Raw genomic sequence first — 72,089 nt, 5'->3', positions numbered from 1 at the left:
CGAGGAATCTCTCTCAAATTCAACCAATCTGGGGTAGTTACGTCGAGATTCGACAAATCTCTCCAAGGATCCTTTGGGGCGAATTCCTCCATAAGTCACGAAGCTTGGGACACAATTCTGAGTTTTTGTCGCTCCATGACCATAGGAGTTTATTTCTCCTAAAATCTTGGTCTCCCCCCAAGCATGGAGTTTATTTCTCCCGAGAGTTTGTTCCATTCCTCAAGCATAGGAGTTTATTTCTCCTAGGAGTTGTCCTACTTCCCTAATCAAGGCTCCTTATCTGGATTTCTCATTCCCAACATGGTGAATCGAGGGAATCTCCTCAGGCTGAAAATACTCCAAGCAGTGGCACATGGTGAGAAGTCAGAAATTATTCTTCAAGTCAAAGAAGGTGCATCTTACAAATCAAAGTCCAATATCTATTGGCACCTCCACATGGTCCTTAACACTAAGGGGATTCTCCCTGGTGTTTACCTCATTAATGCCTTTATTTGGCATTCTGCATATAGTGTTCACTGCATATAACATTGCATCCTCAAAAGCGTAGCATATCCGTCAAAGCGGATCATTACGCCATAGGAAAATTGAAACATGCATACAAAGCATAAGCCAGATAATACAAATCCGCACCCAGTCAAGACAATAATACATCCCCACACAAAGGGTTGTCTTTACAAATTCTGATTGATATCTGCTATTACATCTCAAATCTCTTCCAACCGCGGTGCCGATGCGAGGTATCTTCAATCTCTGATGAGTGTCTGACACAATGTCTTCTTTTGTCCCTCGATGTCGAGTCGATGTTGAGTCGTAGGTCGCACGAGATCTTATTCCTGTCCAAAGTGTGGAAGATCGTACGAGGTCTTCTCCCGATGTTGAGTCATAGGTCGCACGAGATCTTTTCCTTTCAGTTTTGAAGATCGTACGAGGTCTTCTCCCGATGTTGAGTCATAGGTCGCACGAGATCTTTTCCTTCCAGTTTTGAAGTTCGTACGAGATCTTCTCCCGATGTTGAGTCATAGGTCGCACGAGATCTTTTCCTTCCAGTTTTGAAGTTCGTACGAGATCTTCTCCCGATGTTGAGTCATAGGTCGCACGAGATCTTTTCCTTCCAGTTTCGAAGTTCGTACGAGATCTTCTCCCGATGTTGAATCATAGGTCGCACGAGATCTTTTCCTTCCAAAGTGTGGAAAATCGCACGAAATTTTCTTCCGATGTTGAGTCATAGGTCGCACGAGATCTTTTCCTTTCAGTTTTGAAGATCGTACGAGGTCTTCTCCCGATGTTGAGTCTTAGGTCGCACGAGATCCTTTCCTGTTTTTGTCCTGAAGGTCGCACGAGATCTTTTCTTTCCTCTTTTGTTGTCGAGTCGATGTTGAGTCGTAGATCGCACGAGATCTATTTCCTTTCGATCATTGTTTCATACAACCATTCTCTTTGAAAACCCCGTGTCGGCACCGTTACCACGTTACAAGCTATCACCATTCAACCATTACTCACCATAAATTCTTCCACCAGAAAAAATAGAAACAATTTTCTCTTCCCCCAGCAGATATCAAAAACAAAATAAGGATAACACTTACACCATCCTCTCTTCAGGACAAATTTCTGGTACTTTGATATTTAATCTTCTTCTACCTCGAATGTTCGAAAGGCTAGCGCCAATCTCACCTTCAGGTTTAAGACGATAAAATAGGGGCAGCTGTCATACCCCAAATTTGTCCTACCCTTTATTCCTAACTGGCTTAGGCTTTGCACATTCATGTACATACTCCATTAGGTCATTTAACACATCATGTATTCATTTCATTAAAAATAGTCTTGGTTCATTAAATCATTGGTGACGAATTGGAGGCATCAGTTGGGTTTAAAAGTCAGGATTTCATCTATGCATAAAGATTGGAGTGCTCATTTGTTTACAATTCAAGATTTAGCTGTGAGTTTCATACCATAAGTCAATTGGTCAGGATCTTTGTTACACATCATGGAGAAAAGCCTTGGGAAGTCATTTTGGTCACTGTGAACTTCTAATCAAATGTTGACTAATTCTTATGGATTCTTTTTCTTGGGACCAATTGCTACATATTGATCAAGGTTGTCATTTGGATTCATTTATTCAAGATTACAAGGGTTGGAGAAGATTTGAGTTGATTACTTGAAAGGCAAGTCACATGGAAAAGTCAACAAAAGTCAACATCTACGGGAAAGTCAAATTACTCTAATTCTGTCATCACATATCCATTACAACCCAAAATCCTAAATTGCACCATTACAAAGCTTTACAACAAGGATTACAAAAAAGGAAGATAAAGTGCTATAGTTGACTTTTGGTCAACTGTTGACCATTGACTTTGGAGCTGTTGACTAGACCTTGGGCAGTAGTTGACCGATAGTTTCCAACCGGTTCTTCAGGCTTCATAGGGCACCCATCTTCAAGTAATTTCTTTGGTGTCAACTCTCCAAGTCTCCTTGAGATAAACATAAGTTACCACACCAATGGTGAAACCTGCAACATATCATTACAAAGTTCAAAAACTTGTATTCAGCATGATCACACATTCAAACCAAAAGCCATAACAGTCCCCATACATACACTCGGCCAGCACCCTGCGCATCCATTAAAGTATCCACATAAAATTCAAGATTGCATAACCAGTCCCTGCGGCCATACCAACAACCACTTGCATACATTCAAACCTGCAACATTCATACAAACTACCACCCCGCCATAGTTATTCTAACAATCCTACCACACCAATACAGCCTTGCATAAGCCCTGTAAACCAAAAGAACAAAAACAGTCAGAATTCCAAACTTTTAACCAACTTTCAGCCCTGTCCCACATTCCCCTAACTCACTTTACTAACAAGTTTCAACAAAAATAACTAACTCAGCTTCAGTTCATAACTAACTTCCCTAACCCTCAATCAGAGACTAAACTACCTCCTAGTTGAAATTCTAACCTCTCCCTAACTTCTTTATAACTACCTACCAGCTCATCGTAACAACTTAACTAACAGAACCTCTAACAGATTTAACGGCCAACAAACTCATAACAGAATGATAACTGACTCAAACCTCCTAATCAATTCATATATAACTCTCATAACAGAAATTCAGAAGAAAGAGGAGGGAGTTGAACTGACCTTCATAGCTATAAAGTCAGAACCTGGATTCATTCACGCTTCCTCTCCATTTTTTTTCCTCGATTCTGCTCCTATCTTCATCATTCTTCAATTCATCATCTTCACTCTCCCTTCACTTCCATTCATCACGCTCCATAACCACCACCATCATTCAACCTCCATCACTTCACCATCTCTTCATAATCATCACCGATCTTCCCTCTCTCCATTCTTCATCCTTGAAAACCAAGAAAAGATCCTAACAGAAGCAGTTACACGAGAAACTCATCACGATTCTGCATCTCTATCCACAGAAAAATCTTCAATCATCGAGTCTCAGTGTTCATTGTTTTGTGGAAAGGTTCATCGCGCATCATTCGTCCCTGCATCACAAGAGCAACGGCGTCGCGACATGTGTGAATTCGAAAGTCAGCAAGAAGAAGAAGGAGAAATGTAAATCAGAATGTAAAAGAGAAAGATCAACGCGCACTTACTTGAATTTCTCATCGTGGATGTCATCAAACCGCAGCACTCTATAATCACATGATTTTGCGATTCCGCATCTTCGAGAATGTCGCAATAGCGCTACATTCATCATCGTCTCACGATTGAGTCGCCATTCCTCTCTTCACGCTTCATAACAACAACCACATCAACTCCGTTCATCATCGTTCGTCTTCAACACTTCACGCGTCTCAATCACCTCCGCCAAACCGCAATTTCAGTCTTCATCATCAACAGGATAACATCACAATCCACGCAATCCGAAACGAAAAACAGAGACTCGAGAGCGAAATATTGAGCCGCGAGAGAAGTGAATCGGAGAGATTTCGAGAAAACTAGACCGGAGAAGGGAGTTTATTGAGGGCGCCGCTGTCGTGAGGAGTGAGGATCGGAGAAGAGGAAGCCATTCGCACCGCCGCCGTCGCCGCTCGTAAGAAGGGAGGTGAAGATTCTGAACCTTCATTCACGTATAAACCCTAATCCCAAATCTTAATTTCTCAATTTCTCTTTTATTTAAATGATTGTTTTTTTTTATTTTTTATTCTGAGTAATAATAATCTGATGCAAATCTTGGGCCTCCATTGAAACGCTACTGACACCCCCATAGGCCCGTAACACCATTTTGACATAAGAAAATCTGAACACAAGCTCCTATGGGCCTCACACGAATAATTGCTGCTAACACCCTCTGGAAGTCCACCAAACCCCTGCGTTTTTTCTGATTGGCAATAAAACTCTGATGGGCCAATTCCCTGGGCCCTGAGCGATTTACCTAGGCCATACACCATGTTTGATTTCACACCCCCTGACTCCATTAAAATGTGTAGATTTTAGGTTCACTCCACAATAGTTTTTTATTACTTTTAGTTGATTAAAACATGATAAAACCTTTAATATTTGTTAGATTTTTAGGTGATCATTGACATTAGAAAACTCATAAAAATAGTAGAATTTTTAGGTTAATTTTGACATTTAATTTCCTCCATGAAAAATGTTCATAAAAATATTAGTTTTAGGCTTATGGTTTTAGTCTCTTTTTGCTTGATTTAGAAGTTCATTTCTCCTTCATAAAAATGCCATAAAAAACAGTAGTATTGTTTAGTTTAATATTTCACTAATACTTGAATCGTCTTTTTATGTTTTGTACCATTTCCATGCTATTTGTTTTGTATAATTGTTGTGTGATTTGGTTACTTGTTTTGGCCATATTTTAGGCCTATTTTTGTTAATACCATTTGTATGCTCCTCTTAGAATATATCCCACTAGTATGTTAACATTAGGATTTAGACTTGTATAGACAACTTAGACTAGAATCTAGAGATAGTTCCCTTCTTTCATTCTTTTCCCTTTCAACTTTTAAAATACTTAATAAAAACCGATGAAGATCATACCGTTGCTATATTTCATGGTAGGAAGGAAATGATTGAGGCGTAGGCCTCGATGTATGTTCTTTCCTACTTAGCGGAGAAGAAATGATTGAGGTGTGAAGCCTCGGTGTATTTCTTAACCGTTATTTAGAGAAACGATTGTGGCGTAAGCCTCGATGTGCATTCATTAAATATTCACAAAAGAACTCCTTTTTGTATTTCCTTTACTTAGCGGAGAAGAAATGATTGAGGTGTGAAGCCTCGATATATTTCTTAACCGTTGTTTAGAGAAACGATTGTGGCGTAGGCCTCGATGTGCGTTCTCTAAATATGCAAAACAAAACTCTTTTTGGTATGATCTAAGTCACAAAGTTAAAATCCCCATAAAAAACACCAACCAAAAACACTTAAAACACTAATAAATGGTCAGATTTAAAACAAAGTAAGGAAGTGGTGCGAAGCCTTGTAGTAGGTTCTCGTCATCATGGAATTACCCTAAAAGACACAAACCAATCTCTTTTTTCTTTTCTTAAGGGCAAGTTATCTCCGCTCCGTTGCATCCTAGGCGATCCCTTATGCAAGAGCGTGAGCGTTAACGCCGCCCAACTAAAAAACACAAAAACAGACAGAAAATCTTTAGCCGAACTACGGCGCTCTGATTCCTGAAAAGGATACGTAGGCATCAAGTCGCGGGGCTTGAACGAGCACATTTGTAAATATTCCTTCTTTTCCCTACATTTTGCATTCATTTCGCATTTAGGCATAGACATAGTACACACCCTTTAGATAGAAACAAACATAGGTGGATACCATCGAGTACGATGGGCGTGAGGGGTGCTAGCACCTTCCCCTCGTGTAACCGACTCCCGCACCTAGATTCTCTGGTCGCAAGACCTTGTTCCTTCCTTTGTTAGGTTTTCTGATATTCCTTTCTCTTATGGGATAAATATATTGGTGGCGACTCTGTTCATTTTTCGCGAGCGTGCGACAGCTGGCGACTCTGCTGGGGATACCTAAGCAAGTCGATCCTAGCCTTTGTTTGTTTTATTTTATTGGGTGTTTATTTGTTTTTTATGTCTATATCTTGTATATATGTTTGCATGTTTATTTTCTGCTTGCATATCATGTTTATTTTCTGCTTGCACATCATGCATATGGATTATATTTTGTGTTCCTTGGGGTCTTCTGTTCTGTTTTGCAGGTTGGGTGGGATGTTCTATGAGGTAAAAGGCCCAATACCCAGGCTATGAGTGCACTTTAGGTACCCTAGGATAGAGTGGGAGCATGGTTTGTCTCGAGGTGTACGTCTCGGGATGGATCATGTGACTACGAGCAGAGTAGTGGTTTCAAACGGAGGTATTATCGTCACCCGCATCCGCGCTGTGATGATGCTTACCTTCGGGCGGACCGTATACTGCGTTTCATGACCTTACCCTGACCTAGATTCACCTGTGAGTGGGGAGGGATATACATGACAGGTACCGTTGGTGACTATTCTGTTCTGTTGATGACTATTAGTTTTCTTGGTATTCAAAAAGGTGTCGGACCTTTGATCTCATGACATTTGACCTGTATCAGTTATTCAGAGGATTGTGCAATGGTTACTAAGATTATATGGACCGTTGATCCCATGCCTTTGCATTGCATAACATCATTGTTTTATCCACTCCATTTATGAAAGATCCTAAAGTCTATTTCCAAAAAAAAAGGGGAGGAAAAAAGGAAAAAGAAAAGAAAAGATACTCCATATAAAACAAAGCCTTGATTCCGAAAAAAAAAGAAAAAGCAAAAAAGAAAAGAAAAGATATTCTATACAAAAAAAAAAGAAGAGAAGCTTTGATTCCAAAAAAGAAAAATGAAAGTGTGTGAAAAGACTTTAGGATCTCTCATAAATGAAACATGCATTCATACTATCATGCATTTCATGGTTCTTTCAAAGACTTATGGGACCATTTCTGTCCAGATTTCAAGATCAACAACAGATTTGACTTCTCACCGCCACAACTCCAAGATCAACTATGGAACAACTCCGTGAGGAAATGGATGAGATAAGGGAACAAATGGGTCATCTTATGTTGGAGATGCAAGACTTGGCCCATAATCAGGATGCACTAAAGGAGGAAAATAGTCAGTTGAAGACTCAATTGAGCTTGCTCATGGAAGTTCTGAAGACGGTATTAAGGAAGGAAGGTGATGTTGTTCCTGTTGCTGCAACAGAAGTTGTTGATTCCTTCTCCCCAATAGGATCTCTTTTCACTCATGGGATGCCTCAGGGAGCTCTCCCTCAATTTCAAGTGCCATTGCCTTCACGTCAAAATGTTCATGCCCCTAGAATGAATCAAGGAGACCAAATGTGTGGGAAAAAGCCCAAGATACCTCAGAGGCTTATCAATCCGGTCCCGATGCCTTATGCTCAGTTACTTCCTCGCCTGCTAGAACTTCAGTTGATTGAGCTACGAGAGTCGGCTACGCCTGAAAAGCTTCCCCCCAACTTTGATGCCAACGCTCGATGCGAGTTCCATTCCGGGGCACCTGGCCATGATGTTGAGAATTGTAGGGCGATGAAACACAAAGTCCAAGATCTCATTGACTCCAAAGTAATATCATTCACTCCAAATGGCCTGCGCATAAAACGTAGAGTTCATGCATAAGTGAATGCCCAAAAAAAAAAAAGAGAAGAAAAAATAATAATAAGCCCAAATGGAGTCAAGGCTCCTCAACTATGGCAATCATCATTTCATTTTCGTATTCTCATTTCAAGTATTTCCTATTTTGTAGAAGGCTACTTCCTTGTCTGAACTCGTTGGTATGGTAATAATGAAAGCACCACAAATTCTCGAACAACTTTGTCAGAATCTTCTTTCCAAGAGGTAATCAAGAATTTCCTGTAGAAACACCTCTCATTCTCAAGGTTCTTATGCTCAGTTGTATCCGTGGAGGTTGGTGTTTCAGTTGGTGTTTGAGTTCTCTTTGCAACAAATAGCTTCCCTAAGTTTGGTGACTACGCAAGGTTCCTCCATGTTTGATGGCAAATACTTCTTCAATGAATATGCTTGGGGCTCCCGCACGAGGGATAAGCAAGACGCACTCTTATCTTGAGTATTGCATCATTCGCATTGCTCGAATCCCTTAAAGCATTACAAATTCTTGGGTGACTTCGTAAGGATCTTCTTCCATGTGGTAATCAAGAGTGTTCTACACGATGCTTCTCATTCTTAAGGTGCTTCCCCGTTTTTCGGAGTTTCAATTGGTTAAGATTCGAGTATTGAGTCCTCTTCACCACAAGTAGCTCTCTTGAGTTGATGATCATGCAAGATTCTTCCCGTTTATGATGGCGATTACTACTCTAGCAACTATGCTTGGGGCTCCCGCACGAGGGATAAGCAAGACGTACTCTTATCTTGAGCATTGCATCACTCGCATTGCTCGAATCCCTAAAGCAAGGCAAAAGTTTACAACTCATGGGTGACTTTGTTGGAGTTCTCTTCTGAAGTAATCTGAAGTGTTTGGAAGGAACACATGATAATACTAATTGACTACCCTGCTGGAGCACAAAAGTCACTCAACTGAGGATTGTGTGTCGTTCATTCCAAGAGGTTCATGCATAAGTTGAAGTCCCTATGAGGTCTCAAAACTGCAAGAAGTATTCAAGATCAATAAGTCCAGACGGAGTCAAGTCTCCTCAACAATGGCATTCATTTAGTTTCTTATTGCATTCTCATTGTAATTCTTCCTTTGTTTGTTTAAGTATCAATAGCATGTAAAAACTTGTTAATTTCTGAATGAAAATCATAATACATTGTTTATGTTTGTCTTGAAGTAATCCATTCGTTTTCACTCATAAAATGTTTTTGGCATTACGATACCAACTTTACTAATTACTTGCTTATGCAAAAAGCCGAGGGAGAATGATGAAAGATAAAAATGAAAAATCTCTAATCATGTGTTTTCGAATAAAAACCCTACTGAGGATGTACAGGCATTGTTTCAAATCCCCAAACACCGGAGACATAAGGGAGATAGACCCTCGTAAACCCCTTTGAGCCTTGGAGAAGGAGTTTCTTTTCTAATCATGAAAAACCCTTATTTTAACCCTGGCACAGGGTAGTGTTCATTTAACTTAATCGAGTGTTCAAAACTCACCAAAAGGATATGCATCCAAGGATACAACAATGGTTATCCTTCCAAAGGTTGAGGAATCTCAAAACCGCAATGATCATCCTTATTCTATCAAGAGATCAAGAGATGACGGTACCATAATGGTAATCCTTCATCAAATCAAAGGAGTGAGGCAGTCGCAATCACCTTCAACAAATCGAAAACAACGCAACATCACACGACTTGTTCAAAAAAGAATTAAAAAAAAAAAAAAGAGCCCGCTAAGTCAACAACTGGAAAATAAGTGACTTAGGCAAAAGTTAGGGCATCCCGCTGGACTCCAAAATAAAATTCAAAAGAATTTGTCCAGGCAAAAGTTAGGGAAAGCAGAAGCGAAAAATAAGGATTACAAAATAAAATCCTTCGCAAAAGAACAAAGTCGTGTGACAATGAATCAGAAGAATAAAAGGTGAGCGACTGCCATGTCCAAAGAACCTCATTGATTCCTCAACCATTTCAAACTCCTTGTGAGGGATGAACACTCGTGTCGAGTTAACTGAACATAGGAATGGAGAACATCACGAAGGGGGTGGGTACAAATAATTTTGAGCCTAAAAATCCTTTGTTTTCTAAAAAACCGTGAACCCGGCCAAATTACAACCCTTAAAAGTCCTAATTGAAGTAGGGTTTATTTTGAAAGCGCACTCCGATGAGATAGCGTTTAACTGACTCCCAATGAAGCGAGACTCATATCCATGTTGGTATCGTACTTTTGCTTTATCTTCCATACACAAAAATTGAGGTTGTGTCAACTAGTGATTCAGTCACAAGAGGTCGCAACCTCATTTCATAAAAAAGTTTCTTTAAACTTCAAGACTAACGTACACTTTGCATTAGAATTATCATTCCTAGAATTTACATTCTTTTGCATACAAACATCTGCTTAAACATCAAAGAAATTTCAGGATGAGAATCAGTGAGCAACTTGATCATGTCAAAATACAAGAGACTTGAGAACTCCGAGGAGTAAAAGCCAATCTTTTCAAATGTTGACCATCAAGGGGCAAGTTATCCAAAGAACTTCGTTGGGCATGAACAGTTGATGTGTTCTTTGATTACTCTGAGGGGAAGAGTTTGAAGACTCCGTTGAGCGTGGTAAAGTTGTTTCCACGTTTGTTTGACTTCAAAACAAAGAAAGCTTGAGGATTCTAACAAGATGTACCTAATCAGGGGCAATTGAGTCGAGATTGGACCTCTCAAATTTAGTATATCTGGGGTAATCATGTCGATAAATCTCTTCAAGCTTTGATCAATCTGGGGCAATCAAGTCGAGGAATCTCTCTCAAATTCAACCAATCTGGGGTAGTTACGTCGAGATTCGACAAATCTCTCCAAGGATCCTTTGGGGCGAATTCCTCCATAAGTCACGAAGCTTGGGACATAATTCTGAGTTTTTGTCGCTCCATGACCATAGGAGTTTATTTCTCCTAAAATCTTGGTCTCCCCCCAAGCATGGAGTTTATTTCTCCCGAGAGTTTGTTCCATTCCTCAAGCATAGGAGTTTATTTCTCCTAGGAGTTGTCCTACTTCCCTAATCAAGGCTCCTTATCTGGATTTCTCATTCCCAACATGGTGAATCGAGGGAATCTCCTCAGGCTGAAAATACTCCAAGCAGTGGCACATGGTGAGAAGTCAGAAATTATTCTTCAAGTCAAAGAAGGTGCATCTTACAAATCAAAGTCCAATATCTATTGGCACCTCCACATGGTCCTTAACACTAAGGGGATTCTCCCTGGTGTTTACCTCATTAATGCCTTTATTTGGCATTCTGCATATAGTGTTCACTGCATATAACATTGCATCCTCAAAAGCGTAGCATATCCGTCAAAGCGGATCATTACGCCATAGGAAAATTGAAACATGCATACAAAGCATAAGCCAGATAATACAAATCCGCACCCAGTCAAGACAATAATACATCCCCACACAAAGGGTTGTCTTTACAAATTCTGATTGATATCTGCTATTACATCTCAAATCTCTTCCAACCGCGGTGCCGATGCGAGGTATCTTCAATCTCTGATGAGTGTCTGACACAATGTCTTCTTTTGTCCCTCGATGTCGAGTCGATGTTGAGTCGTAGGTCGCACGAGATCTTATTCCTGTCCAAAGTGTGGAAGATCGTACGAGGTCTTCTCCCGATGTTGAGTCATAGGTCGCACGAGATCTTTTCCTTTCAGTTTTGAAGATCGTACGAGGTCTTCTCCCGATGTTGAGTCATAGGTCGCACGAGATCTTTTCCTTCCAGTTTTGAAGTTCGTACGAGATCTTCTCCCGATGTTGAGTCATAGGTCGCACGAGATCTTTTCCTTCCAGTTTTGAAGTTCGTACGAGATCTTCTCCCGATGTTGAGTCATAGGTCGCACGAGATCTTTTCCTTCCAGTTTCGAAGTTCGTACGAGATCTTCTCCCGATGTTGAATCATAGGTCGCACGAGATCTTTTCCTTCCAAAGTGTGGAAAATCGCACGAAATTTTCTTCCGATGTTGAGTCATAGGTCGCACGAGATCTTTTCCTTTCAGTTTTGAAGATCGTACGAGGTCTTCTCCCGATGTTGAGTCTTAGGTCGCACGAGATCCTTTCCTGTTTTTGTCCTGAAGGTCGCACGAGATCTTTTCTTTCCTCTTTTGTTGTCGAGTCGATGTTGAGTCGTAGATCGCACGAGATCTATTTCCTTTCGATCATTGTTTCATACAACCATTCTCTTTGAAAACCCCGTGTCGGCACCGTTACCACGTTACAAGCTATCACCATTCAACCATTACTCACCATAAATTCTTCCACCAGAAAAAATAGAAACAATTTTCTCTTCCCCCAGCAGATATCAAAAACAAAATAAGGATAACACTTACACCATCCTCTCTTCAGGACAAATTTCTGGTACTTTGATATTTAATCTTCTTCTACCTCGAATGTTCGAAAGGCTAGCGCCAATCTCACCTTCAGGTTTAAGACGATTAAATAGGGGCAGCTGTCATACCCCAAATTTGTCCTACCCTTTATTCCTAACTGGCTTAGGCTTTGCACATTCATGTACATACTCCATTAGGTCATTTAACACATCATGTATTCATTTCATTAAAAATAGTCTTGGTTCATTAAATCATTGGTGACGAATTGGAGGCATCAGTTGGGTTTAAAAGTCAGGATTTCATCTATGCATAAAGATTGGAGTGCTCATTTGTTTACAATTCAAGATTTAGCTGTGAGTTTCATACCATAAGTCAATTGGTCAGGATCTTTGTTACACATCATGGAGAAAAGCCTTGGGAAGTCATTTTGGTCACTGTGAACTTCTAATCAAATGTTGACTAATTCTTATGGATTCTTTTTCTTGGGACCAATTGCTACATATTGATCAAGGTTGTCATTTGGATTCATTTATTCAAGATTACAAGGGTTGGAGAAGATTTGAGTTGATTACTTGAAAGGCAAGTCACATGGAAAAGTCAACAAAAGTCAACATCTACGGGAAAGTCAAATTACTCTAATTCTGTCATCACATATCCATTACAACCCAAAATCCTAAATTGCACCATTACAAAGCTTTACAACAAGGATTACAAAAAAGGAAGATAAAGTGCTATAGTTGACTTTTGGTCAACTGTTGACCATTGACTTTGGAGCTGTTGACTAGACCTTGGGCAGTAGTTGACCGATAGTTTCCAACCGGTTCTTCAGGCTTCATAGGGCACCCATCTTCAAGTAATTTCTTTGGTGTCAACTCTCCAAGTCTCCTTGAGATAAACATAAGTTACCACACCAATGGTGAAACCTGCAACATATCATTACAAAGTTCAAAAACTTGTATTCAGCATGATCACACATTCAAACCAAAAGCCATAACAGTCCCCATACATACACTCGGCCAGCACCCTGCGCATCCATTAAAGTATCCACATAAAATTCAAGATTGCATAACCAGTCCCTGCGGCCATACCAACAACCACTTGCATACATTCAAACCTGCAACATTCATACAAACTACCACCCCGCCATAGTTATTCTAACAATCCTACCACACCAATACAGCCTTGCATAAGCCCTGTAAACCAAAAGAACAAAAACAGTCAGAATTCCAAACTTTTAACCAACTTTCAGCCCTGTCCCACATTCCCCTAACTCACTTTACTAACAAGTTTCAACAAAAATAACTAACTCAGCTTCAGTTCATAACTAACTTCCCTAACCCTCAATCAGAGACTAAACTACCTCCTAGTTGAAATTCTAACCTCTCCCTAACTTCTTTATAACTACCTACCAGCTCATCGTAACAACTTAACTAACAGAACCTCTAACAGATTTAACGGCCAACAAACTCATAACAGAATGATAACTGACTCAAACCTCCTAATCAATTCATATATAACTCTCATAACAGAAATTCAGAAGAAAGAGGAGGGAGTTGAACTGACCTTCATAGCTATAAAGTCAGAACCTGGATTCATTCACGCTTCCTCTCCTTTTTTTTTCCTCGATTCTGCTCCTATCTTCATCATTCTTCAATTCATCATCTTCACTCTCCCTTCACTTCCATTCATCACGCTCCATAACCACCACCATCATTCAACCTCCATCACTTCACCATCTCTTCATAATCATCACCGATCTTCCCTCTCTCCATTCTTCATCCTTGAAAACCAAGAAAAGATCCTAACAGAAGCAGTTACACGAGAAACTCATCACGATTCTGCATCTCTATCCACAGAAAAATCTTCAATCATCGAGTCTCAGTGTTCATTGATTTGTGGAAAGGTTCATCGTGCATCATTCGTCCCTGCATCACAAGAGCAACGGCGTCGCGACATGTGTGAATTCGAAAGTCAGCAAGAAGAAGAAGGAGAAATGTAAATCAGAATGTAAAAGAGAAAGATCAACGCGCACTTACTTGAATTTCTCATCGTGGATGTCATCAAACCGCAGCACTCTATAATCACATGATTTTGCGATTCCGCATCTTCGAGAATGTCGCAATAGCGCTACATTCATCATCGTCTCACGATTGAGTCGCCATTCCTCTCTTCACGCTTCATAACAACAACCACATCAACTCCGTTCATCATTGTTCGTCTTCAACACTTCACGCGTCTCAATCACCTCCGCCAAACCGCAATTTCAGTCTTCATCATCAACAGGATAACATCACAATCCACGCAATCCGAAACGAAAAACAGAGACTCGAGAGCGAAATATTGAGCCGCGAGAGAAGTGAATCGGAGAGATTTCGAGAAAACTAGACCGGAGAAGGGAGTTTATTGAGGGCGCCGCTGTCGTGAGGAGTGAGGATCGGAGAAGAGGAAGCCATTCGCACCGCCGCCGTCGCCGCTCGTAAGAAGGGAGGTGAAGATTCTGAACCTTCATTCACGTATAAACCCTAATCCCAAATCTTAATTTCTCAATTTCTCTTTTATTTAAATGATTGTTTTTTTTTATTTTTTATTCTGAGTAATAATAATCTGATGCAAATCTTGGGCCTCCATTGAAACGCTACTGACACCCCCATAGGCCCGTAACACCATTTTGACATAAGAAAATCTGAACACAAGCTCCTATGGGCCTCACACGAATAATTGCTGCTAACACCCTCTGGAAGTCCACCAAACCCCTGCGTTTTTTCTGATTGGCAATAAAACTCTGATGGGCCAATTCCCTGGGCCCTGAGCGATTTACCTAGGCCATACACCATGTTTGATTTCACACCCCCTGACTCCATTAAAATGTGTAGATTTTAGGTTCACTCCACAATAGTTTTTTATTACTTTTAGTTGATTAAAACATGATAAAACCTTTAATATTTGTTAGATTTTTAGGTGATCATTGACATTAGAAAACTCATAAAAATAGTAGAATTTTTAGGTTAATTTTGACATTTAATTTCCTCCATGAAAAATGTTCATAAAAATATTAGTTTTAGGCTTATGGTTTTAGTCTCTTTTTGCTTGATTTAGAAGTTCATTTCTCCTTCATAAAAATGCCATAAAAAACAGTAGTATTGTTTAGTTTAATATTTCACTAATACTTGAATCGTCTTTTTATGTTTTGTACCATTTCCATGCTATTTGTTTTGTATAATTGTTGTGTGATTTAGTTACTTGTTTTGGCCATATTTTAGGCCTATTTTTGTTAATACCATTTGTATGCTCCTCTTAGAATATATCCCACTAGTATGTTAACATTAGGATTTAGACTTGTATAGACAACTTAGACTAGAATCTAGAGATAGTTCCCTTCTTTCATTCTTTTCCCTTTCAAATTTTAAAATACTTAATAAAAACCGATGAAGATCATACCGTTGCTATATTTCATGGTAGGAAGGAAATGATTGAGGCGTAGGCCTCGATGTATGTTCTTTCCTACTTAGCGGAGAAGAAATGATTGAGGTGTGAAGCCTCGGTGTATTTCTTAACCGTTATTTAGAGAAACGATTGTGGCGTAAGCCTCGATGTGCATTCTCTAAATATTCACAAAAGAACTCCTTTTTGTATTTCCTTTACTTAGCGGAGAAGAAATGATTGAGGTGTGAAGCCTCGATATATTTCTTAACCGTTGTTTAGAGAAACGATTGTGGCGTAGGCCTCGATGTGCGTTCTCTAAATATGCAAAACAAAACTCTTTTTGGTATGATCTAAGTCACAAAGTTAAAATCCCCATAAAAAACACCAACCAAAAACACTTAAAACACTAATAAATGGTCAGATTTAAAACAAAGTAAGGAAGTGGTGCGAAGCCTTGTAGTAGGTTCTCGTCATCATGGAATTACCCTAAAAGACACAAACCAATCTCTTTTTTCTTTTCTTAAGGGCAAGTTATCTCCGCTCCGTTGCATCCTAGGCGATCCCTTATGCAAGAGCGTGAGCGTTAACGCCGCCCAACTAAAAAACACAAAAACAGACAGAAAATCTTTAGCCGAACTACGGCGCTCTGATTCCTGAAAAGGATACGTAGGCATCAAGTCGCGGGGCTTGAACGAGCACATTTGTAAATATTCCTTCTTTTCCCTACATTTTGCATTCATTTCGCATTTAGGCATAGACATAGTACACACCCTTTAGATAGAAACAAACATAGGTGGATACCATCGAGTACGATGGGCGTGAGGGGTGCTAGCACCTTCCCCTCGTGTAACCGACTCCCGCACCTAGATTCTCTGGTCGCAAGACCTTGTTCCTTCCTTTGTTAGGTTTTCTGATATTCCTTTCTCTTATGGGATAAATATATTGGTGGCGACTCTGTTCATTTTTCGCGAGCGTGCGACAATTACGTATCGACGTCTATATCGTCCGTGTCCGCAACGATATAGCTAGATTTACCGTATTGTTTAACCGACGATTTCTCCACCGTTTAAACAATACAAATAACGTTTTTAAAACCGATACTAAGTAAACATCAAACGCTAAATCCATGTCTGCAACTTATAGTTTGATAGATGATAAAGTTAGGTCTAGATACACACATTGATGTCTCAAACATTTATACCAAAGAAAAGCTTTAATAAACAAACTAAACCATCTATATTGATAATCACTTGTTCATACATAATATATTCACAAGAAATACATACAAAAGGCTAGGAAGATTACATCTTATCTTGATACAAAAGAGATTTAGCTATTCATGAGAATGGTAGCTTGCTCAAGAAGGAAAGGATGAAGAACAACAAGCATCTACGGCGATTAATCGACGATCAAAGCTTCGATTCTTCAATTCTCAGTTTGCTACAGTAGATTTGGGTTCCTTGAGCTCTAAAAAATGATCAAGAAGAAGGTAAAAATATCTGAAATGCTCCTTTTATAGTAATTATGTTTTCTGTCCAGGGCGCTTCGCGCTTTACAGCGCGCTTCGCGCCATTACACTTAAAAGTTAAACCGCCCAGACGCGCAACGCGCGCAAGTCTCTGCTTGAAGCTTCATAAAATATCTCGCCCATATCAGCGCGCGACGCGCGCAAACTTCTGCCCAGCAGTCTTCAAACAGGGCCAAAACAAGCTCCAAACTTCCAAAAATTGGCTAAAACCTACAAAATCATAACTAAAACACATATTAACATAATTTAAAAGCTTAAAATTATAAACTATAAATAATTATCTAAAACTTCAGAGAATTAAAAGCATACTCGATAAAATCAGTCGAAAGGTGCCACTAATTAAACTAAATATTAACACAATTTGGCACCTAACACCAACTCTCTTTTAGAGTTTGGTACTTTAATTATTTTAAAATCAATTAGGTTTAGGTGTGTTTCAAACCCTAATTCAAAATCCTAATTTTCTAAAACCCTAATTTGAAATCCATGGTCTTTAGCCTCATCTTGTTAATATAACTTGTTACTTGGATCATTTTCTATGTTTATGTACATATACTTGTTGATTTTTATCCTTTGTACACTTGTACTTTATCCATTGTATTATCATTGTATATACTTTGTTTACTAACCCACATGCATGATATATTTATCCATCTATCATCATATCATATTCATTCATACATGAATTGATTCCAAGGTACAAACATCCTTTTATCCACTATCATTTGAGTTTATACATTGATCTCTTTGTTATACTCACTTGTTACTTTTGTGACACATGTTTTCACACACACACACTTGAGGTATCCATGATTGATTGCTTAAGTTGTTGTTGAAAAATCCAAAGGAATGGGAATGATATTGACCAAAATTATCAAGGTACTTAATCTCTTTTCCAATCTCTTTTATCTTTGTGCTTAGTATTGTTAAAACTTTGCACCCACTTGTTTTTTTTAAATGGTTTTGTATTGTTAAAGCTCAACCCTTTTTAAAATCAACCCTTGGTTTTGTATTGTTAAAGCTCAACCAATCTTCTATTTTAACCTTGGTACTAAGAGGAGCATTATTCCCGGTGAAACTGCTCTTAGACCATTGGGCCTTGTATTGTTAAAGCTTGGCTCCTTTTATTAAAATTTGTTAAGTATTGTTAAAGCTTAACATTTTAAAAAGCCGTTTAGTATTGTTAAAGCTCAACATCCTAAAATATTTTGGCCACTTGGCTCTTTTATTTTCCTTTTATGGGGAACTACAAAAGCTCAGACTTCCCTATTGCACTTAAGGGATATGTAGGCCTAAGATGCGATGTCTTTTCGAGCTCACTTTTAAAACTTTCTTTTCCCATCTCCCCACTCTATTTAAACAAAAACACAAAGGCATTTTATAATAACAACAAACAATAATAAAAATATTTTCAAAGAGGTTCCTATGGAGTACCATAGATGTGAGGGGTGCATAAAACCTTCCCCTTGCATAACAAACCCTCCTTACCCAAATCTCTGATAAGTTTATTAGTTTTGATTTTAAAAACTTCGTTGGATTTTATTCGCTCTTTCTCCCATTTTCTTTGGAAACAATAAAGCGCGGTGGCGACTCTGTTTAAAATATATGAGCTAAGTCAATTCAATGGCTATAGTCTCACAAATTTTACCGCTATAGTGCTAAACACATGGAATTGAAGTACTTATCTGTGAAAGAAGAAGTACAGAAACAAAAGGTGTCAATCAAACATATTGGTACAAATTTAATGATAACGGGTCCGTTAATTAAAGGTTTACCGTCCAAGACATTCGTTGGCCATGTAGAAAGGATGGACATTATGTAAAAGTCCTTGTTAACATTATATGATTGGTATATATACATGTATAGTCTAATGTTCGTATTGTATGACACTTGTGAATTCAATTAAGGTTATGTTTCTGTTGAGTTTGTTATCCATATTATGTTATAGACGTTATTGCTGATATGTGATGATTATGGTGTTTTTGAAAAAAAATGAAAGACACATTATTGTATCTCCTAAAGTTATTTGAATTGAATTGATTTGTGATACATGGAAGGAATCAAATTGATGAATAATTTGTGACCGCTGTGATCTGATTGAAAGTGATCTGATTATTTCAATTAATTAAAGATAATAACTTGGTGCTTTCAATGAATGGTGCACAATTATGGTATAAGATTGAAACATAAGTTGTCACATGAGTAAGTGGGAGATTGTTGGATTAATATTAATTTATTAGTTAATTAGGTGTGACTTATGTAAATAAAATTTGGTTTTAAATAAAGATACCTAAATGTGATGATTGTTTGGGTTCTATTGATAATTAAGCTAAAGGGATTTTATTTTGAAATTCAAAATACAAATCCCTTTTCTCTCTCTTCATGAGTGATGAGACATAACTATTGAGATAAAATGTGACTGTTGGAATGAAGTGTCTATAAAATGTAGTACATTTAGACAAGAACCACCAACTTTTCTTATTTTCTTCTCATTTTCTCACAAATACACAAAAGGAAGATAGAAGAGAACAATTGTAATCAAGAAACACCGATATGGATTCGGGTACGTTTTTACTGTTTATCATAGAAATTAAAACACCGTAAAAACCACAATATCAAAATCCAAAACATAATAGTTTGATTGATTTAATTTTATTTTTTTTAAAGAGTATCCTTAGGATTGTCATTATATGCCAATGACTGATGTAACCCTTTCATTTTTGGTTCTGTAATAAAAAATTTAATTTTGCATAAATGAAATATATAGATGTAACCATATCTCCTTTAAAAATCTTTAAAAATATATGATCGTATTCTGGAACAATAAATCACCTACTTCTATAAAGATATTCATTTGTTTAAAATTCTTTAAGAAAATTTACTTTTCAAACAGTTTTCTCAAATAAATTAAAGACACTTTTGTGCCTTGATTTAACCGTCCGACATGTGTACCTAGAATATCAATCCTACTCTTTTGATAGGGGTGTAATTGGATCAGTTTGGACCGGTTTTTGGTTAAAATAATGTCCGAACCAATAATATTTTCATTGATTTGGTTTAGTTCAGTTTTTAATATTTTTCAAAAATGGAATCGAACCAAACTAATCGGTTTGGTTCGATTTGGGTTGGGTCGGTTGATCGGTTTTTAATATTTTTTTCAAACATTATATTCATCAATGTATTTTCCAATATTGTATTTTTTTGTATATTTTATGCTATTATTTTTTAAAATAAAACATTTCATGTCATTTATTTGATGCTCTAATTTTTCAAACAACTTACAAGTTGCACTTAATCCATATATGAAACAATGACATAATTTCATTGCATAATGAAATATATTCACTATAAAAGTTGAATCTTGACATCGGAATGTTGGAAATAGATTTGAAAGTTTAACAAATAGAACACAGAAAAACACACATCAATTAACATGTTTCCACCTTAAATACACATAAAAACTATTTTGTAACAAGACTAGAATGAGTTTTATTGAAGAAGAAATTAGAAAGGTAAAAACAAATATGAAAATTAACGAATAGAACTTGAACCCGAAGAAGGATACTATAACATATCATAGTGACGATAGTGAGAGCAATATTTGAGGTAGACAACTAGAGAAGTAGTTCAGTGAAAGTAAGATTTTGTGACTTATGATTTTTACTTTATATGTTTTGGAGTTTAGTTCTAAATGCGTGTTTTGATTAAAGGAAGAAAGTGAAAACAAAGATGGAGAATAGTTGCAAAGGTACAAAATTTGAGCTTAATGAAGGGTGTAATAAAGAATTTAGAGCGTAATTATTTCCATTGGTTTGGTTCATCGGTTTGGCGGTTCCTAAAAACTAAAATCGAGAACCGAACCAAACCACGTCGGTTTTTATTGGTTCGACTTTAAAACCGAACCATAAACAATCGATTTTATTTTGGTTTGGTTTGGTTTGAATTGTCTGTTTATTCGTTTTTTTGTGATCGCTTACACCCCTACCTTTTGATGTGTCGAGTGATATTTAATGCTATTTATACTTTCGTAAAAATATAAATGAAAAATTCTAAAAGGCCAAGGTAATTATATAATTTCTCTCCTAACATAATTCGAACTACAAGACGAAATTACACCCTTATTATTTAGTGTTTGATAAATTAACTGTTATATTAGTTATTAGATACAAAATGACATAAAAAATTATTTTAATTAATAAAGATAATAATATTTTGTTAAAATAATAAGAAATACATTATATATGTCATCTAGATAGTTCTTACACTCCTAAGTCTACGATAAAACTATTTACACATAATAGAGAAAATTATAGACGTGATCACGAATATAGATACTACATAAAATAAAGAGAGATAGATAAGAGCAGGAATAGTAGAAACTGATATTAGAAAATACACAAATGGCAAAGCTTGTTCTTTATATTTCTATAGAACTTGTTTTTCATACTAGTGTGTATTGTTAATGATAACATGATTCTAGTGTGTTGTTAATGTTATATTTTAACAAAATCATTCCATATTAATTAGACAATAATGTATAAAGGTAATTTGAAAAAATATGAAATTTGAGAGAGAAATAGAAGATTGAATTAAATAAAATGATGAGTTATATGGAAAAGTGGTTGATGCGATAAAACTATTTTAACATCTTGATGATTATAGCTCCTGTTTATTGATTTGCTGCAATAACAATATTTTAACATTTTTCATGACTTAAGTGGAAGAATAGTCTAAGATTTAGCTCCCTATGTAGTTTCTATAAAAGTTATACCTTATAAAGCTCTTGATCATCCTACATTTGTTATCTAGGCTGGGTTCATTCATGGTATATGTTTTGGAACAGTATCCCATATTTTTGTCATTAACTAGTAAAAACTCTTGAAATAATTTAATGAACAATATTATTCCTACACTAAATCCTACACCTACACCGTAAATATTATTCACAAATACGTGAACAATATTTTTTTTTAATATATATATTTTTTAAATTATTTTGATTAATGAAATGTTAAAACTTAGTTATTGCAGTTCAAAATTTGGTTAATATATATTTTAAGATAAAAAATTAATATATAAATTTTGTTAATAATAGTTATAAATTGATTGATATATTTTATAATTTGGTTAATGAGTTCTCAAAGATAAAAAAAAATATTAAATGGTTAAATAAAATTGGTTAATGGAGTATAAATATTGGTTAACAAAGTAGTGAAAGTGGTCTTGTCAAAAAAAAAAATAGTGAAAGTGGTTAATGAGTTATATGTAAAATAATTGGTTAATGACTTATATTTTTATGGTCAATACAGTGGCAAAGTTAGTTAATGACATAATGTTATATTTGTATTATAAAATAAATTTAAAAATAAATATTTTTTTAAAAAAATTAATTTTTAAAAAAATAATATTATTTTATTATATGGTGAATAGTGTATACAATGTTTGATTTAGGTGTAAAATATGGTATACAAATAACAATGCTGTAATATAATTGGATGCGATTCCTTCACCAGAGACTCTATTCGTTTCATAAAAGGCTCGATGAAGTTAAAGCTTGTACAGTTTTTGGATGTCATCATGATAAAATAGGGAGTTTTTTTTTATAAGCAATATATATGTTTCATGAGTACAAGGTTACTCAACCCATATACAACAACCAAAATAGGGAGCTTCTGTTCTCCCTTTCAGTTTTAGATTTTTTTTTTTTTAAAACAACAAGGTAATGAGTATTGACAAGAGCAACATGAAACAATGATAACATTGTCTATAGAACCAGGTGGAGACATATTGTTACCACCATTAGCTATATCTTAGGCTACCAGATATACCTGGAGGATGTATGCCAATGTATATGTGCTAGTAAGAACAATAGGTATGATTTCAGTTTTGTCCCTTTTTTTTATGTGAAAGTGCATTGCATGTTACGTAACTTTTGCTTTCTAACATAATTGACTTGATTGTTTAAGGCTTTAAGAAGCGAGTTAAGGTTGGAGATACTTGTTGATTATTATACCGGCTTTTTGCATATTCTAATACTGGCTTTGGGTGAGAAATGACAAATCCACAATGATTTGAATGAAAATGGACAGAAGTTGAAGCAAGAAATATGATATTATAACTAGTGGTGTAACTAATGTTTTACACCAATTAGTGCTTGTGGGACTGGGAGTGAATATTGCAGACTGGGAGTGAAAATTGATGAAGAAAGTAAGCTTAAAGCGTTGATTGATACTCCAGCGATTGATTGGCAACAGTGAGGAAAATTCTCATTTCTTTGGTGTCTTTTCTATGCATGGCATTATAAGTATAATCAATAGATATACAGAACCAAATAAATACTAACTCTTTCATATTTGAAGCTAGTCATGAATCCATGAGTGTGAATGAACCAGTGTCGCAAGGGAGTGCCCAGATGGTTGAAGAAGAAGTGCAGTAAAAGCTGGTTCCTACTGAGGCAGGTAATGTAGATTGCTGCTTATGTCATTTTATTTCTGAGTGGTGGTGATAGTTATTTATGCGCGTGCTTAGGGGTGTTCGCGGTGCGGTTTGGGCGGTTTTGACGAAAAAAACCATCCGAACCGCAAGAGAAAAAATCGTGCGGTTTGGTTTGGTTCGGTTGACTTTTAAAAAATTCAAACCAAACCAAACTAAATTAATGTGGTTTGGTTCGGTTCGGTTTTTTACAAATATTTTATTGAGCCATACATACACATATAAATGATAACATAACTTTGTATTTAGACATTCATACACTGTCAAATAACAACAAAACTCGTCTTATTTTGACAACAATTTTCCATTTAATATGTAAAAATTAAATTAGACAAAAGTGGAATATTAAACATAAAATAATAGCATAAAACAATATAAAAATTATTTTAATGAAACAAAAAAATATAGGAGACAAAAGATTAGTGAAGGTGAAAAAGAAAAAAAGTGTGAGAGATTAGAGAAGAAGATGTGCGATAAAAACGAAACTGAAATACGAAACATTTACATATAAATGAGAAGGTGAAAAAGAAAGAATATAAGAGAGTAGAGATTAATAGTAATAGAATGCAATGTTCCAATCATTAGAAATCCCTAAAATGAATTGATGAACCCGAGAGATATCCAACCTTTAGAAAACACGAGATTGAAGAACCCGAAAACATGAAACCAACTGCGAATCCCGAAAATGAAGCCCTAATTTCAACATCAGTGGAAGTTAAGCTATTTTTTGCGGTCCAAATCTTTCATCAGTGGAAGCCCGATACGAATCCCTAATTTCCAGAGTAGTGAAATATCGTTCTCTTGTCCTCCCTCGTCTTGGACTAAGGAGGATCCAAAATTTTGTTCAAGGTATGGGGATTTTCCCACTCATAACTAAGAAATTGTTTGATTTTGTCGAATTGAGTATTTTATGATGTTGAAGTAAGAAATTGTTTGAAGTTGAACTATACTGAGTATTTTATGACTTTGACCACAGTATTTATTTTCATCTGAGTGTTGTGTAGGGCTGCTAAGACAAACTCCGTTAAAATTAGAATTAATCATGGAGGAATTTGATTCACTATCCTTGCAAGCTATATATAGATGGAAAGGTTGATAAAATTAATTGTAAATGGGATGTCGATTTTATCTCATATATGGAGATTCTCAAAGTAATCAAGTCATTGGGTTATGTAAAAATCAAATGTATGTGATACCACGATCCAAAGTTTTCTCTTGAGCGTGGGCTTAGACCTTTTAATAATGATACAAACATTTTGAAATTCGGGGAAAACATGACAGGTTATGAATGTGTTGATATCTATTTTGAGCATACGATAGATGAACCCACTGTTATAAGTGAAGATGAAGTGTGGGAGTTTGTTGAAGTTCAACAAGAACTATAAACATTGACTCAGATGATGAAGTACATGGTAAGGATAAGGACGAAGGCCTTGGTGGGGAGACAGGAGATGTCCAAGCTGAGGACAGGGAAAAAGTTCAAGAAGAAGTTAGCGAGGAAGATGGAGACTTTGTGATGGATGATAATGATGATTTGGATGATAGTGAATTTGACGGCTTGGACGAAGATGATTGGGATTGGACATATGAAATACCTAGTCATACATTTATGCAAGAAGCCAATGATGTAAATAATGAGTCTGCAGGCGTAGAACCAACAACAGTAGCTGATTTTGAGGAAGGCCATGATGTTGACACGGGTGACCTTAATACACCTCAAGGAAGTAAATATGAATGTGATGAACATAGGTTTTCCAAATTTAAAATGCCTGATTGTGGTGATGCAGAGATATTTGAGATTGGAATGACATTCGCCACAAAATAGTTTGTTAGAGGTTCTATGAAGACATTTGCAATGGAGAGAAAAAAACTTGCACTTCAAGAAAAATGATTGCAAAAGAATAGTTATCAGGTGTGATAAGGATTATCCATTTCACATGAGATTTAGTAAAAGAGTTGGCAATCAATTTTGGCAGTTAGTGAGCCTGACTAATGATCATACTTGTTGTAGGACTGCTAAGAATAGACAAGTTGAAATTGAGTGGCTAGCTAAGAAGTTTATACCAATCCTTAGACATACACCTGAGATGAGGCCAAAAGGATTGATTGCAGAGTCATTTGAGAATTGAGGTGTGAAGCTCTCCTCAGCTCAAGCATATAGGGCCAAAACAAGATCATTAGAACTAATTCAAGGTGCTAAGACTGAGCAATACTATAAGTTAAAGAATTATGTCGAGGAATTGAGGAGATCTAATATGGATACTACAATGATTATTAAGTATGGTGTTTTTAATAAAGGACCTGTTTTTGAGAGAATATATGTGTATTGAGGCGTGCAAAGCTGCATTTGCATATGCATGAAGACCTTTAATTGGTTTGGATTCATGTTGCTTGAAGGGTGAGTTTGGTGGTCAAATAATGACTGTAGTAGGACAAGATGGAGATTATCATATTTACCCGATTGCATATGTTGTGATGGAAGCGGAGACAAGAGACTCATGGCAATGGTTCTTGGATTTATTACTAGAAGATCTGAATAATTTGTTGCAAATGTCATATGGATTCATTTCAGACCAGCAAAAGGTATCAAGTTGTTGTAAATTTTGTGTTTGTTAATTTTGTGTATCTTATGCTGAAAATTAGGGGTTATACATTTCAGAACAAGAGACTTATTTTTGCTTTTAACTATGTTATTGACTATTCTATGTTTTTGTAGGGGTTGGTACCAACTATTGCTGACTTGGGACCAAACATAGAACATAGGATGTGTGTTAAACATTTGTACGAAAATTGGGAAAAAAAGTATTCGAGTGGACACATGAAAGAACTACTTTGGCAGGCAGCTAGGACAACAGTTGTGCCAGATTGGGAAAGATCCATGCAAAAGATAAAGGATATAAACTGAGATACATGGAAAAACATGATGGAAATAAGACCTTTCATGTGAACAAGGTCTGCATACTGCACGGATAGTCATTGTGATTTGCAGGTGAATAACATGTGTGAGGCATTCAACATGGCTATATTAGAGTACAGAGACAAGCCGATTATTATTTTAATTGAAGGTTTGAAGCATTATATCACATTTAGGTTAGTAAAACAAAAGAATCTCATGAGCCAATTTAGAAACACACTTTGTCCTAGGGTTGAACAAATAATAGAGAGGTTAAAGCGCGCAGCTGGAGGTTGGACACTGACTTGGCATAGAGATGATGCATTCAACCTTTTTAGTGTCACAAATGGGGTTGACATTTATGAGGTGAACTTGCAACAATTTTACTATGCTTGTCGTTAATGGGCGTTGAGTGGCATTTCTTGTTTGTGTCCATGCCATAGTTTGTATTTTACCCAACAGGGCTGAAGTTGAACCGTATGTTTTGAAATATTACAAGTGTCAGTTATACTGATATGCTTAGACTTATATTGAACTAATTTGTGGCATGTATTTGAAACTGGTATTATGATATTATTGAACTAATATGTGGCTGATATTATTGAACTAATATTGTTGGACTGATATTATCAATTGTTTAACATATTTGTACTGCTATGATATTATGGACTGCAACTTGTATTGTTTCTTACTGCTACTATATTATGGACTGCAACTATATTATGAAATGAAACTAAATTATGGACTACAACTAACATGTTTCTTACTACTTCTATATTAAGGATTGCAACTAACATGTTTCTTACTACTACTATATTATGGACCGCAACTATATTATGACTGCAACTAACATGTATTTTTGCATTCTATTTTTTATGTCTATTTCTTGTCAAAAAATGGTAGAGAAAGATGGAGTAATGGATTTGATAAATTATTTGACCAATCATAAAACAAAATAAATAATAATTAATAATAATACTAATAATTAATATTTAAAATATTTTCCTATATTTGTCTATTTAATATGAGATAAAACTATTTAAAATTCTTGAAATATATTCAAAATTTACAACATAATACAATTGAACCATGATTTGAGTAAAAATAATATTCAGTGTTTTATTTAAAAGAGAATTGATATTTGGTACGACGATACTTACCGACGAAACACACGAAAGCTGATTTGGCTTGTTATTATAAAATGCAATTTCTGTGTTTAATTGAATACATCTATGTTGGTGGATGTTAAACGGCCAGGATATCAACCACGTCATTCATTATCCTTTCATCTTCTTCCAGCACCCATGTTTATCTTACAATGTATGTCCTGATGAGTTTGTTTTTACTGTTAGTGCAGCTCATAGATTATAACAAAGTGAATACTTGAAAGTGAAAGGTACATATATGATTGGAAGCTATCCTATCAAAACTATCAATTTAGGGTTCAACAATAAAAAGAGAAAGACATTAAAATAAACTAGGGAAATAGAGATAAAAATAACTTTGATTTCTGTGATTTATTTTCAAGTGTCAAAGACACTATATATATATATATATATATATATATATATATATATATATATATATATATATATATATATATATATATATATATATATATATATATATATATATATATATATATATAATACTAATGGATAGTAAACTAAACGCCCAATACTAATTAAAGCCCAATTCAACAACATTTAAAGATCCTAAGAACATTCTAGAGAACATTATAAAATAAAATATTAATATAAATTCTACTCCTAATTTAATATCTAAAATATTTATTTAATTCTAATTCTTACTCTATCAATTTATGTCAACAATAACTCGTGACAATAGGTTTTAATTTTAAATTTGATTATTTTTCAGAATAATAAATGTTTAATATATGGTTAGTTTTTTAAAACCAATTTATGTATGTTTACAAATTCAATTTTTTTATTTAAAACCAATTTAATGTTGTGTGTGGTCATACATCACTTGACTATAGGTTGTTGCCATATTCCATTATTGTAAGTCTGCAACCATATTTTAACATCAGGTGCACCCTCTTATATGCCCCTAAAATATGCAACCAAGAAATGACCCTTCAAAACTTTTGAGTTTCCGAGGTAGATATTTGAACTGAATTCTCTGTCTAACGTGCTAGCAGCAACAGTAAGTATCCAAGGAGCAACATTGCAAGCCGTTCGAGGAAAAACCGAGTTTCCAGCAGAGACGTTCAAGATACCGTTTTCGTCCATGTCAAAGTAAACAGTGATCTGAGGAACACCACAGGGGGCTGGAGGAATTCCAAAAAGCTTGAATTTTCCCAACAAGTTGCTATCCTTTGTTCTTGTTCTCTCATCCTCATAAACTTGAATTAAGACACCAGGTTGGTTATCGAAATAGGTAGAGTGCTCTTTCTTGGTTGGAATAGTTGTGTTCCTTGGGATCAATACAACCATGACACCTCCTGCAGTCTGCAAACGTTGAGACAATTGAGTGACATACAAAAGCAACAATTCTTGAACCTTTTCGTTTCCTTCACCACTCAAAATATATGCCTGGGCAGAAACACCATAAGCAATATCCTCATCTGGGTCGATGCTCTTGAAGAGCTTCTTCCCATTGAAGAAGTCTTGCATTAACTGCTGAACTTTAGGAGTCCTAGTGGAACTACCTACAAGAACAACATCGTGAACAGTGCTCTTATCCATCTTAGCATCCCTCAAACACTTCTCTACAGGCTCCATACACTTTTTGAACAAATCCATGTTAAGTTCCTCAAATATAGCACAAGTAATAGTGGTGTAAAAGTCAACACCCTTATACAAAGAATCAATCTCAATGGTTGTCTGTGCAGTTGATGAAAGAGTCCTCTTCGCCCTCTCACAAGCTGTTCTCAACCTCCTAAGTTCCATATGGTTTCCACTAATATCCTTCTTATTCTTCCTCTTAAACACTTGAACAAAATGGTTAACCATCCCATTATCAAAATCTTCACCACCAAGATGGGTATCACCAACAGTGGCCTTAACTTCAAAAATACCCTCTTCAATAGTAAGAAGATAAACATAAAAAGTACCACCACCAAAATTAAAAATCAACACATTCTTCTCACTAACACTTGTACCCTTTTTTATCCAGCCCATAAGCAATAACTGCTGCAGTTGGCTCATTGATAATCCTCGTAACATTTAAGCCAGCAATAACTCCAACATTTTTAGTTGCTTGACGTTGAGAATCATTAAAGTAAGAACGTGCAGTAACAAGAACATTCTTAATAGTCAAACCAAGATAAGCCTCATCAATCTCACGCATCTTTATCAAAACCATAGATGAGATCTCCTCAGCAGCAAACACCTTTACCCCACCCTTATAGTTAACTCGAATCATAGGCTTCTCACCAGGACCAGAAGTAATCTTAAAAGGCCAAAACTTCATATCACTCTGAACATAAGAATCACTGATTTTCCTTCCAATTAACCTCTTCGCATCAAAGACGGTGTTGGTAGGGTTCATTGTGACCTGATTCTTGGTGGAATCACCTACTAACCTTTCACTATCTGTAAAGGCAACATAAGACATCGTCGTATGGTTTCCTTGATCGTTGGCGGTCATTTCGACTCTATCGTGCTGCCAGACTCTGACGCATGAGTACGTAGTTCCGAGATCTATCTTGTTATAGAGTGGGTTGTCGGAAACGGAGTTTAGAAGAAGAGAGGAAGGAGTTGGTGTAGGCGTGGGTTCCGGTTCTGATTTTAGGGTTGAGATTGACCTAATGGTGAAGCAATCAATGTCGAAGTTGAAACTGAATTTGGAGTCGAAGTCGCGGTTTTTGAGGATTTCGCAGATTTTGTCATCGGAGGTGGTGTTGCGGGGTTCATAGCTGACGTCGGCGCAGATTTTGGGGGGTTTGTGTTTGGGGGTTTTTGAGATTGGGAAGTGGTTGGAGAATTTTGTGAAAGGGTGTTTGCGGGTGTGTTGGGGGCGTATGGAAGAGAAGATGTTGTTAAGAACATTGCTCGTGGATTCCTCGGTGACTTCGCTTGGTTGTGGTGATTGGGATAAGGTGAGTTCGGGTGGTTTCAAGGGTGGTAGCAGTTTTTGGATGATTTCTTGTTCTGGACATGAAATTTTAGGTTTTTGTTGGTAATGAGAGGTAGCTGATATGGTCTTGTGAGATGTTTTCTTAAAACAGGGGTGGGTCACATGAAGATACTTATCAAAATATCTTTTATTTCTAGGATGGATTTGATATTGATGAAAAAGTGTGGAAGAGGTATTTGCTGGTTGGAGTTGTTGATGATAATTATTGTTGTCATATGAATAAGCAGATGATGAATATGGGTTAGGATGAGGTGGATGTGGTGAATACCCATGATTTAGATACAACTTTGGTGATGATGATCCAGCATGAGTGTAACAAGGTGTACAAAGTTCCCATGGAAAAGATGGAAATGAAGGTGTGGTAGGAGATGTAAATGAGGGCTTTGTGAGATAGGTAGGAGGAATACTCCATGGATGATATGAAGGTGTATGAAAATGATAATCCATAGGAGGATTTGGGTACATGGATGAAAGCACCAATTGATAAGAAGCTATCCTACCAAAACTATCAATTTAGGATTCAACAATAAAAAGAGAAAGACATTAAAATAAACTAAGGAAATAGAGATAAAAATAACTTTGATTTATTTGATTGATTTTCAAGTGTCAAAGACACTACATATATATAATAATACTAATGGATAGTAAACTAAAGGCTCAATACTAATTAAAGTTCAATTCAACAACATTTAAAGATCCTAAGAACATTCTAGAGAACATTATAAAATAAAATACTAATATAAATTCTACTTTTAATTTAATATCTAAAATATTTATTTAATTCTAATTCTTACTCTATCAATTTATGTCAACAATAACTCGTGACAATAGGTTTTAATTTTAAATTTGATTATTTTTTAGAATAATAAATGTTTAATATATGGTTAGTTTTTTAAAACCAATTTATGTATGGTTACAAATTCAATTTTTTGATTTAAAACCAATTTAATGTTGTGCGTGGTCATACTTGAAAACAGATTTAATACTTTGATTGAAAACCAATTCGAATATTGTTATAGTTTAAGTCTTTCATATTTATGGTAAATATGGACTGTGAGTATCAATTTCATTGAAGTGATTATAAAATTTATTGTTTTTTCTGTCAATAGTATAATTAAAATAATTTTTTTATGACATTTGTTAGTTGAAAGCTAATTAGTTTATAAATAACTAGGTATGATTGAAAAATGTGTAAATTTTTTGAATTTTTTGTTTTTTCTGTTCCTGATAGTTTATGTTGAACAATATTTATACTAGTCAGAGACCTGTGCTTCCGCACGGGTATTTTTTTTCTGGTGTAGTATTTTTGTAATGATATGAATAATATAAATAAAAGGAATTATAAGCAATATGCATAATTAAAAGGAATTGTTTTACTTAAATAGAGTTAGAGTTTTATTGATTGCTCTGTTATACTCCTAATTCTTTGAAAACCTAATATCCATTGGAATCGTTTTGAAATTTGAAAATAAATACTTTAGTTTTCAAATTAAAGTCATTATTGTTTAAAATAAAATAGGCATTGTATTGAAAGTGGCCCTTAAGATTAAACATTATTATCTTATTCATGTGTTAATTTTGTGTGTAATAAAGAACCATATAAAAAAGGACATGTGAGTTGGAGAAAACAAATAAAATTTTAACAAATGCAAATGTAAAATTTTAAATATAAATGAAAAATATGAAATAGTTTACTTAATTGTAAATTTAACAATAATTATATAGAAAACAACGATCCACAAAAAAATGTTTAAGATAGGTTAAGAACACAATAGCAAAATTGGGTCAGGTAATTTAATAATTGACGGTCCAACAACAATTAAAAGAAAATGATATAGATCACTATGGTTTAATTATAAATGAAAAATAATCATATAAATTCAATTATATTAAATAATCATATAAAAAAATACTATAAGATGGAGATAATAAAAATGAAATATTAACATTTAAAAATAAAAATTATCTCTCAATTAATAGTAATTGTTGATTAAAATAAAATAGCTACTATGTTGATAATGACCCGTGAAATAAAAAAATAATTTGATACGATATAAAATATATTTAAAAACAAATGTAAAATAAACAATAATCATGGAAATTTAATTGTATTAAATAATGATAAAAAATCGTGAGATGGAGAAAAAAATAAAAATAAAGATATTATCTCTCAAATAAAGACAATGATTGATTAAAATAAAATAGGCATTATGTTGATAGCATAGTTTTAAAAACCGGACCGGACCGGCCGGTCGGACCGATCGAACCGGGAACCGGTCTGGTTCAATAGTTGGATCTGAAATGTCATTGAACCGGTGTGAACCGTTCAAAACCGGTGTAAACCGGGAAAACCGGAAAACCGGCGGTTTCTCTGAACCGGCGGTTTAAATGCATTTTTTTATTTTTCTATTTTTTTTTATTTAAAAAAATTAAAACGACGTCATTTTAATTATTTTAATGGAAAATAAAAATAAAAAATAAAATAAAATAAATTAAAATAAAAATAAAAAATAAAAGAAATAAAATAAAAATAAAAATTAAAATATTATATATACGGTTGGTTTTGTTATCGATGATTTTGCTCTTGAAGAAGGAGATTCCAACATTGAAACAATTTTTCCTTTCTTGAAATTAAATTTAGTAAACAATGAAATTATTTTGTTATAAATTATTCAATTATATTATATTGCGATTAAACTTTCTTTGCAATTAAACATTGTAATTTTGTACTATTTTATTATGTATGATACCTATGTTTAAAATTTGAATTTAAATTTTGAACTTGTGATATGATTTTAAAAAAATTTAAGTGCTAGTTATATTTTGTAGAGACTGAATCATCTGGTTCAACAGATTTTATACCTATATAATTTTGTTATAACGACCGGTCTATTCAACCGAGTTATCTGGTTTAGTCATGCGGTTCGACCAATGACCCAGTGGTTCGACCAATAAACCAGTGACCCAGTACCTTCACCGGTTTGATGTCCGGTCCGGTTTTTAAAACACTGGTTGATAGTGACCCGTGAGATAATAAATAAATAAATAGAGAAAAAAATTAAAATGAAAGTAAGAAAGTGTGAAAAAATGTGAGAGAAATTTGAAATTTTAATTAAGATAGAGAAAATGTGTAATGATCGATTAAAAAAAATTAAATATTAAGTTGATAGTGGCCCGTGAAATAATTAAATATTTTTGGGAATAATAATTAAATGATCGATTATTAATATTTTTTGCGATAATAGATAAATGTTGAAAAATTAAAATGAAAGTATGGAAAAATGAAATGCGAAAGAAATTTAAAATTTTTAGTAAGATTAAAATTTAAAAATAGATTATTAATATTTTTTGTGATAATAAATAAATTAAGAAAAATTAAAATGAAAGTAAGAAAGTGTGGGAAAATGAAATGTAAAAGAAATTTAAATATGACTTCCATCATCCATGGCTTACATGTGATGTCATCATTCATGCAATAAAGTTGTAGGGAAAATGTTATTTAATTCGGACCAATGAAAAACTAACACTTGGGGCATCCATTCAATAAAGTTGAAAGAGTGAATACTTAATTTGTTAGTTACAAAAATGACCTTTTATTAGTGCAAATAAATTTTGGTGAAAGGGTAATTTAGGCAATTTGGTCAATCTATTATTAATGTATAGATAGTAGATAGTAGATGACAATGTTAGATTGCTAATTGTTGTTCACTTTGTTTAATTTTTTATTTACTATCTTATTCAGATAAATGAAGAGCTTAACTCAAAGTTACGAAAAAATGCCATAAATTCAATATTGTCCAAAAAAAATTCATATGTGAATGAGTTAATTTCCAATGTAAATACTGTAATTTTTAATTTGCATTAGTCAATTAACATTGTTAAATTTAACATTAAAAATAAGGTATTTAAAATAAATTGAATATTTTTTTAATAGGTAATCCAATATAAGGGAGTATAAGGGATACTCCACCCATATACATACAAATCATCCTCTATAGCAAAGGAGGGGATTGGTGTTCCAATAAGAAAAGTTACAGACAAGCGACATATTACAGTAGGACGACATCCAATACCAGGACCTTAATACTATTGTTGTCTTGCATTCATTTAAATTGAAGTCAGAGTTGTTAAAAATGACTTCGTTCCTATTAAGCCATAAACTCCACACAGTTGCAAGCCACACCACCGCTACGTTTATTCTAGTATGTTTGTTACGAACCTTGGGCCAATTGTGAATGAAATTTTTCAGCTCCGCCATTGATAAGTGTTAGAAAATATATGTTTCAATCGAAAGGACCGAGGCTGGAATCGTGAATGGAATCACTTTCCTTATAGTATTTCAAGCACTCCCGAATGTCTTAGAGTTTCGATGCAGGAATACCCAGGATAATTCAGCCTTATCGAGTTTGCGCAAGACCGGCGAAAACTCAAATGCAGCGAAGAACGATCTGGAATTATTTAGAGGATTTTCGTTTTTTTTGTGATGTGATTTCTGAATGCGGAATCATCCTCTTATAGGCCATGAAAATATTAGTTTCCAAGATGGCGACCCTTGATGAAACAATATATTTTCAAAAGATATGACTGTTGCACTTACACTGATTCATCCACCATTTGCATGGTTTCACTTCTGCATGATTATGTGAACAGTTGCCAACTTTCCGATTCAAAATTCAAATCACGGACACTGAGCAAAATGTAACAACCGGACGAAGGCCAGCCGTTGCCCGTTGGAGCCGCCTCATTAACGCCGCGAATAACCCGATCGCTCCGATGCGACGTGCCTAAGTGCTCAAGTGTCGTCTACAAGCCGCCACTAGCGCCTATACACCCACGCCCCCGGACCCGGAGTCGGAGTCGGACTCGGAGCCACAGTAGGAGCCGGTGTCACCGGTGGCAACACCGGCGAGTGGTTGTAGGATTGGTACAAGTGGCATAATGCTTGGGACCACCACATTTGTCAATGTGGCATTTTATCCTCTTTTGTCTTTTTGTTGAGTTAATAGTATTAACTCTTTATAAAGACTTTCAAAGTGAGTGAATCTTCCAATGTGGAACTTTATTACATGCATTTATTAGCATTTACTCACTTTCACCATTTTGTCATTTTAGAACATAACTTGTAATTTCTATTAAATTAATTACAACAATCCCCCACTTGTTCTAATAATGAAAAATCCAATTCCAGAATATAGAAGATAAAAGTGTTAATACAGTTAGGTATCTTTTGATTTGAACTTAACCTTAGTAAAGACAACGCAATTTATGGCCATGTGCTTTTAGAGTTTTTTCGCCTACATATCTCGCCTAGCACTATTTATGGCCATGTGCTTTTCCTGTTTTCATGAATTTTTCATGACAGAAACTCCAAATCTCACTTTAAGATGGCACCATCTCAAAATTCATATAGGTTAATGAGTGTCAAAATGTAGTTATTTTGTGTATGAAAATAGTGGCACTTATCGATATTTTTTGTAATACCGTTTGAATAATTCCCTGTTTTTGTGTATATTTGTATCGTTTGTGTTTTGTTACGTTTTTGTGTAAATATATACCATTTGATAGTTTTGTTGTCTTTTTATAGGTAATTATGCGTGTTCGAAGCTTTGAGGAATAAAGTGTCGAAGACACGGCGGCGAGCACGCGATTTTACTAATTCATCGGCGGATAAGGATTAAAATAAGGATGATAAAAATCATCAATTTGGTTGTCATTTATTCATTGTTAGATATAGCATGGAGTAAGCTTTCCGATGCTTCTAACCGGGCGCAAATCGGAGTTACGGTTCTCAAGTTATGCCCAAAATAAGATTTCATTTTTCTGTTGAGCGTGCTAAGCGCGGTTTTGCGCGCTAAGCGCGGTCTGGGCGGTTTAGAAAGTGTTAAATAGGGAAAAATCATATTTTTTTTAGGGTTATGATTTGGGGTATTGTCATACCCCAATTTTTGACCTAAGATACCACCTCATATCATTGCATATGCATCATTTGCATCTCTAACAAATTGCATAGCTTGTGTTTGCTACTTGTGACTCAGCAGGTTTTAATCAAGATATCACCCATCATTACAAGTAACAATCAATTAGGGTTTTGTTCTCCCTTCATCTCAAAAGAACCATCTTCATCAACAATCAGCATTTGATCCTCAAAGATTCATTTCAACAAGTTCAAAAGCTTTGAATCAACCAGATTAGAGTTTTGACTAAAGACAGCATACTCCTGACTTTTGCTCAGGATTTGACCTAATGATTTGGGACATGACCTCAATAACCCAAATGCATCATATTGACCTAATCTATTTTCTTAAGACATCTCCCACACAAGGATTAATCAACAGTGAAATTTCAGGTCATCACAATGGAATTTTGAACTATCAGGGACTGAAATCAGGGATCACATTTGGGAAACCCTTAAAAAGCTCAAAGGCATCACTCAAAGGGTTCAATCATCCTCAAATAATCCCTATGTCAATATCCAATGGAAATTGTACTTCAATTCAAGAGCCACAGTCATCAATTTCATCAGGTTCATAATTAGGGTTTTTGGCCTAATTCACCTGAACAACTGAATTTTTAATCAGGACATGGTGCCACAACACAAACCATGGCTCAAGATCCTCTAATACATCAATGAGATCCATTCATACCATTCATTTGGTGAGGATATCTTGATTCACCTGAAATCTCCAGAAACGCGATTCACTTGAAAAAGTCGACTGTACAAGATCACCATTGACTTTTTGGAAATTTTGGTCAACCATGACTTTTGAAGTTTTAAATCATCAATATATGATATTTGAAGTCATTTGATCAAGACAAATCAATAAAATCAATCAAGAATCAAAAAGTCAAAAGTTTGACTTTTCATACTTTTTTCTAAGTATTTTGAAGGGTTTTTTTCCAAACTTTGGAAGGGAATATCTCAAAATTTCACCTACAAACTGAAAAAAAAACTTCCAACATGAAAGTTGTAGATTTTGATCCAATTAACAACTTTGTCACATATAAATTTTTTCCATAAGATTAACCATTTAAGAGATATGGAGCTTCAAAGTTGGTATCTTTTGAAAAATTCACTAAAAACTTCATTTTTTCCAAAGTTCATGGATCTTTTTCACCCATTTCCTTAAAGATCTTGAAGAAGCTTCCAACTAGGGATTTGAAGTACATAACAAGAGCTTTCCAAAATGACCAAGAGCATGAAAAAATATTGAGTGGAGCTATGGTTTTGAATTTTGTCATTAAAGGTCCTTAAGCTTAAAATTTCAAACCATTTTCACAAAGTTATGAACACTATATGACCTATAATACAAGCAATGACCTCTTGAAACTCCAAAGGACAAGATCATAGCATTAAAGATTGGATAGGAAAGAATATCCAAACACTTGAGATTTTTAACCATGGTTAAAGGTTTTAACCTTTTGCATTTAATGCAAAAGATGTCATTTTATCTCTTAATGCCAAATCACCAAAGATATTATCAACTTGCAAAGCTTGGAGTTCATAATTCTTGGCCTATAAATAGAGGTCATTTCTCCATTCAAAATAACACCAAAACCTTCCAAATCATAGGTTTTCTCTTCTTTCTTGAATTGCAAGTTTTCTTAAGTTTCAAAGAGGTAGAAATTCCAACCTCCAAACCCTTGAAGTTATGGCCAAAGTGATGGTTCTAACATCTCATAAACATCATATGGGATGTGTTTGATCCACTCACACACCCCAAAACACCCTAAATCTCAGAATCACTCTTCAACCACCATATGAACACATATTGAACCTCATCATGCCAGTTCTCATTCTAGTTCATATCTGCCCAAAGTAACACTTCAAACATCATCAATACACTTCATATGAATGATCCAAACACTCATCATCAACCTGAAACACCTTCATCATCAAATTCGATCCTCACTCCAAGCAATTTTAGATCGGGTACCATGGCCACACTCAGGTGAATTCAGTTCATTCCAAGCATTCAAACACCTTCCATAAGGTCCATTGAAGCTGTCCAATTCAAGAAACAACATCTGTAACACCTCCAGGCACGAATTCAATCTCCAGTTTTGCAAGTTTTTAAGGTAAGTGCTTTGAACTTCAAACTCCATCATACATGCATCATAAATGAAATATTGCTTTGCCATCTTGTTTCTGCACCATCACTGAATAATAACCCTCAATCAATTGCATCATATCATGATCATACACGATTTCACAATGATTTGTCATATTAGGGTTCTTCACGATTTCCAGAAAATCAATGATCTTAGAGTGAAAATAAATGTTATTAAATGGTACCATCATGTTCCTTGTGAGAAATCGAGCAAGATAGGTTATTCACTTGATCCAAACAATTCAGTTTTCAGAATTTTCAAATTCAAATTGGGGTTATGTTCTTGGCGCGTTTTTTGTTCAGAAATTCAAATATCAGTTTTTCAAATATAATTAAATGGAAGCGTGTATATTATAAGCTGCGCGCGCAGCTCAGTTGGCAAGTGTTTTGGTTGGTAACCTCCAGGTCGTGGGTTCAACACCCTTAGGGACCAAAACCTTTTTTTATACACTATTTTTCTTCATTTTTTACACAAATTCAACACTTGTTTTAACCAATCAAAATTCATCATTTTTACTTCATTTTTTGTACACTTCTCATTTAATATACATATTTTATGAATATCCAAAAAAATCACAAAAATAATATTTATTTGATATAATTTAATTAGGTTTAAAATGACTTGTTTTTAAGTGTTTTTTTAATACTTTAAATATTGTTTTTTCACTTGATTTTCAAAACCTAATCACTTGTAAATATTTTGTGATCAAACCCTAATCACTTAGGTCTTAATTAGGTATAAGCTTTGTCTTTATCTTAATTAATTTGACTTTTTCAAAAAATTCAAACTGTTTTCAACAAGCGATCAAAGTTTTTCAAACGACGAAACCTCGCGTCTGTTAACAAATCAATCAACCATGTTTTATAAAATAAAACATGGGCATCCCTTATGGTATAAGTCCCATTCCCTTACTTTTTCATACTTGTTCATATGCTTGTTCATGTTATATATACTTGTTCAACTTAGTACAACACTAGGTTCCCCAGAGCCTCCTATTGGGCTTCGTGCAAAGAATCTCCCTTAGCTAGGTTAGGACATAGAGTATGGTTTCCCGGTGAAATCGCTCTAAGAGCTCAAACCAACTATACCATGCCTCCTCTTGGGCTTCATACAAACGACTTGTCCCTCCCATAGCCTCCTCTTGGGCTTACAATGCAAGGACCCTCGATTGTCCCTCCCATAGCCTCCTCTGGGGCTTACAATGCAAGGACCCTCGGATAGCCTCCTCTTGGGCTTCGTACAAGGACCCGCAGGCTTCTTAAAAGCATCCTGTAACACCCCTTTTCTAATCCCAAATATAACATATTATTCACAGAATAAAGCATGCATACAATCAAAGAGGCGTCACATGTTATTTTCATCACAATGAAAACCTAGAACAAACATACCAACATGCACTAATCATATCGTAACACATTTTGAAATATCATGCTTTCATAAATTATGCGTATCGCACGCGGAAGAATTATAACTCCAACATTTCAATGAATATATCCCATACTATATTCATCTACCGAACTCAAATAACATATCCAATTATGCTAAACCAAATCAAATCTAGGCAACATGGCCGTCAACAACATATCCAAAGTATCGATTCAAAATATATACAAGATAGCAATATCCAGATATAAGCATAAGTCAAATAAAACCCCCCAAGTGTTACATGATCAGAGCATATGACTCGCTACCTAATCAAACAACAAACTCAGGAGCTCCTCGGCTAAATCCTCGGACAAGCTACTACTTGTCGGAACCTGCACGATGTCACGATGAACATCATTCAAATAGAAGGGTGAGAATTCAAATTATTATAGATAAACATAATAATGGGAAATGCAAAACACAACAAGAATACATTTCACAATTCATCACTCTTCTCAAAACATACATTCATACACCATATATCAATTATCACACAAAACAATCACATTGATACAAAAACAATCACATAGCATACAATGTGACTCGAATGTAATAAATGTGACTCAATGCATGTGGTACCATGTGAACCCAAAGTTTCACCGCTTTTTGATTCAATATCTAGAATCCAAGCCACGGATCCGATCCGGACAAGACCAAACCACCATTGTGAACCCAAGTTTCACCGCTTCCAATTCTACCTCTAGAATCCAAGCCAACATGTGAACCCAAAGTTTCACCACCTCTATTTCCGATCGAGGATCAAGGTCAACCATGTGAACGCAAAGTTTCACCGCTTCTATTTCAAAGCCACCATGTATGCATGTGCAACAAGACTTACAATATATATATATATATATATATATATATATGCAATTAAGATTATCACACGATCTTAACATACCTCATACCACAATAATTCGCACTATTCAAATTATCCACTAAACGTTGCACAACATGCATATATCATCAATAAAACATTCACATAGCATTTATCAATCATAATAACATATAGCATACAAGCCAATCAATGTCATTCTCTACAATTCTCCAAAAACAACATATACATTTACTAAATCTAAGCATCATGTATACATACAATTACCAAAACATATGCAATTAAGAATTATCCATATAATCTTAACATCCAAGCATATTACCAAAATTTAACTAATTGAATTATTCCACCATCGTACAAAACACATTTATCATACGACAATTACAACAATGCATAACAATTAGCATTCATCGTTTCCAAATATCACAATTAGCACATGGTACAAAATACCAATACATGTTATCCACAATTAACATTAATCCATGACATACACTATCACATAATGATTAAGTCATCAAGTAACCATTCTCCACAATTGCATTTAAATAGCATACACTCACTCGCACACCCCATGAATATCATACCACATAACATATCAACAAATGTTATTCATAATTCATCGATTCATAACTCACATATACGTAATTACATGTTATTCACACAACAACATCATAATTAATTCAATAAGTGCCAACTAATTCTATCCTATCACATAGATAATAACATTGGCTTCCTAATGCTTCAAACGGCGCCTAAAAGAAGTTACAGATCAAAAGATATAACATGACACGGTTAATTCAACTTCTTAATAACAACATATTATTGTTAATTCATCACAAGGCATCATCATTGGCTCATACAGTTCGAATACATACAACTAATTGCATGTAGCATACAACATCATTATCAATTCATACCGATCAAACACATACAAAAAATATAAGTTATATTAAATTATTATCTAATGGTTTTCAATCCAATTTAATAAGATAGGAATTTATTTTAGCTTTCCAACGGTCCAAACGGCGCATCAAACGGACACCCGAGTCAAAAGTTATTGAATTTATAAGTTTTTCAAAATGCTGTCAAAACCAGAAAATTTGCTATTACGGAAATACTGTCAAAAACCAGAAAACTGCTGTCACGAAAATACTGTTTGCTGTTGCGAAAATATTGTCTGCTGTTGCGAAAATACTACTGTCCAGCCCAAATTTTTCACCATAAAACCATGTTAATCCATCATTTTTCATGAAATAAATAGTTATACAACCTATATACATTATATAGCAACTATTAGGATCATAAAAACAAGATTCTAAGCTCCATTAATTTTCACCAAAATTCCAAATCAACCATTTTCAAGTGAAACTTAAACATACATATATGCACAAAATCATGTTCTATACACATACCCATTCATGGAATTCAATATAGAAACATCATAGCATATATAAATCATCAATTTCATAGTTTGAAACATAGATTCATGTTAGGGTTTTCAAGAATATAAAAAATCCCCAAATCCTAACTTCATGGTATCTAACCCATTCCAAATCATGCATTTTCTAACTCAATCATCATTATCCACTTATATCTACTTATAAATAACTTGGATTCACACCCTTACCTTTTAATTTCAATCCACCCTCTTCAAGAATCTACAATCCTCTCTTCTTTCTCTTCTATGCTCTCTTCTCCTCTCCCTTCTATTCTTCTTACTAAAGTTATGAAAAATGAAAGAATGACCTAACTCTTTCCTACTATCTTTTTTTTTAATGGGCTTAACCCACAAATCAATTTCATATTTTATTTCTACTACTTAGACCCAATTAATTATATCTCTCTAATAGCTTAATTAACCCATTAAACCCAATAAACACAATTATACACAAAATTAATTAATTCAATTAATTATTATATCTCATAACAATTAAATAATTATTTAACACACCAAGTAAAATAAAATAATATAATAAAATAAATACAGATAAAATCCTCTAATAACTCAATGTCTCATATTTCCGGTCTAATCTTAATTACTCAGAAAATTCCCAAAATGCTAAATATTAACTCATTAATATTTCTAATACTAAAAATATTAAATTTTTTGATTAAATATTGATCCGCTATCCCGAACTAATACCGACTAAATCGTCCCAAAACGCGAAAATTTCGATAAGCATAATAATATAATTACTAATATAATTAATAAAAACCGGGATGTTACAACTCTCCTCACTTAGAATATTTTCGTCCTCGAAAATTCAATTGACACAACCATCTCAACACTAAAACCACATCTACTCTCTCCAGATTCATACCAATACAAAACGTTCCACATCTTCAATCATACAAGCTTCCAAGGATGCCACTCCAATACTCGAATGGAATACCATGCAAACACATCGTTCTCTTGATGTCAAATTTAGCAAGTCTCTCCATCCGATAATCCATCCTCATTGAAATAAAATAAGCACATCTCGTCAACCTATCCACAATGACCCAAATCACTTCACAATTACTCGATGTTCTCAGCATCCCGAAACAAAATCCATAGAGATACTATCTCACTTCCACTCGAATAGAATAATTGTTGCAACAACTAAACGATTTCTGACAAGTCCAACTCAAATACACAATTCCGCTATATCCCTCTTCATACTTTGCCACTAAACATTTCCTCAAATGTTGATACATCATAGTAACATCATGACGTATACTCAAACCATTACGATGCCCTTCATCCAAAATTCTCTTTTCCAAATTCGAAACATCAGGAATGTAAACTCGATCATAACACCACATAACACTATTCTCACCAATCGGAAAGTTATTACCTTTTTCCTTGCTTCCTCAACGTCATCTTGTTAACTAATTCTAAATCCCATTTTTTGACCCTCTCGAATCTCATCTAGAATGTCCCACGTAAGCTTCAACATACCAAGCTTAACACACGAAGACGTCGCTTCACAAAACAAACTCAAATCTCTAAATTGTTCCAAAAATTCCAATTCTAGAATCCTCAACATAGACTTATGCAATGATTTCCTACTCAATGCATCGGCTACAACATTCGCTTTTCCAAGATGGTAATTCAAACCAAAATCACAGTCCTTTGAGAATTCTAACCATCTCGTTTGCCTCCTACTCAATTCCTTCAATCAAACAAATACTGCAACTCCTGTGCTCACTAAACACTTCGAATCTCGATCCAACAATTAATACCTCTTAAGTTCTAAAACAAACCCAACGGCGGATAACATCCATTCATACAATGAATAATTCTTCTCATGAACTTTAAGTTGCCTTGAAGCATAAACTACTGCATGTCGATATGTGTATCAACACACCTCAGCTCGAAATCTCCTACCCAAGAAAATTCACTTCTTCCAACCAAAACTCACATTCATAAAGCTTCACATAAAACCTCTTCCCTATTAGCACCGATAACACAATCCATAATGTTCAATATGGTCATCGTCACTCTTAAAATCAAAATATCCTCAAGAAACATTACTTCATAGAACCTTCTTCCCTCTTACTCGACAAAACAGGCGCGACTTTACAACTATACACTCAGACAAATAAACCTCTTCTCAAATCGACTCTTCAACTTCTCCTTAATCTCTTTACATGCTACCAAGTTTGTAAGACAAGTCTATCTCGTCCAATACGATCTCGTCTCCTATCAACAATAGATTAAGGTTGATCAAGTCCTCAATTTGTTAATAGTAGCCGACAACCATGATGGAACATAAACCTCTGTTACTAAACTACAATAGCGTTCCTTAAGAACTTGTACTCGAAATCACCTAAAACTCCAAGATCCAAAATCCCTCTTAAGATTAAAATTACTTGCTTCAACTCCAAACAGTTCATACCAAGATTTTCATCAAATTGGTCTAATGGAAAACAAACTAAATCAATTCCAAAATCTCTACCAAAGATGCTCAACGGATAATTCAAACACGCAAAAGAAGTAGAAACAAAACCACAGCAGGTGTATCAATAACCATACTTCTACGCATAACAGGTAAAATAAGATCCAACTTCAGAGCATAATCCAAAGAAATGAAAGAATGCGTTGCACTATCATCAATAATAAAGTACGTACCTCAGATTAACCTCTCCTTAACAGTGGTCTTAGCACCAGACAACGCAAGTACTTTTCCTTTCGCTTGTTCCTTCTTTGGCTTATCACATTTGGTACTAATGTGCCCTTGCTCTCCATAGTTGTAGCAAGTCACACTCGAACCAATTCTACACTTGTGTGCTTTGTGACCAATCTTGTTACACTTGAAACATGTCACATAATTCTTACCACAATCAACAGCACGATGACCTTCAACACCACATCTGAAAAACTTAAGTGGAGTAGGAGTCCCTCCCCCACTTAGCTTCTTTCCAAAACCAAATTTTTTCCTCTTGTTATCATACGGTTTCTCACGGAACTGTCCTCCTTCTCGCTTCAACTTTAGAAACTCCACTTATTTCTTTCCACGCACATCTTCTGGAAAATAGTTTCCCAAAAATTCATCACGAAAAAGAGTCCAAGTAACTTCAATACCTTCTCTTTTAAATCCCCGCACAGTATTACTCCACCAATCGTCAGCTCCTTTCATCAGCATGTGAGTACCAAACTGTACTTTCTGTACATCAGTACAAATCATGACTTGAAAGATCTTCTCAATTTCTCTCATCCATGCTTGTGCTTTGTCTGGTCCATACTCTACTTCAAATATAAGCGGATCGCACCTTAGGAAGTCTCCAAAAGCACAGAACTCATCCTTTCCTCCATAACCAGCACTCTCTTGTGGCGCTTGTCCAATCGCACCAGTCCACCTCATCACTGCCTCAACATTAATGTCAACATTCCTTTCGACAGCCATTGTCCTAAGACATCCAACGACCAAACAGACAAAATAGTATCGATCGTGTCAAATACACAAATTTAATACAACGGGATAAAAGACAGTAATAACCTTGACCAACTGGTCGACCTTGCTCTGATACCACTAATGTAACACCCTTTTTCTAATCCCAAATATAACATATTATTCACAGAGTAAAGTATGCATGCAATCAAAGAGGCGTCACATGTTATTTTCATCACAATGAAAACCTAGAACAAACATACCAACATGCACTAATCATATCGTAACACATTTTGAAATATCATGCTTTCATAAATTATGCATATCGCACGCGGAAGAATTATAACTCAAACATTTCAATGAATATATCCCATACTATATTCATCTACCGAACTCAAATAACATATCCAATTATGCTAAACCAAATCAAATCTAGGCAACATGGCCGTCAACAACATATCCAAAGTATCGATTCAAAATATATACATGATAGTAATATCCAGACATAAGCATAAGTCAAATAAAACCCCCCAAGTGTTACATGATCAGAGCATATGACTCGCTACCTAATCAAACCACAAACTCAGAAGCTCCTCGGCTAAATCCTCGGATAAGCTACTACTCGTCGGAACCTGCACGATGTCACGATGAACATCATTCAAACAGAAGGGTGAGAATTCAAATTATTATAGATAAACATAATAATGGGAAATGCAAAACACAACAAGAATACATTTCACAATTCATCACTCTTCTCAAAACATACATTCATACACCATATATCAATTATCACACAAAACAATCACATTGATACAAAAACAATCACATAGCACACAATGTGACTCGAATGTAATGAATGTGACTCAATGCATGTGGTACCATGTGAACCCAAAGTTTCACCGCTTTCCGATTCAATATCTATAATCCAAGCCACGCTTCTGATCCGGACAAGACCAAAGCCACCATTGTGAACCCAAGTTTCACCGCTTCCAATTCTACCCCTAGAATCCAAGCCAACAAGTGAACCCAAAGTTTCACCACCTCTATTTCCGATCGAGGATCAAGGTCAACCATGTGAACCCAAAGTTTCACCGCTTCTATTTCAAAGCCACCATGTATGCATGTGCAACAAGACTTACAATATATATATATATATATATATATATATATATATGCAATTAAGATTATCACACAATCTTAACATACCTCATACCACAATAATTCGCACAGTTCGAATTATCCACCAAACGTTGCACAACATGCAAATATCATCAATAAAGCATTCACATAGCATTTATCAATCATAATAACATATAGCATACAAGCCAATCAATGTCATTCTCTACAATTCTCCAAAAACAACTTATACATTTTCTAAATCTAAGCATCATGTATACATACAATTACCAAAACATATGCAATTAAGAATTATCCATATAATCTTAACATCCAAGCATATTACCAAAATTCAACTAATTGAATTATTCCACCATCGTACAAAACACATTTATCATACGACAATTACAACAATGCATAACAATTAGCATTCATCGTTTCCAAATATCACAATTAGCACATGGTACAAAATACCAATACATGTTATCCACAATTAACATTAATCCATGACATACACTATCACATAACGATTAAGTCATCAACTAATCACTCCCCACAATTCCATTTAAATAGCATACACTCACTCGCACACCTCATGAATATCATACCACATAACATATCAACAAATGTTATTCATGATTCATCGATTCATAACTCACATATACGTAATTACATGTTATTCACACAACAACATCATAATTAATTTAATAAGTGCCAACCAATTCTATCCTATCACATTGATAATAACATTGGCTTCCTAATGCTTCAAACGACGCCTAAAAGAAGTTACAGATCAAAAGATATAACATGACACGGTTAATTCAACTTCTTAATAACAGCATATTATTGTTAATTCATCACAAGGCATCATCATTGGCTCATACAGTTCGAATACATACAACTAATTGCATGTAGCATACAACATCATTATCAATTCATACCGATCAAACACATACAAAAAATATAAGTTATATTAAATTATTATCTAATGGTTTTCAATCCAATTTAATAAGATAGGAATTTATTTTAGCATTCCAACGGTCCAAACGGCGCATCAAACGGACACCCGAGTCAAAAGTTATTGAATTTATAAGTTTTTCAAAATGCTGTCAAAACCAGAAAATTTGCTGTTACGGAAATACTGTCAAAAACCAGAAAACTGCTGTTACAAAAATAAAGTTTGCTGTTGCGAAAATACTGTCTGCTGTTGCGAAAATACTACTGTGCAGCCCAAATTTTTCACCATAAAACCATGTTAATCCATCATTTTTCATGAAATAAATAGTTATACAACCTATATACATTATATAGCAACTATTAGGATCATAAAAACAAGATTCTAAGCTCCATTAATTTTCAGCAAAATTCCAAATCAACCATTTTAAAGTGAAACTTAAACATACATATATGCACTAAATCATGTTCTATACACATACCTATTCATGGAATTCAATATAGAAGCATCATAGCATATATAAATCATCAATTTCATAGATTGAAACATAGATTCATGTTAGGGTTTTCAAGAATATAACAAATCCCCAAATCCTAACTTCATGGTATCTAACCCATTCCAAATCATGCATTTTCTAACTCAATCATCATTACCCACTTATATCTACTTATAATAACTTAGATTCACACCCTTACCTTTTGATTTGAATCCACCCTCTTCAAGAATCTACAATCCTCTCTTCTTTCTCTTCTATGCTCTCTTCTCATCTCCCTTCTATTCTTCTTACCAAAGTTATGAAAAATGAAAGAATGACCTAACTCTTTCCTACTATCTTTTTTTAATGGGCTTAACCCACAAATCAATTTCATATTTCATTTCTACTACTTAGGCCCATTTAATTATATCTCTCTAATAACTTAATTAACCCATTAAACCCAATAAACACAATTATACACAAAATTAATTAATTCAATTAATTATTATATCTCATAACAATTAAATAATTATTTAACACACCAAGTAAAATAAAATAATATAATAAAATAAATACAGATAAAATCCTCTAATAACTCAATGTCTCATATTTCCGGTCTAATCTTAATTACTCAGAAAATTCCCAAAACGCTAAATATTAACTCATTAATATTTCTAATACTAAAAATATTAAAATTTTTGATTAAATATTGATCCGCTATCCCGAACTAATACCGACTAAATCGTCCCAAAAAAATTTCGATAAACATCAAAAATGACTAAATTAAGCAAATAATTATTAAAAACACCAAATAATATAATTACTAATATAATTAATAAAAACCGGGATGTTACACATCCCTATATCCAAATCAAATACCAAGGAGATTAGACACATATCATCTCTATGATAGGAGTATCTCTTTTATATCATCACAATTAATCAATCAAACTTTTTGCCATAAGGCAGGCTAATCAATCAAACCTTTTGCCACAAGGTTGACTTATCAAAACTTTTTGTTACAAGGCTGGCTTATCAAAAGTTTTTGCCACAAGGCTGGCTTATCAAAACTTTTTTCCACAAGGCTGACTTATCAAAAGTTTTTTGCCACAAGGCTGGCTAAACAAAAATCATCTTTATCATTCTAAGAACCATAAGTGGCACAGCCCAGGTCTTATAATGAAAAGATTCAAACAAAAATCAAATAGATGTATGTGATGAAATAGATTAGATACATCGAGCATTAAGATGACATTTGTCTCTTATCCTTTGCTTCCAGTAGCATAAGTGGGAACTACGATTGCTCTGACTTTCTCAACATCCCTTTGAGAATACGTTGGCACAAGGTCGTATCCTTGGCGAGCAAAACTTTTATCTCCCTCAAACCACTCAAACCTTAGCACCCGTAGACCTCGAGCTACAGATGCTCTGATTCCCTCTAAGGGATATGTATGCAGAAGATTGCGATGATCTTTGCGAGCATAATCAAACAAACACCTTAGGTCCCACCTATCTCACAACAGAAAACCTCCCCAATAGCATAGAAAGAAATAAACAGACAAACATAACAAAGAAACCTATAGAGTACTATAGATATGTAGGGTGATAATACCTTCCCTTCGTATAACCAACCCTCTTACCCGGAATCTCTCCCCCCTTTTTTGCATTGCTTTTAATTTTGTATTATTTGCATTGCATATCTTTTAAGGTTTGTGCAACTTTTTCCCTTTTCCTCTTTTGGAAACAAAAAAAAGTTTGGTCGAGACAAAAACAAAAATCATTTTCTTGAGCCCGAGCCCAAAGAAGGCATCCGGTGTCTCATCCCGATTTTCACGCGACAGGTATTTGTTCCCAAAGTCATCACAACCTTGAAAGCCCTTGTGATTCGTGTCATTGCATTTTCAATACTATTTTTGGATGAACGCATAATTTTGTCTATGGTTTGCAAGATTGTTGGGTGTGTGTCATAGTCCTCACCTTTCGGTGTTTTTCATCTACCGATGAGTTTTTGCTAGGCGTGATTCGTGATTGAGCTTGTTTTGTTTTAGAATGTTTTGTATGATTTTTGTACTTAGGATTTGTTTCATTTTCATGTTTTCGTTGTAGGATTGTGGTAAGTATTTACTTTGATTTGTACGTTTTTGTTTGAACCGTACAATTGTTTCGTTTTTTTTAACAATCTTGTTGATTCTTGATTCTTTGGATTTTTACTTTTGCGATTTGAATGTTTGGCCTTGTTTGAGGACAAACAAATTCAAGTTGGGGAGAGTTTGATAAGTGTCAAAATGTAGTTATTTTGTGTATGAAAATAGTGGCACTTATCGATACTTTTTGTAATACCGTTTGAATAATTCCCCGTTTTTGTGTATATTTGTATCGTTTGTGTTTTGTTACGTTTTCGTGTAAATATATACCGTTTGATAGTTTTGTTGTCTTTTTATAGGTAATTATGCGTGTTCGAAGCTTTGAGGAATAAAGTGTCGAAGACACGGCGGCGAGCACGCGATTTTACCAATTCATCAGCGGATAAGGATTAAAATAAGGATGATAAAAATCATCAATTTGGTTGTAATTTCTTCATTGTTAGATAGAGCATGGAATAATCTTTCCAACGCTTCGAACCGGACGCAAATCGGAGTTACGGTTCTCAAGTTATGCCCAAAATAAGATTTCATTTTTCTATTGAGCGGGCTAAGCGCGGTTTTGCGCGCTAAGCGCGGTCTGGGCGGTTTAGAAAGTGTTAAATAGGGAAAAATCATATTTTTTTAGGGTTATGCTTTGGGGTATTTGTTTCCAAAGTCATCACAACCATTTTTGAGTAGGGAGAGCTTGAAAACAACAATGGAGCATGCATCTTGATGATCAGAGGTCAAATTTCTCATCGATTGGTGTTGACAAACCAAGAAATGTTTGGTTCATCTTCTTCTCTTCTCTTTGTATTTCTCTTTTGGTGAGTTTGTATGTAAATTACTCTAAACCCATGGATGTTTGTTACTCTTTCTATTAGTTGTATAAAGATTGCTTTACAAATTTTAATCGGTGTTTTTCCGATCTTTTTGCTTAATCGCTACGGATTTATGTTGTTATAGAAATATTCTTCGTGAATCTTGATTAGGAGAATACCTGTTAGTTCTAGATTATATACATAAGGTCCGGGGTTAACATCCACATAATATCTAAGTTTAATGTCTCTGTGTTGTTCGATCGGTTGAGACATCGTCGAAAGAGCAATATAGTTGAACTCTCATCGGTGTTGCAGAAATGGACATTGATGTGAGGGATATGTAGTGATTCTGATGAGTATTGTAGATTGAGTACGGCGGAGTGATAAATCTAAGTTTGTGAGGAGTATTTTAGATTCAAACTTGATAAGTTATTCTCTATCAAGAATGAATTTATTTTATGTTCATATGTTATATTTTTCCTGTTTACTTAAAACCCATTTAACCCAAACTCAAGAACTCAAAATCCGTTGAACGGCAGTTCAGTATCACCAATCTCTGTGGACACAATAATTCCCGGATAAATATTTCCAAATCTTTTGTTGCTTGCCACTTTACCGCTTTAACATAGGTGAAGTTTCATTAGTATCTCTTTAGATACATATCCTCGATATAGAACTTCATTAAAATTTTCTTTAAAACTCAACCTTCAATTATGTAATAGTCAACATTATCACGAAATGTTGCACCAAATTTCAAATCAACGACTTGTTGTTACCCATTGAATCTTAGGTTAAGATGTATTAACTTCAGATTGGGTTGCTATCATTGTCGGAACCCTTATTCAAGGAGTTTTAATCCCATACCTTTCGAGGTAGACTTTACTAAATCTCTGGCCAGTGGTTTAGTAAAAGGATCAGCCAAATTGTAGCTTGTTTGTATATATGTCAGTGTAATGATCCCATCCTTTATCATTTTTCTCACGAGAGAGTGTCTAAGACCTATGTGTCTAGACTTTCCATTGTATACTTCACTGAATGCTCTAGCCAGGGTGGTTTGACTATCACAATGTATCAATACTTTTGAAACACTGTCTTTAGCTAATGGAACCTCTAATAAGAGATCCCTCAACCATTCTGCTTCTTGTCTAGCAGATGCAAGAGCCACAAACTCTGATTCCATGGTTGAGAGAGTAATGCATGTTTGTTTCTTGCTCTTCCAAGAAATCGCACCTCCAGATAATGTGAATATCCACCCAGTTGTAGATTTATAATTTCCAACACTTGATATCCAACTTGTGTCGGTATATCCTTCTAGTATGGCAGGAAACTACCATAATGAAGACAAGATTTTTAGTCTTTAACAAATATAAAAAAAATCCTTGTTATTGCCTTCCAATGTTCATCATTTGGATTGCTAGTAAATCTACTCATCTTACTAACTGCAAATGCTATGTCTGGTCTAGTACATTGAATTAAGTACATTAGACATCCAATTGCACTTGCATATTCCAATTGTGTCATGGATCTACCATTGTTCTTTTGAAGTTTGACACTAGGATCGAACGGAGTGTTTACTTCCTTAAAGTTAAGGTGTTTGAACTTTTCCAACATTTTTTCAATATAATGTGTTTGATTAAGTTCATAACCCCCACTATTTCGTTTTACTTTTATCACTAGTATAGTGTCAACTAATCCAAGATCTTTCATCTTGAATGTGGAAGTTAGAAATCCTTTTGTTTCTAAGATTCCATTCATTTCATTGCTAATAATCAACATGTAATCAACATATAGACATAGAAATATTATAGCATTTCCACACACCTTTGTGCACAAGCATTTATCACAAGAGTTTGGAATGAACCCATTTGAAAGTATGGCAGTGTCAAATTTTTGATGCCATTGTTTTGGTGCCTGTTTTAAACCGTATAAAGATTTGACAAGTTTACATACCTTTTGTTCATTTCCATGAAGTATGTAGCCTTCTGGTTTCTCCATATAGATTTCCTCATCGAGATCGCCATTTAGGAATGCTGTTTTAACGTCCATTTGATGTACAATAAGGTTGTTCAAGGAAGCTAGTGCAAACAATATTCTAATCGTCGTTGTTTTTGATACTGGTGCATATGTATCAAAATAATCAATACCTTCCTTTTGTCTAATTTCTTTTGCAACTAGTCTGGCCTTGTAGGTGTTCAATGTACCATTATTGTGATACTTCTTCCTAAACACCCATTTGCATCCAATGGGTCTTGATCCCTTCGGAAGATCAACTATTTCTAAAGTATGGTTTGACATAATTTAATCCATTTCATCTTGGATAGCATCCTTCCAAAAAGAAGCGTCTCTAGAAGTCATTGCTTCTTTATATGTTTTAGGATCATCTTCAATTTGAAGAATAATAGGAATTTTATGAACATCATTCTTGTTATTTCCTTCAACTAGATAAACGGAAATAAATTGAGAATCGATTTCATCCGGTCCTAGACCCTTATTTTTACGTGCCCTTTTGCTTCTTCTTGGTTCGGGTTGTGTTTCAACAATCCGCGTCGAATCATTGTCACAAGACTCTTTGATCGTGGGATTCTCTGGTTCCTTATTCTTTGTGATAAGATTTTCGAATAATTCCACATCTCTAGATTCGACAATTACATTAGACTCTAAATTTAAAAGTCTATATGCTTTGCTATTTGGTGCATATCCTATGAAAGCACATCTGATCCCTCGAGGACCTAATTTTGTTCTTTTGGGGTCCATATTTTTGTAATATGCTACACACCCCCACACTCTAAAATAATCAATATTTGGTGATCTTCCTTTCCATTTTTCAAATGGAGAAATTCCAGTTGTTTTTAATGGAATCCTGTTCATTATGTGACATGCGGATGATAATGCTTCACCCCACAAATTAAGTGGCAATTCTGAATGCATTAACATAGCATTAATCATTTCTTGATAGGTTCTATTTTTTCTTTCGGCCATGCCATTTTGTTGTGGTGTGCGAGGCGTAGAACATTCGCGTATTATGCCATATTCTTCAGAATATGCATTAAATTCTGCCGAAAAGTATTCACCGCCTCTATCACTTCTAAGTACTTTTATGGTAGTACTTAATTGATTTTCGACTTCCGCTTTATATGTTTTAAAAGTATTAAAAGAATCATCTTTATGCTTTAAGAGGCATACATGTGTGAACCTAAAACAATCATCAATAAACGTTATAAAATAACGATTTCCCCCACGGGTCAACATTCCATTGAATTCACACAAGTCAGAGTGCACAAGATCAAGAACATTTGTTTTTCTTTCAACACTTTTGAAAGGTTTCTTAATCATTTTAGACTTAACAAATATTTTGCATTTTCCGAAATCATGAATGTTACATGATATCAATCCAGATTTAATTAGTCTATTCATAGTACTAATACCAATATGTGCTAATCTAGAGTGCCATAATGAAATAGATTCAAGTATATAAGCAGAATTAGAAATTTCATTAATAATATTGTCGGTAGTACAAAGTTTGATCATTCCTTCAGCGGAATATCTTTTTCCTACAGATATACCATTACGGGTCAATATTAACTTGCCCGATTCATATACAGATTTAATGCCCGATTTTCCCAACAAGTCCCCACTAACAAGGTTTCATTTCATGTCGGGAACATGAAGAACATTAACAAGAGCGAGTTTATTTCCAAAGGTGAAGTTGAGTTCGACAGATCCTGTTCCAACGACTCTTGATCGCACTTCATTGCCCATTTGTACTTTATGTCCGCCATTGACTTCGGTATAGGTTTTGAATGTCGCTTTATCATAAGATACATGTACAGTTGCACATGTGTCATACCACCATCCTTGGACTTTTCCTTTGATGGCCATAACTTCGCTTACAGTAGTGATTATGTCGTCATTAACATGAACAACATTAACCTCAGTTTTGGGCTTGCTGTGCCTGCAATCTCGAGCATAATGTATGGGTTTGCCACATGTGTAACATCCATTTTTAGTACCTTTTTGTCCGCCAGAGTTTTTGAACCTGTTATATTCTTTCTTTGGACCAAGATGGTTTTTTGTGCCATCATATTTTTTCTTTCCCTTTGCAGCAACAATATTTGCCTTTGCAAATCCAGCGGACTCAGTCTTTTCACGATCCTTCGTTTCTTCCTCGATTCAAAGGTGTTTCTGAAGTTTCTCCAACGAGAAATCCTCAGAACTATGCAGCAATTTCTTTCTGTATCCTTTCCATGAAGGTGGCAATTTTTCTATGATTGCACCGACTTGGAAAGCTTCGGGAACATCAATTTTCACGGCTTTTATTTTGTTCACGAGAACCTGTAACTCGTGTACTTGTGCAAGAATAGGCTTGGAATCCAACATTTTAAAATCAAAGTATTTAGATATTAAGAACTTTTTCGTACCTTCTTCTTCGGCCTTAAATTTGAATTCAAGTGCTTTCCAGATTTCCTTTGCAGATGCAGTATTAGTGTAGAGATCATAGAGACAATCAGATAATGTGTTCAGAATATGTCCATGGCATAGCAATTCATCTTCTTTACGTTTCTTTCTCTCCTTTTTTATTTCATCAGTGTCATCCGCAGTTGGTTCTGGAACTTCCTCCAAATCAGGATCCAAGACATATTGAATTTTTGAGTAGTCAGGAGAAAAGTCATTTTGTCTTGCCAACGGGTAAAGTTTGTTCCATCAAAATGATCTAGTTTCACAAGGTCCTGGTTCATGAGTTTGATGCTTGAAACAGAAGCGTCGGTGGCCATGGTTTGAGATACTATAAGATTGTTAGAAAATATATGTTTCAATCGAAAGGACCGAGGCTGGAATCGTGAATGGAATCACTTTCCTTATAGTATTTCAAGCACTCCCGAATGTCTTAGAGTTTCGATGCAGGAATACCCGGGATAATTCAGCCTTATCGAGTTTGCGCAAGACCGGCGAAAACTCGGATGCAGCGAAGAACGATCTGGAATTATTTAGAGGATTTTCGGATTTTTTGTGATGTGATTTCTGAATGCGGAATCATCCTCTTATAGGCCATGAAAATATTAGTTTCAAAGGTGGCGACCCTTGATGAAACAATATATTTTAAAAAAGATATGACTTTTGCACTTACACTAGTTCATGCACCATTTACATGGTTTCACCTCTGCATGATTATATGAACAATTGCCAACTTTCCGATTCAAAATTCAAATCACGGACACTGAGCAAAATGTAACAACCGGCCGAAGGCCGGCCGTCGCCCGTTGGAGCCGCCTCATTAACACCGCGAGTAGCCCGATTGCTCCGATGCGACGTGCCTAAGTGCTCAAGTGCCGTCTACAAGCCGCCAATAGCGCCTCTACGCCCACGCCCCCGGACTCAGACACGGACCCGGAGTCAGAGTCGGAGCCGGTGTCGCTGGTGGCAATGTGGCACTTTATTCTCTTTTGTCCTTTTGTTGAGTTAATGGTATTAACTCTTTATAAAGACTTTCAAAGTGAGTGAATCTTCCAATGTGGGACTTTATTACATGCATTTATTAGCATTTACTCACTTTCACCATTTTGTCATTTTAGAACATAACTTGTAATTTCTATTGAATTAATTACAACAATAAGTTTATATCATTTCCCAACCACGAAAGAATGTTCCTCCAAACTCCATCCATAATAACACAACAGCCGAACAAATGCGTCAAGGACTCGTTTTCCATCGCACATAAGACGCATGTTCTATCCAAGATTATACCACTCCTGTGTAACATGTCCTTAGTTGGTAATCTATTGTTGAGAAAGCATTTGAAGGAGCCTTTATGCTCCAAAAAAATTGTCCGCTTCCTTCAAAATGCTATCCACCGACACATTGATCTCCTTGATGATACTGTGGTAGTAAGAACTTGCGGAGTAACTACCCTCTTCTCTTAAGCTCCACTCGAACTGATCCTTCTCATTTCTGTGTAGTTTTGCGTTGTTCAAAACGATTTGGAATTCCTCCCACTCTTCCGTTGGCAGCATTGCCGGGTCAGCAACGATACTTGAGAAATTCCATCTTTAAACGTCATCATCCCACTGTCATACCCCAAAATTTGCCCGTCTTATTTCATCTTCAAGGGTCCAAGGCTCAATGGTTAAACTCAAGTCGCTCTCTCCTAATCAAAGGTTCAACTCAACTCAACTTTGCCCGGTCATAACTCTCACATGGAGTATCAAAAATTTCCCAGCCAAAGCCTATTATGAAGGAAATTGCATTCTCTACAACTTTGTCTCTCACAAGCCAAGGCTAGAAATGCTTCATTCAAGAGATATGGTCAAAGAGATTATAGGTCCTCCAAAAAGTCAACAGAAACACCTTTTGGGTCAAAGCTTATAACTCGAGCATGGAGGCTTCAATGGAGATGAAACCAAAAGGAGTGTTTAAAGGACTCTTTAAGCTTTCCAAAAAGTCCAAGAACACCTCCATATGTTAAAAATCGAAGGAGTTATGGCTTGTACAAGTTAGGCGATTTTGAGAAAATACGCTTAAGGCAAAGTGGAGAAGTTTGATATTTTGAACCGTTGGGACTAAAATATTGATTCCAAATATGTCTATGGGCCTAGCTTTTGGAATTCAAACTCATCCATGGGCTAATTCAATCATTTTATTTTTGTGGCTTTTTATTTATATTTATATAAATTTTTATCCATTTAAATAAATAAAACATGGAATAAATATATTTAAGTCAAAGGATTTGTTTTTTTTAAATCATGATTATGGCTAAAGCATCATATATTTGGGCAAGGCAAAATGTGGAAAGAAAAGATTGAAAGTAACCAATTTCAGAAATCTTCATAATCAAAGATTCAATCATATCTCAAATGCCAATTTGCTAAAATTATATCCAATTTTGTTGACCTACTTGGTCCCCATATATATGCTGGACATAAGGAGACGCGGGGAGGAGATTTTGAGGGCTCAGAAACCTTTATTCTAAAAAAGCCAAAACCGTGAACAAAGGGAAGGGAGAAAATCAAAATTTATCTCAATTAAATCAAGTATGAGATCCTAATCGTTGCCTGGGAGTTTTCTGAAGGTATTTCAATGTTCAGCATCGACCAAAACACCCTAAATTGCCATTACAATGTCCATAATTTGCCATTTATTTTGATTTTCGATTCTGGTTGTATATGCATCATAAACGTGCTTTGAATAAATATTCATAACCGTGAAGACCTATACTCTATTTCTGGACTGTTGGATTTGAGTTTAGGTGCTGATATCATAAACCACCATGGCTAGGGTTTGGTTTCTTGAAATTGGGGGCCATGGATGCAGACAAAATTGACGCAAAGTAAGGGCTCCGTTGGATTCAGTAGGCGAAACCGAATTGGTTCATGGTATCTTCTGGGATTTACGTGATGTTTGGAGGGTTTGATGTGTGTGCAGGTGGTTGTTACGAGCAAGGAATCGTAGCAAAACTCTGGGCAAACTGTAGCTGTTTTCAGAAAAAAAACATGAAGAAGAAGAACTGTGCTGGGCGCGGTTTTTGTTTTAGAATTTTAACGGTCTCGTTTTATATATATTACACGACGTTCCTTTACTAACAGCGAAGGAAAAATGAACGAGTGGTAAAAGCAAGAAGCTGGTGACTGAGGACACGCTGGTTCGATTCCCAGCCCCTCCGTGTATTTTTATGATTTAGCAAACTTCCCGTTCATGTGCGCGCAGCCTCAAGGAGATGCATGATGCACCCTCTCCATTCAACCACTGGATCATTACTAAGCAAGATCCAACGCCCTGGATGCAGCAAGACCACCATGGAACTTCAAGAGCTACAACACGGAATCAAACCCCAGGTTTTTTATATATAATTTTTTATTTTATTATTTAATTGTTTAGGTTATATATATTAGTTAATATGTTTATTTTAATCAATTAATATAATTTTAATTAGGATTATTTAATTAGAATTAGGGTTATTTAATTAGGATTTGGGTTATAATTATTTAGGATTATTTCCCCGATTATTCGACTATCTCGACTTAATTTATTTTAATCTTTAATATTAAATCACAAAAACCCTATAAAGGTGTAAGTATTAGGGTTTGCCCAATCCCACTGCCATTTGGCAAAACATTAACCCTTAATTAATTCTCTTCTCGACCCGACTAAATCTATTAGTCGCATTAGACAAGAGATGAAAAGATATCAAATCTAAAATATATTCAATTTGCTGCCCGCGACGGTCGAATCTATCGATCAGAGTAACCAGCAATGCCCCATTAATCCGTTAACTATAATGATCAAACCTATTGATCATCGCAACTAACGGTGACATATCAAACCAGGGTTGTACGCCCAAATCTTAAAACACACTAAACCACGAAACTACAGATTTTCATCTCTTCATACTGCGATGTTCAGAACTACGATAAGGTAATTCAAAATACCTTCGAACTTCGCACTTCAAAAACTACGATAGGCCATTCAAAAAGCCTTCAAACACCTCGATAATCAATTCTAAGGCGTACAACCCTGTGCCCGAACTACGTAGACTCTGATACTCCATAAGGAGGTATGTAGGCACTTGGATAACCAAGGCGAGTCCCCCTCCCTAAAATCTCAATTCACTTAAAATCTCAATTTTGCCCTTTTCACTTCTTTAGCTATTATCCTAAATATTTTAGCCATAAGCCTTAACTGTAGATACAAACCTTAGGAAAGGGTTGAGGGTGCCTAACACCTTCCATCGACCTGATTATAATAATCTTACCCCGAATCTCATATCTGCGTAGGGTTTCCTATTCGCCCTTCAGAATAGGTGGCGACTCTAAAAGCTTTAATTTTAGGGCAAGTTGCTACACCCACACACCAGCATCAGCTATGCTAGTGCTTGTATCGATCGCCCTGTCGTGAATGTTTGGAAAAGCTTCTCGTATTGATTGGTCACAGATCCATCTTGCTTGCCACAAAGCAGTTTCGCCTCCATTTCCTACAGAATAGTTAACAACACCTACAAAATAACAAATAAAGGCCGGAAAATCTTTCTCGTAAGTGATGAAGTCCCTCCACCAAATTGAGTCTCTGCTAGTTAAAACATAAATATCACCCACCAGAACCTTAACCTTGACGTTTCCATATCTACTATTGAGGATGTTCGCCCACGGTTTATCGGATTCATATAGAATCCTCCACTTCCACTTATTCAACAAGGCCAAATTTATGACTCCAATATCCTTCGCGCCCAGACCTCATTGTTCCCTAGTCTTGCAGACTGTTTTCCAACTGGCCTAGTGAATAACTCTAGAGTTTTCCTTCTGGTTTCATAAGAAATTTCCTTGAATTTGACGAAGTCTTTGCAAGACTTTTTTGGGCGCTCTATAGAAGGATAACGTATACACTGGGATAGCATTCAGAACATAATTGATCATGACCACTCTTCCCGCGTGAGATAACCTTCTTCCCCTCCAAGACTCCAGTTTCAATTTAACTTGTGTTATCAAATCTCCCCACATAGTCGTTTTCCTAGGATTCCCTCCCACTTTAACTCCTAAAAACCTGAAAGGTATCTCGTCTATGTCACACGCCAGAAAATTAGGGTTTTGGCGAATTTTTTAGGGTTTGGCTAATTTGCCAAAATTAGGGTTTTGGATTAGGGTTTAGGTTTTATTCCTTTCCTTTTATATTTAAATATTTAAATTTTTATTTGTATATTTATTTGCAATTTCCAGGGTTTATGGTTTTTATATAAATATTTAAATTGTTTAATTTTATTTATTTATTTATTTACAATTTAATTTATTTATAGAAATTTTAATTAAATATATGATTATTTGAATATTTGTTATTTTTATTGCATTTTTGGGTTGTATATAAATTGCCGTTAAACCTAAGTGTGGGAATTATATTTAAGACCAGAGGGGAATTACATCGCCTACGAGTCTTATTATAATTCCACTCAGAGTGGGTTGAATATCCGGAAAGGTCTGATACGAGGCTTGACCTTGTTGAGGGTTGGACTTGGTATTTGGCTGATCTCTCTGGGAACCTACCCCTAAAACTCGAACCTCATGGATAAATGAGTTGTTCTAAAATCCAAAGAGACAAAAAGTCTCGGCGGCTACGAACGACCCCATGAGACCTTCTAGAACATACCAATGGGAAGGGTAGGCACCTTAAGCCGTTACGTCGAACCTATGAACCTAGGGCTTATGTGCTTACGTGCTTATTATATGTGGTTGCAATTTATATACTGCGAATGCCTTGCATTTTAATTTTTGCAGGTATTCCTACGCGTTCCCTGGCCTGCAGGGACTCTATTTCTAAGACCATGTCCTTCCTACGAAGGACGCTTTAATTTACGCACGTCGATTGGCCTTATGATGGCCATGAAATGTAGTGAATGTCTTGAACGGTCACCCCATGCTTGCATCTACGTATCCCCTAGCCTGTAGGGATTCTATTTCTAAAAAAATCACAGCCCTCATACGGAGGACAACTTCATTAGCATACGTTCGATTGGCCTCTCGATGGCTATGAGATCTAGTGACTGTCTTGAACGGTCACCCCGTGCTTACATCTACCCATTCCCTAGCCTGTAGGGATTATATTTCTAAAGTCGCATCCTTCGTACGAAGGACATCTTTGTTAGCATACGTCAATTGGCCTCTCGATGGCCATGCGATTCATTGACTGTCTTGAACGGTCACCCCGTGCTTATTCCCGCGCACCCTCTAACTTGTAGGATTTGGATTTCCATCTATACATCCTTCATCCCTAGCCTGTAGGGATTTCTTTTCATTTGATATCATCCTTAGATAGGTTGTGTTTCGCATAGAGAATCTTCCCACGAGGGACAACTTCATTGGTACACGTCGAACGGCCTCTCGATGGCCATGAGACTTGGTGACTGTCTTGAACGGTCACCAGCCGCTACCTTCTACGTACTCCCTAATCTAAGGGATTTCCATAGGCGTGTCATAGCATCTATCTCGCAAGGATTTCACGAGGGTCTAATGTCACCTCTAAGGCTATCCATAGGTTATATCAATCGCGCGTCTGCATTACATTGCATACAAGGAGTTACAATACACAATAAAAAGGAGTCTTTTGCATACACATGCATTCACATTTTCATGTGTGCATACATTTAAATTTTTGCATTTGCATTTCTATCTTCACCCGCATCCACGCTTCCCGTGCTAGCCGATTTCCCGAGACTCGCAAAGAAAAATCCAAAAGGTCGTAGACTATGGAGAAAGGAAGAGGATAAATTATTTAGAATGATCTTGGTCTTAATGAAAAAAAGAGGATGTCTTTCACCACGCTAGCCGCATGCCCATTGTCATACCCCAATTTTTGACCCTAAGATCATACATCAATTGCATTCAATCATCAAACAAGAGCACCATTGTGAAGCTTTATCTTTGATACTGTGATTGTCTCTGAGGGGAATCATCAAGCACTTTTAGCTTTTTATTTGTTTAATACTAACCAAAATCAAAAAAATATATGTTTTGTCTCTTTTGTTTACATTTTACAGGTAAAAGATCGGGCAAAAATCAAAACAGTGCAAGAAAACAATTTTTGAAAATTTGGAGGTGGAAATAGATTTACCCCTGTGGGAAATCGATTTCCTGTGTGCAAAATTCAAAAAAATATAAGGAGGGAAGCTTGACATCATTTTGGCACCTTTTTTATTTGATCTTTTTATCAATTTTCCACCTCATCAAAATTAACCCCTTCATTAAACCCACTTAAACCTCATTTTACCATTTTTACCATTTAAATTTCACTTAAATACCAATTAACCACAAATTAATTACCAAACACAAAAAGACCAAACTACCACTACTCTTGCTCCAATTCTATAAATAGAGACCTCTACTCTCTCATTTCACAAGCTTTGAGAGCCAACAAACCCCTTGCAATTTCTCTCCTCATCCCTACCAAATTCACCAAAGCTCTTTGTCCTTTCATAAAGTTAGTGAGTTACACCTTGAACCTCACAAACTTTGAGCTAAGCCACCTTTCATTTCGCTCTTTTTTCTTCAATTATTGAGAGATCAAGATTTGTGTTGGTGATTATTGAAGTGGATCTAAGTTTTGTTCAAGAATTGGTAATTTTCATCATCCTTTTTCATCTACCATAATGTGATTCTTTTGTGCTTGTATGTGATGCATCTTTGATGCTATATTGGTCCTATTTGATGGTGATTTGGTGGAAAATTCGTGCTCCAATGGATATGTGATCATAAGGTGTTTGTATGTTTGCCTAACTCAAGTTTTATAGTTCATAATGCTGTTTTTTTGAAAACTGTGCGCAGGAAATCGATTTCCTACATAGGTAAATCGATTTCCACTCTGTTTTTTGCGCCAGAATTGAACTCTGCACTCAGGAAATTGATTTCCTACAGAGGTAAATCGATTTCCAGTCTGGCAGAATGCTTTTTTTTTTGCTTTTTTATGCTTGTTTTGGCTTCCTTCTTCCTCCACTTCATTAATATCATTGGATCTAGGATGTTGATAGGTTTGAAATGACCAAATCCATAATATTAGATGAATGATATTAATGATAGTGTGAGTTGATTATCTTTTATGCATTTATTCTTCTTCCTCCATTTCATTAATATCATTGGATCTAGGATGTTGATAGGTTTGAAATGACCAAATCCATAATATTAGATGAATGATATTAATGATAGTGTGAGTTGATTATCTTTTATGATTTTATTCTTCTTCTCCTTTTTTTCTTTTGATCGATGAAAGTCTTAACACCTTGATAATTCTTATGGATTCTTGGTAAAGACTAGATCGTTTCCTATTTTCTTTTCGTGCGGTATTGCTTTCGGAGAGTGATCTACATATCACTTCTCTCGCATGCATTAGCACATACAGTTTTGACCGGCCTCGTTGTAGGGTGATTTCTATATAAATCACTTGGCGATCTGCTTAACATAGCACAATATTTCGTGTCCCGAATAAAAAAAGATCACATATGGAAGAGAATTGTATGCGGTAGATTTAAGACTTATGGAAATTTATCGTGTAGTCGCTATGATTTTATCAAGCTTCTGATAAAGTTCCATTGAATTTAAATCCGAGAACATCCTTCACTCACCATCGATCTTTCTTACTAACTTTGATAACATACTTGACAAGTTTCAAGATGGTTATCTTTAACATCTAACAACTAACTTTAATTTCCGCAATTTATTATACCACTCTTTATATTTCTCGCTTTATCGCTTTATCTTATCATTTCATCATATTTACATTCCGCTATTTTTCCTTTGTCCATTTGGACGTTTATATTCCGCTATTTTCTCTTTGTCCATTTGGACATATGTTTATGTTTCCGCTATTTTCTCTTTGTCCACTTGGACCATACTTTACTTTTATGCTAAAACACTAATAATCAACCAAAATCTAAAAAACACCTAAGGCTCTCTTTTGGACTATTGGTTACTATCCCGAGCATTTTGGAGATTCGGACTTATGGACTTAGAGCCTCTGGACCCCTACTCTGTTGTTACTATGCTGTTATTCTATCTGTCTGGCATTGGATTGTTGTCTGTTTGTGTATGCAGGTATTTCCTTGAAAGCCCTTGATGGTTAATTCCAAGGCATTGAGATAAGGATTTTACCCGAAAACAACCGTTACTCTGCCCGATTTTTGTCAGAATTTTAATGTGCTTAATGCAAAGTGGTGCTAAGATAATAAATTCATCTGGATCCCCAAGTGATAATGTTGGTTTAGTATTGATATTCGAAAGGGTGGGAAATCTACCTTGACTCATAATGTCAAGTGTTGGCTTCTTCTTCGGTTAGACCGTTCTTTCCTTAGCTTTTATTTTATGCAATAGGATAGCCTCTTCATCTCCTCCCATTCTTAAATTTTCAAAATCTTCTCCCTTTTTCAAAAACCTTCTTATGTTTGCAAACCTTTTCAAAACCTTTTCTTTAAAAAATATCTTTTGCCCTTAGTGGCTTTTTCTTCAAAAGTTTAGACACTGTTAATTGTCGGAACGAGTGGTTATACCCCACGATTTTGAAATTGATTGATATAATGAGATCTTTTCCGCGTGAGAGAGCTAGTGGCATACTCGTCGATTTTATCCGAGTTGGAGCCCTTCTTTCATTTGCGAAGCAAAGAACTCGTTTATTCTCATGCTCAAGATCAATGGCTGAGTATTTCTCTCCGACGACAATAAAGTGTTTATTTGTTTTTTCAAAAACGTCTTTTCCTTTAAGCGGAACTACATTAGCTCTGACTTTTCCATTGCACCGAGGAGGTATGTAGGCACAAGGCTTAATGTCTTGCCGAGCTTATTTTAAAAATAAAACAAACCGTTTTTAGCACACACGACACAGATTTTCAAAAAGGTTCCTGTGGAGTACCACAGATATGAGGGGTGCTTAAAACCTTCCCCTTGTATAATCAACACCCGAACCTGAGTTCTCTTCCTTGTCTTAAAAAAACAACTTTGGGTTTTTCGTTCTTTTCCCTTTTCCTTTGAAAAAATAAAGCGCGGTGGCGATTTCAAACGAAATATTGAGTCGAGTAAATTCCAGGGCTTCGATCTCAGAATTTCCCCGCTACAGAAAAATGGAGACTTCACTGGGGATCCAATTTTAAGTGTGTTAAGCTTATTTTTGTTTATCTGTGTGTTTTGTATATATTATTGTGTGCTTTGTTTGTTTTTCTTTTTTTTCTTTTTGGTGCTCGATGGTTCCTCTGTGATGAGATAAAGTTCTAACCTGGACTTTTGTGAGTAACTTGAGATAGGAGGTGGTAAGACCAATAGTCGCATGTCAGGAGCAATCCTTACCATGAGCGTCATATGGTGGAACCCCAATCAGTGGAGGCCTAATGGAAGGTAGTAGAGGTTTGTACGAACCATCGTGATAACGCTATTACTTTCAATAGTGAGTGTCCGTAAAAGCTGAATGGCCTAGAACCTTTTAATCAATCTAAGATTTTTTAGGATGTAGTGCAGGAACAAGATCAAGTACCAATTTGAGCTTGTTGTCATGCGATACTATGCTTAGACGAGGTCTTTTTAGGCATATTATTGGCGCCCATGAGCAATTGTGCGTGCCGGTAATATCCGATAGAAGATTGAAAACTCTGGGAACCTTTGTAGAACCCGATCGGCAGGTACAAAATTCCTTAGAACACACCTTGTGGGATGGGTAGACCCATGGCTCCATGCTCGTGACGTCAAACCTAAGAACTTGGACTGTGTGATTTTGTGTGATTTGCTGTGATCTTGTGTGCTCTTGATTATGGTTGATGCATAAACTATGCATTCATGCATTCATAAAAATGACATTCACAAATGGTTTTCAAGGAACTTAGAGACATTTTTTGTAAACATCACAGGTACCATGGATCAAAAGAGAAGCATCAAGAAGTACACTTTCAGGAATTCAAGTGCAAAGGAATTGAAAGAGCTAGCAACTTTGGTTCCTAATCTTGACAACTTCAAAAATCGTTATGGGAAGTTGATCTCAATCTTGAAGACCAAAGTGGAAAAAGGGATTCTTGAGACTCTTGTGCAGTTTTATGACCCGGTTTATCATTGTTTCACCTTTCCGGATTACCAGCTTATGCCCACTTTGGAGGAGTATTCTTATTAGATTGGTTTGCCGGTTACGAATGACATACCGTTTAGTGGTCTGGAGAAAGAGCCTCAGGTTGATGAGATAGCAGAACTCCTTCAGTTGAAGATATCAGATGTGAAAGCAAACATGACCAAAAAAGGAGGAATTTGGGGGTTGACTTCTAAGTTTTTGATTGGAAAGGCTTCTATGTTGGCTAGTAAAGGAAGTATGATTGCTTTTGAGACATTTTTGGCCTTGCTCATCTATGGTTTGACACTCTTTCCCAACATTGACAATTTTGTCGATGTTAATGCTATTCGGATCTTCATGATTGGGAATCCTGTGCCTACTTTGCTTGGGGATACTTATCATTCCATTCACCATAGGACTGATAAGAAAGTTGGACTTATCAACTGTTGCACTCCTTTGCTCTATAAGTGGTTTATTTCGCACTTACCTCAAGCTAAGAATTTCTTGAACAATCCTGATGGTCTCTCATGGTCTCAGAAGATCATGCCTCTTACTAATGGGAATATCCATTGGTACAATCCTGCATATGACATTGGTGAGATTATTGATAGTTGTGGAGAATTCCCTAGTGTACCTCTTCTTGGTATACAAGGAGGAATTACCTACAACCCCATTCTTGCAAGGCGTCAATTTTGCTATCCCATGAAGGAGCGACCCGCTAGTATTCTTGTGTCAGGAATCTTCTATCTTAATCAAGATGGAAATTTGGATATGAGAAATTGGTTTGTGCGTGCTTGGCACCATGTTGATAGGAAGAGACATTTGGGAACGAAACAATGTGTTGCTCTCAAAGACTACACTGATTGGGTTCAAGCTAGAGCTCGTACTTTTCAGATGCCTTATTTGCTTGAGGAGCCTTCTCTACTCATTACTCCACCTTTGTCCTCTGCTATTCCTGTCGAGAATAATGAAGAGCACCTAGAGCTCGTGGCTAAGATGAGATTGGAAAGAGATGCTTGGGAGAAGAAGTTTTATGCTTTGGAAGTGGAGAATAAAGATTTGAAGTTACATTTGAAAGAAAAGGATGAAATGCTTGATATACAAGATGGTTGGTTGATGGAAAAGGATGATCAAATTTGTCATCAAGAAGAGTTGCTTCAACAACATGGAGAAAAGCGAAAGAGACAACAAGAATATTCAGTTGCATGGAAGGAGGTTGCTGATAAGCTGATGGTCGAGAATGCTCATTTGAAGGCCTTTTATGAAGATGAGTTGGAGAAGCTCCGTAGGAAGCTGCAGAGAGGAGTTGGATCTTTGTTGAATAGTATATTCAAGGCAAATATTTTTAAATCGTATCCACAGAGATTGGGTGATATTACCGCCGTTCTATAGTTACAATTATTTTAAGTTCGAAAGATAACAAAGTTGTTTTGTTTTGAAAAGCTATTTGTTCTAATTAAGACAATTATAAGACAATAGAATAAAACTTGTTTCAATAATAAAAGATTGACAAGATTGGTTTTGGTTTCACTATTCCTATCTTCTATGTGACTTTAACAACTAATGCATAACTTCAATAACAATGAAAATGTTCTAGTATCCTCTCAACGATGTTATGTCTAAACAAGGTTGTGAAAGTTAATATATTAATCTTTAGATGATCTCTCACTCTAACTATCAATACATTAAGCTTGATTGATTGATACAAATAGAAAAGTGGCAAATAAATCTATCTCTAGCATTTATCCACTACTTGATAAAATGTTGTAGAACAAGACTTGAAATATATTTCTCAATCATAAATCAAATCTAAATATGAAATATAACACAACAACATTCATCCATTTCAATACTAATGAAGTTCATACAAAAGTGTTAGAGGAAATACATAGTTAACAAGAATAGCTACTACCTCCAATCTTGCCAAAGTGGGATTTAGCTACTCATCACCATGGTTGATAACAAGAACAATGAAGAAGAAGCTATGAGCATCAATCACTCACAAAGGTGCCAACTTTTCTCTCCAAAACCCTAATCTCAATGTGTGGTGTACAATAGAATAGAATGTTCTATTTCCCTTTTTTTTTCTCCCTAAATAACCCCTAATTCGTACTAACTTTTAATCTTCAAAAGATAAAACCTTTCTCATGACAAGTGGCAACCAAATAAAAGAATAAATTCTGCAGCGCACTGTTTGCGGGGCAAACAATGTTTGCGGGGCAAACAGGGAATCTTTTGCCACATCAGTTTCACTTCAAAACTGGACTTGTTCAGCATCAATCAGCTTGCGGGGCAAAGGATGTTTGCGGGGCAAACAGGCTTCATCAGCACTTCCTTCTATTCCAAGTCTTCAAGTAATTCCTCTTTGCTTCCATGAGCTTCAAACTTAATTAAAGTACTACAAAACTAACAAACATGTGAAATAACAATTCAAATGAACTAAAACTTAACAAAATTGCAAAATTATTAAATTGTACGAATAAAAGTGTGATTATTGAATGAAAAGTGGTTAAAGAGACCAAAAACAATATATGAAAATTAGTACTATTTGGTCCCTAACAACTCTCCCCAACTTACCATTTTGTTTGTCCCTAAACAAAAATTCACAAGAGTAGCAAAAGCAATGCACAAGAGAATGATGACAAGTTAACCGAACACTCAAGTGGCTCAAAAGTATAAGTCTTTTCAAAGTACAATCACCACAATGCTAAAACAAAGCATGAGAAAGAATGATGGCAAAGTGCAAATTATTATCAAGGAATTCCAAAAGAGACATGTCAAAATTGAATCAAACCTACACACACATCATAGTAATGATGATTACAAAAGGGGTCACTTTCACTCATCAGGACATTTAAATCAACAACAACTCAAATCATGCTTTCACCACAACAAGTTCAAAATTAAGTGCAAAGTGAGAATCAAGAGGGCTTTCATAGGTTGTAATGTGGCTTGGGTTACAAAGAAAGGGTTTTATTAAAGGGAAATTAAACAAAAATGCCTATCCTAAGGGAGCATTCCTATCAATTCACTTAACAACAACACTTGCTTGAATCGCCTTTTCTTTCTTTTTCTCTCTTTTTTTTTTTTCTTTTTTTTTTTCATTATTTTTCTTTTTCAACAACACAAAACGGGAACGGTTTTTCTTTTTCTTGCCCCAAAATTTCAAGGTGTGTTGTTCTGTTCTTTATTACCACAAAACTCACAAGTACCACTTTTCATTTGTTTCAATCAACTCTCCCCAACTTTAGGATTCAAACCATAATAGATACAACGATGCTCCCTACATAGACATAGGCACAAGGCAAAATTTGCAACCATTGCGGTTGAGGGTTTTAATGAAAGAACAAAAAAAAATTAGGATTCACATAAAATTTTTTTTTCAATAATCACATGAATCCTAATAAGCTCAAAGGGGTTGACTAAGAATCACTCCTCACAAGGTTAATTGATTTAACTTTTTGGTCAAGTGGTTTTTCTCAAATTCAAACAATGCCTCTATCACTTTCACACTTTTCACAAACAAGAAAATGCATGGTTTAGCATGATAAAAATGAGTTGAAATAAATTCCGGTATCCCGCATTTAGTGCACAATGGAAAGTTTCCTCACTTGGCTAAGTTCTAAATTTTGATTCAAAAATGAAATGTGACTTAAGGAATTTATGCTAAACAATATGCACACACCATCAACTAACCATGTTAAGTTTAGAGAGCGATAAAGTGTACCTTGATTTTCCTTGATACCGCTTCTCATCATTGCCACTCAAAGTGTTCACAACATCAACTCTTGTCCGCCCAATTGATTCCTCAAGCTTCCTTTGTACAAGAACAATTAACAAAACAACAATTGGAAAAGTTGGGCTAATCACTTTCCACCAAAACACACAATTAAACTACAATAATAAAAATGCAATTTTTTAGAAGGTTCAAATGGTGAAACGAGAGCCACCATAAAGTACACAAATTAAAAAAAAACGAAAAGTGCAACAGTAAATAAATAGAAATAAAACAGAATTCATACTAAATAAAAATAAAAATACAAAAGTGGTGCAACACTACTTCAATCCTCATCTTCGTCACCGCCACCAACTGCCCCGATCACATCTTCCATCGTGTCATCCTCGTTTGCAGTACCACTGCCTCCTGCACCCCCCATGAAAGTTGGCCTGCCCACAGGCCAATTTGCGTAAGCATCATACTCCGCTTCCAAAGAGGTGCGCTGAAATTGTTGAGATAATGTTTGCACCAAAAACCGGTTGGATCTTTGAGTCGCCTCAAAGTTCTCTGCGCAATAGGTAGCAAAGGCCATGTGATCAAAAACAGGCGCACGACCACCTTTAGACCTTGAAGTGGATGTTCCTCCTTTTTCAGCTTTCTTTGGTGCGCCTTCACAAAACCTGCTAATAAAAGCTTCGTTAATAACACTTGTGATTTTGAAATGTACCTCACTTGGGATGGCCATCCTTGCCTCGAAACACAACCCCATGATTAAACCGGGGTAAATAAGGACACCGGCTTTGCCTCCATGCCTTGTCCCCATAACCGAGACCCTCCTCATTTCCTCGGAGATTATGCTGGCTAAATCAGTCGGTACTCCGTACAAATTGCAAAACAGCAAATATCCCACTTCGAGTGAAATGTGTGTTGTGTGAGTTCTTGGCCGGATGTTATGCAGTACCACCACTAGCAAGGCCTTGACCTCCACTTTAAAATCTTCTCTTTTCCATCCTTTTGGCGCTCCCGAATCATTCAACTCATATGTCTTTCCTTCGAGGCATAAGGACTCACTGACGAGTGTGATGTTCCAATCATTAGTGAGAAACCTTCGGTGGTACTCGCTTCTCACTCCATCGGGTAGCTCTAATGGGGATCCCAGATATTCATTTATAGCACTCCTCTTAAAAGAGATGGTTTTCCCCCTCACCATTGTCTTGTATAAAAATTCGGTCCCTTCTTCAACCGGCATGGCATTCGCATAGAATTCGCGAACAATGTCATAATTAATCTCAGCCACCGGTTCACATATCTTCCCCCATTTGAGTTTATTCAACGTCTGAAGTAGATCTCGCATCGGACCATTCGGTTTGAACCTGATGAACCTTTCAGCCTGAACGGTTCGGTTGCATAAATAGGTGTATCGCTCCTCTTGTTCCTCGCCAAGGAACCTTGGTACGGAGTGGGAAGGATTGGTGCTTCTGGTTTTTGTGCGCTTTGACATCTGCAACCAATCAATCAACCAAACCATGGCAGCCAAACTGTTAGAATTAAAAACAAGAATTTATAAAATAACCAGTTTGCGGCGCCATCATTGTTTGCGGCGCAAAGGTGTGGGTGCAAACCCAGTTCGCGGCGCAAAGGTGTGTTT

The 72,089-nt window shown here is 35.6% G+C and overlaps 1 protein-coding gene, 1 long non-coding RNA gene and 1 pseudogene across 2 annotated transcripts; all 3 read right to left on the bottom strand.

Moving 5' to 3' along the window:
- Positions 1-2,281: 2,281 nt before the first annotated feature.
- On the bottom strand, positions 2,282-4,098 carry LOC131627068 (uncharacterized). The gene is made up of 3 exons (XR_009291386.1): positions 3,620-4,098; positions 3,147-3,508; positions 2,282-2,506 (listed from the first exon to the last, which is right to left on the bottom strand). It is a non-coding gene; the product is annotated as an uncharacterized LOC131627068 (long non-coding RNA).
- Positions 4,099-28,403: 24,305 nt separating this feature from the next.
- LOC131627056 (heat shock 70 kDa protein 18-like) lies at positions 28,404-30,909 on the bottom strand (annotated as a pseudogene).
- A 23,913-nt stretch (positions 30,910-54,822) lies between these two features.
- LOC131627055 (uncharacterized) lies at positions 54,823-56,319 on the bottom strand. The gene is made up of 3 exons (XM_058897894.1): positions 56,303-56,319; positions 55,376-55,852; positions 54,823-55,129 (listed from the first exon to the last, which is right to left on the bottom strand). The coding sequence occupies exons 1-3, from the start codon at positions 56,317-56,319 to the stop codon at positions 54,823-54,825; spliced, it is 801 nt and encodes a 266-aa protein (XP_058753877.1).
- Between the last annotated feature and the right edge of the window lie 15,770 nt (positions 56,320-72,089).

The sequence above is a fragment of the Vicia villosa genome, unplaced genomic scaffold, assembly GCF_029867415.1.
Source record: "Vicia villosa cultivar HV-30 ecotype Madison, WI unplaced genomic scaffold, Vvil1.0 ctg.000348F_1_1, whole genome shotgun sequence".
Taxonomy (NCBI): domain Eukaryota; kingdom Viridiplantae; phylum Streptophyta; class Magnoliopsida; order Fabales; family Fabaceae; genus Vicia; species Vicia villosa.
This window is presented reverse-complemented; position numbering and strand designations above follow the sequence as displayed.

What these genes read in the sequence shown, in the direction of transcription:
- LOC131627055 (XM_058897894.1), bottom strand. An exon ending in CATAGTTCTGAGGATTTCTC is followed by an intron (nt 55,130 to 55,375) that starts GTTGGAGAAACT and finishes TCGAGATTGCAG; the next exon opens with GCACAGCAAGCCCAAAACTG.